The sequence below is a fragment of the Hyla sarda genome, chromosome 8 (genome assembly GCF_029499605.1).
Source record: "Hyla sarda isolate aHylSar1 chromosome 8, aHylSar1.hap1, whole genome shotgun sequence".
In the NCBI taxonomy this organism is placed as follows: Eukaryota; Metazoa; Chordata; class Amphibia; order Anura; family Hylidae; genus Hyla; species Hyla sarda.
Genome location: NC_079196.1, coordinates 57,192,578 through 57,257,257, shown reverse-complemented (window position 1 = coordinate 57,257,257; position 64,680 = coordinate 57,192,578). Strand labels below are relative to the sequence as shown.

Genomic DNA, 64,680 nt, shown 5'->3' with positions numbered 1-64,680 from the left:
AGTCCACAATCACAAGGACAGTCCCTTCCTAATGTATGTGCAGGGACAGACAGAGTCAAAATAATAAACTACAAAACAGTCGAAATCAGGGAACAGCTGGAGGCACACAAAACTAACAGAAATACACTAAGACACACATACACAGTCAAAGCGTAGTAGGACTAGCCAAAGGTCGGTACCAAGTAATAGTGGAGTACAATAACGCAGAGCAAGAGAAGGGTCAAGGGAATAGACAAAGCTCAATAACCTGAAGACAGAAAACACTATAAGATTGCTAGTTACTAGACAAAGTCTTTTACTGGCAAAGACTAAATGCACACTGTAGGTTTAATTAGCCAGCTACACAGGTGCAAGGTCAGCTGACCAGCCCAGATAGCTAGGCATAGCTGCAGCAGCCTAACTTAACAAAAGCTCAAGGAAGTTTAACCCTTCAGGTCAAACACGGAAATGTCATTACAGTATCCCCCCCCCCTTTTATGTGGGGCCACTGGACCCCTAACAACCTGAGAGAACAGAGGTACCGGCTTGGATACAGATGGACCCTCCATCTCCACATCTGTATCTACATGCTTAATGTCACACCACTCATTGGTGTCCTCACAATCCTCCTTACTTTTCACAGATTCAGATGTTACAATATCAACCTGGTTATTAGCAGCCCTAGATGGCAAATCAGAACTGACCGCGGATACATTAATGCCACCTAAAGGGATGCTGCCAGGCTTAGATGCCTGTGAGGCAGGACATACCTGTGCGCCCAATTGGCCTCCATGATTACCACTCGGAAGCTTTGCACAGGACCTGATGAAATGTGTGTCCTCTCCACAGTAAAAACACAGGCTGTAGAGTTGGCAAAATATCCTGTGTTCCTCCATGGTATGCATGGACCCTATCTGCATGGGTTCCTCCTCAAACACAGGTTGGTGATGAGAAACAGGAGAGGCAGGCAGAAATGGAGAGGCAGATAAAGAAGAACACTCCCGTCTACGTTCAAGCAGACATCTATCCAAACGCACAACTAAAGTCATAGCTTGGTCTAGGGTGTCAGGAGAGGGGTAAGTTACCAGCATGTAACTTACAGAAGGGGGCGTGACGGCCTCCACGCCCCCTCCCATAGACTTGCATTGAAGGGGCATGATGTCACGAGGGGGCAGAGCTGTGACATCACGATACTCTGTCCCCTGCATCGCCCATCAGCTCTGTGCAGCTGAGAAACGGGGGAGCTGCATGAGATATCGCGGGGGTCCCCAGCAGCGGGATCCCCGCGATCAGACATCTTATCTGCTATCCTTTGGATAGGGGATAAGATGTCTAGGGGTGGAGTACCCCTTTAAGGTGTCAGATAATCCCAGTCTGAACTGACAAATGAAAACTGGCGTTTTCCATTTAGAAGCCACACACAGGGCCAGCTTTCCATTGGCTAAGTAAGCAGCCGCCTAGAGCGCACCCTTGATGAGGGTACCGCCTGTGGCCTTAATTATAATACTGATGGCCCTGCGAGCGATCACATACAAAGTTATTACTGTGCTGTGCCCCGCGCCAGTCCCCACAGTATGCTCTAGCTGTGCACATTGAGAGAGTTCCTGCACTAGCAGGAACTGACAAGAGTGACCGTGAGTCTGTCAGCGTATGCCGGGACTTGAGCCGCTCCATACTCGCTCCATTCTGTACTGTCTCACAGTTACATCTGAACTGTGCTGCCCTGTGCTGTTTCCTTCTTCTTACTAAGTGTCACCTTCTCTGCAGGAAAATAGAAGGAGACATTAGGTAAGATGTCACCAGCCAGCACAGATAAGATGTAACTAAATATATGTCTGATCTCCTCATTGCTACAGCCCAACGCTGGAAGCGCTTCACAGGCACAAGACAGGGACCGCTGGGCAGTCAGCAGGCACACTGAGCCAATGAGGAGTAGGCTCATCACATGTCATGTGCCGGCTGACTTCAATTGACTCCTCCCAGCAGCCCCGCGCCTGCAGTTCCCCATGTCATGCTGGATCCTGGTGAGAACCTTCATAGCAGTGAAGAAAAGAATAGCTGCCCTGCACCCTCAGGGTCCTGAGCTGCCCTCCAGCTGAGACCTGAGCTGCCCTCCAGCTGAGACCTGAGCTACCCTCCAGCTGAGACCTGAGCTGCCCTCCAGCTGAGACCTGAGCTGCCCTCCAGCTGAGACCTGAGCTGCCCTCCAGCTGAGACCTGAGCTGCCCTTCAGCTGAGACCTGAGCTGCCCTCCAGCAGAGACCTGAGCTGCCCTCCAGCAGAGACCTGAGCTGCCCTCCAGCTGGGACCTGAGCTGCCCTTCAGCTGAGACCTGAGCTGCCCTCCAGCTGAGACCTGAGCTGCCCTCCAGCAGAGACCTGAGCTGCCCTCCAGCTGGGACCTAAGCTGCCCTCCAGCTGAGACCTGAGCTGATCTCCAGCAGAGACTGGGGCTGCCCTCCAGCTGAGACCTGAGCTGCCCTCCAGCTAAGACCTGAGCTGCCCTCCAGCAGAGACCTGAGCTGCCCTCCAGCTGAGACCTGAGCTGCCCTCCAGCTGAGACCTGAGCTGCCCTCCAGCTGAGACCTGAGCTGCCCTCCAGCTGAGACCTGAGCTGCCCTTCAGCTGAGACCTGAGCTGCCCTCCAGCTGGGACCTGAGCTGCCCTTCAGCTGAGACCTGAGCTGCCCTCCAGCTGAGACCTGAGCTGCCCTCCAGCAGAGACCTGAGCTGCCCTCCAGCTGGGACCTAAGCTGCCCTCCAGCTGAGACCTGAGCTGATCTCCAGCAGAGACTGGGGCTGCCCTCCAGCTGAGACCTGAGCTGCCCTCCAGCTAAGACCTGAGCTGCCCTCCAGCAGAGACCTGAGCTGCCCTCCAGCTGAGACCTGAGCTGCCCTCCAGCTGAGACCTGAGCTGCCCTCCAGCTGAGACCTGAGCTGCCCTCCAGCAGAGACCTGAGCTGCCCTTCAGCAGAGACCTGAGCTGCCCTCCAGCAGAGACCTGAGCTGACCTCCAGCTGAGACCTGTACAGCCCTCCCTGACCCTTCAGCACTGCAGTGAACCCTCCAGCAGAGACCTGTACAACACCTTACAGCCTCCTCTTAGTACACATCCCAGCTCTGTAGCCCCCAGCTCTGTACACCCTCCCCCCAGCTCTGTACTCTCTCCCCCCCAGCTCTATTCTCCCTCCCCCACCTCTGTACCCCCCAGCTCTGTATTCTCTCCCACCCAGCTCTGAACCCACCATCTTTGTACTCCCCCAGCTCTGTACCCCCAAACTCAGTACTCTCTCCCCCTCCCCCCTCCCAGCTCTGTACTCCCCCCAGCTCTGGACCCACTCCTGCAGCATCCAAACAACAAAAAAAAGTAAGTGAGGAATATGTCTATGTATGCGTCTATATATGTTTCGACTGTATATGTGTGTGTGTATGTCTGTGAGAGGCACAGAGCCAGGACTAATATTGTCATAGTGTCACCCACACTACAAGCCTGTACAACAGGTTAGTGCAGGTGACATTGATGACAGATTCCGATTTAGGGTACGTTCACAGGGGCGGATCCACAGCATATTGTACACTGAAGATCAGGGTGCCTTTAGATGTGCCTGCTCGGAGTGGCAATACGCCGCTATAAGCAGACACACTGCGATGTGCAAGTCGCCTCACGCAAGCACAGTATACTCGCACATCGCGACTGCTCTCAGCCTAGCTCAGGGAGAGCGGCCGCAATGTGTGCGAGTACACCGCATATGCGCTGCGACACACACATCGCAGTGTGTCTGCTTATAGCGGAGTATTGTCGCTCCAAGCAGGCACATCTAAAGGCACCCTGTAGCGGTCCTTCAGCAGCGGATCCGCAGTGTAAAATACGTTGTGGATCCGCCCGTGTGAACGCACCCTTAATATAGAATGTAGCTCAGGATCAGGAGTAATTTCTTGTATATTCCAGAGCTGCATTCGCCTTGTACTGATCCTGAGTTATATCCTGTATACACCTGTACTCACTATTCTACTGGTGGGATCACTGGGGGGAGTTTTATCAAAACCTGCGTAAAGGAAAAGTTGCTGAGTTGCCCATAGCAACCAATCAGATCACTTCTTTCATTTTTGAAAAGGCCTCTGAGAAATGAATGAAGCTGATTGGTTGCTGTGGGCAACTTGTCAACTTTTCTGCTTTGCAGGTTTTGATACATTACATTACTTATCCTATACTGTACCTGAGTTATATACTGCATTATACTCCAGAGCTGCACTCACTTTTCTGCTGGTGAGGTCACTGTGTACATACATTACATTATTTATCCTGTACTGATCCTGAGTTACCGTATTTGCCGGCGTATAAGACGACTGGGCGTATAAGACGACCCCCAACTTTTACAGTTAAAATATAGAGTTTGGTATATACTTGCCGTATAAGACTACCCCTCCTACCACGATGTACAGTACCTTGTAGTTCCCCCCATATTAAGTAGGCAGTATAGTTCCCCCACATTAGGTAGGCAGCATGTTCCCCCACAATAGTAGGCAGCTCTCCCACATTAGATCAGCAGCTCCCACACATTAGGTCAGCAGTTCCCCCACAATAGTAGACAGCTCCCCCACATTAGGTCGGCAGCTCCCCCCCACAATAGTCGGCAGCTCCCCCCCACAATAGTAGGCAGCTCCCCCCCACAATAGTCGGCAGCTCCCCCCCACAATAGTAGGCAGCTCCCCCCCACAATAGTAGGCAAGTCCCCCCCACAATAGTCGGCAGCTCCCCCCCCCCACAATAGTAGGCAGCTCCCCCCCACAATAGTAGGCAGCTCCCCCCATAATAGTAGGCAGCTCTCCCCCCACAATAGTAGGCAGCTCCCCCCCCCCACAATAGTCGGCAGCTCCCCCCCCCACAATAGTAGGCAGCTCCCCCCCCCCACAATAGTAGGCAGCTCCCCCCCCCCCCACAATAGTAGGCAGCTCCCCCCCAATAGTAGGCAGCTCCCCCCTCCCACACAATAGTCGGCAGCTCCCCCCTACAATAGTCGGCAGCTTCCCCCCCCCCCCAATAGTAGGCAGCTCCCCCCCCCACAATAGTAGGCAGCTCCCCCCCCACAATAGTAGGCAGCTCCCCCCACAGACATACAACTTCCAGCCATATAGAGTGTATGGCTGGAGGCTGTATGTCTGTGTACTGCCCCCCACAGTGTTCCGGTCACCGCTCCTCCGGCCCGGGGTCACAATCTACTGCTATGGCCTATGGACCATAGCAGCAGTCCGGAGTAGAGGAGCGGTCATCGGAACACTGTAGATGACGCGCCGCCGGTCACTCACCAGGCCCCCGGCCAGCGCTCGTCCTCCTGCGCCTCTATGGTTGTACGCACGGGACGTCACTGACGTCACGTGTGTACAATCATAGAGAGGTGGAGAAGCGCAGAAGGACCGGAGGAAGACCGCAGGAGGACCGGAGGAGGACACGTGGCGGTCGGGACGGGAATGGTTAGTGACCCGCGGACATCCTTATGTTCCGAAAAGATTTTTCGGGACACAGGGATGTCCGGCATAGGAATACTTATGATTATCTTCCCGACTCCTGTGTGCGGCTGCAGGTGGGGGCCGGCCAGAGCATGTAAAAACTTAATTCATGTATACTAAAAACCAGGGTGCCTCCAGCTGTTGTTAAACTACAACTACCAGCATCCCTGGACAGCCTTTGCCGGTCCTGGCATGCTGGGAGTTGTAGTTTCACAACAGCTGGAGGCACCCTGGTTTTTAAGTATAATGTACAGTTATTAGTTTGTACATGCTCTGGCCGGCCCCCGCCTGCAGCCTCACACAGGAGTCGGGAAGATAATCACAAGTATTCCTATGCTGGACCCCAATACCCGGCGTATAAGACGACCCCCGACTTTTCAGAAGAAAATTCGGGGTTAAAAAGTCGCCACTACTCTCTGGGCGTACTCCACCACTTTCTGGGCGACATCCGGCTCCGCCAGAGTCATCCCGACTCCCGCCAACAGCCCACAATCTACCCTCCGGACGAAGGGATCGATTGCGAACACGTATAACAGCGGGCTCAAAGGACAACCCTGACGGACTCTGGACCCCACCTCAAAAGAGCGGCCAGACCAACCGTTCACCAGCGGGAAACTCTCTGCCCTGCATATAAGGTGACAAGCCAATTCACAAAAGTACTCGGTAAGCCATATCTCAGGAGGACAGACCAGAGGTACTCGTGGTTCACCCGATAAAATGCTTTGGCCTGCTCCAAGGACAGCATGTACTCCTTCCAGAGACCCGCACTACTCCACTCCACTGCCTCCCTGACACTGAGGACAGCACTTAAGGTGCTTTGGCCTGGAGCAGAGCAGTTCTGGGCCCCCGAAAGGAGCCGGGGTGCAAACTTCACCAACCGATTAAACAGTATCTTAGCCAGAAGCTTCCTGTCCGTATTGAGAAGAGCTATGGGCCTCCAATTCTCAATCCGGCTAGGATCTTTACCCTTTGACAGAAGAATCAGGGCTGACCTCCTCATTGACTTTGGTAGAGTGCCCGAGGAGAGACACTCATTGAATACCTCAGTCAAGAGGGGAGCTAAATACTCCTTAAAGGTCCTGTACCACTCGGATGTTAAGCCATCCGGACCTGGTGACTTCTTTGGGGTAAGCCCTTCAATCGCCAGTCTCACTTCCACTTCCCTGATTTCTTCTGCCAAAACACCAAGAGAGGGGTCTACCCCTGGCTCAGGAATAGTTTCAGCCAGGAAAGCCGACATCCCGTCTCAATCTAGATCCTTCCTTCCTAAGAGGTGCGAGTAGAAGGATCTGACGGCCTCCAGGATCCCTGATCTGGAGCGATTCAGAGATCCCGTACTATCAATCAGTCCTGAGACCACTTTACTACTCACTGACATCTTACAGTTCTTGTAAGGGTCGGGCGAGCGGTACCTCCCGTAATCCCTCTCAAAAACCAAAGATGCGTGTCTATCGTACTGACACCTCATCAGCAAGGACTTCACTCTGGAAATATCCTCCCGGCTACCTCCAGTCGAGACAAGGAGCTCAAGATTCCTCCTCAGACCCTGATACAGGCGGTACCTATTCTGGGACCTGAGGCTCAAGAGCTGGCGGAAGAACCCCACAACTCTCTTCTTTAATATTTCCCACCACTCTGACTTACTACTACAAAGGTCCAGTAAAGGTACCTGACTCTGAAGAAAATCCTCAAAGGACTGTCTTATCTCTGCTTCCTCCAGGAGGGACGAATTCAGCTTCCAATAACCTTTACCCATCTGAAACATTCAAGGAAAACAAAATCATACAGTGATCGGAGAATTCCACCTCAACCACGGACACTGCGGAAGAGACGGCTTCCTCCTTTAAATAAAACCTGTCTATCCTAGACCTGCAGCTACTTCGATGATAGGTGAAACCCACGTGGCCTGAGGGGTTCCAGATGTGGGGTCCTCTAGGCGAGCTTCCCTAACTATATTATTGAGGGCTATGTTATCGTAAGCCAGCGGACCATTGGAACCTCTCCTATCTTGGGACCTCGTGACATTATTGAAGTCCCCTCCAAAAATCACTTGCCGGCTAGTAAAAAGGAAGGCTTAATCCTCATAAAGAGATCTTTGCGGCCCCACTTGGTTTGTGGGGCATAGATGTTAATGAGCCGGAGCTCTTGCCCCTTCATGAGGACATCTAAGATCAGGCACCTCCCCATTTCTAACTGAATAACCCTTCGGCATTCAACCGGAGCGGTAAAAAGGACCGCCACCCCACTATACGGCTCAGCCGCAAGAGACCAGTGGGAGGGCCCACGCCTCCACTCTCTTCTGGCTTTAACCAGAGAGGCTAGATCTGACAACCTGGTCTCCTTTAAAAAGAAAATGTCGGCTTCAACACGGCCCAGAAAATCAAAGGCTGCGAATCTAGCCGTATCCGACTTTATATTGGCACAGTTAATGGATGCCAGCGTCAATGGGGTGAGTGCCGCCATCATGGGTGATTGAGTTAGACGGCCACACCTTTATTTTTTCTTCCCCTTCTTCTTCGTCCCCTCATCCCCAGAAGAAAAAGAAAGGGCAGGACCGTTTTTGCATCTTTTGTTATCCTTTTCCTCAGTTCTGGCTTGCTCTTTCTGGATCCAGCGCTCACCAGACTCTAGGCCGCACGCAGATCCTCTCTGGCCATCCTCAGCTCCCCGCCGCACTGATCATACTCCGCAAACCCCCGTTAACTCCCTGCGGTCCCGCGTTAAGTTTAAAAAACGCAGGGACCGCCGGGTGATAGCGCACGCTGGAACGTCACTGACGTCCCGTGCATGTGCCCATAGCAATGGAGGTGCAGAAGACCGGAGCATCGAGGAGGAGGAAGACGTGCGCTGGCCAGATTGGTAAGTGACCAGCGGCACGTCATCTTCGGTGTTCCGACCACCGCTTCTCCGGTCTCGGAACTAATGCTATGGCCAGACAGGAGGAGCAGTGGTCGGAGCACTGAAGTGGGGCAGTACACAGGCCTCCAGCCTCCAGCCATACACTGTATATGGCTGGAGGCTGTATGTCTGTGGGGAACACTGCCAGCCTAATGTGGGGAACACCGCCTGCCTAATGTGGGGGAACACTGCCTTCCTAATGTGGGGGAACACTGCCTGCCTAATGTGGGGGAACACTGCCTGCCTAATGTGGGGGAACACTGCCAGCCTAATGTGGGGGGAACATTGCCAGCCTAATGTGGGGGAACACTGCCAGCCTAATGTGGGGGAACACTGCCAGCCTAATGTGGGGGAACACTGCCAGCCTAATGTGGGGGAACACTGGCTACCTAATGTGGGAGAACACTGCCAGCCTAATGTGGGGAGAACTCTGCAGCACCTAATGTGGGGGGAACACTGCCAGCCTAATGTGGGGGAACACTGCCTACCTAATGTGGAGGGGACCACTGCCAGCCTAATGTGGGGAGAACTCTGCTGCACCTAATGTGGGGGGAACACTGCCAGCCTAATGTGGGGGAACACTGCCTACCTAAAGTGGGGGGAACACTGCCAGCCTAATGTGGGGAGAACTATGCTGCACCCAATGTGGGAAGAACACTGCCAGCCTAATGTGGGGAGAACTATGCTGCACCTAATGTGGGGGGAACACTGCCTACCTAATGTGGGGGGAACATCTGGGGAGAACTATGCTGCACCTAATGTGGGGGGAACACTGCCAACCTAATGTGGGGAGAACTATGCTGCACCTAATGTGGGGGGAACACTGCCTACCTAATGTGGGGAGAACTATGCAGCATCTAATGTGGGGGGAACACTGCCTACCTAATGTGGGGGGAACTCTGCCGCACCTAACGTGGGGTGAACACTGCCAACCTAATGTGGGGAGAACTTTGCTGCACCTAATGTGGGGGAAACTCTGCTGCACCTAATGTGGGGGGAACTCTGCTGCACCTAATGTGGGGGGGAACTCTGCTGCACCTAATGTGGGGGGAACTCTGCTGGGGGGAGCTCTGCTGCACCTAATGTGGGGGGAACTCTGCTGCACCTAATGTGGGGGGTACTCTGCTGCACCTAATGTGGGGGCCTCGTATCGACATTTGCTCACGTCGCGCTCCCAAAATTCAAGGGCTGGCGTTACTACGTCCTGACGCCGGCCCTAGAGCGTGACATGTGTGAACATCAAGGAGGGGGGGGGGGCTCCACTTCCATTCTGCTTGGGGTCCCCAAATTCCTTCAAATGGCCCTGACTGTGTACATACATTTCATTACTTATCCTGTACTGATCCTGAGTTAGGGTGCATGCACATCATGGTTTCTGTATCTGGCAGCTGGATCCGGGGGAGAATTTAAAAACTGCCTGCTGCTATATCCCTTTTGGATCAGTGCCTTACCCTATTCATTTCAATGAGTCAAACAACTTTTGACCTTGACTGAAAACCGCAGTTGACCACATTTTTCAGTTCGGGTCAAAAGCTGGATATGGTCACTGCTGACTTTGTTCGGCTCATTGAAATGAATGGGATATGGCACGGATCTGTCAAGAATAGCAGCAGGCGGTTTGGAAAATCTTCATTTGGTTCCTGTTGTATGAATTGTAGTGTGCATGTATCTTTACATCCAGTATTATACTCTAATACATGAGGAAGGGGTTTGTTACAGTGTGTCACCCCAGTAGTAAGGTGGGGCGTGTCAAAGGGCGGAGCTAATAGTCGGAGCCAAGGGAGCGGCAAAATTAGCTTTTGCCTAGGGCGGCAAAAATCCTTGCACCAGCCCTTGCCACACACCACTTTCTAAAGTCTGCGCAATATTCCTTGACAGGTCTGCATCCCATTTTTAACATACGCAACTGAGACTCAGCATACGCAGCTGAGTCAGGTTCTGCATACAAATGTTTCAAACCAGCAAACAAAGAATCTACTGATGACAACTCAGGGGTGTCAGGATCAAGAGAAAATATCCACTCTTGGGGACCCCCTTGCAAATAAAACCTATTCTCTGTTCATCAGTACCAGAAGTGTAAGGTCTTAATTGAAAGTACAATTTACAACTCACACAAAAGGTTTTAAATGCTTTCCGGTTCCCCAAAAAACAAACAGGAAGATTAACCAGAGGTTCCAAAGGAGCTGAAAGAGGAGAAGTGGGAACAGTAGCGCGTGATCTCTGAATCACCTGCTCTTGATGTTCCAGCCTCTCAATCAAGCCCTGGTTTATACTAGACTGGGATTGAGACAACTCTTGCTGCTGTACCTTCTCAGCTAAATCCTGGACCAACTGAGTTAGGTTCTTCATCTGATCAACCAGAGCTGTCATGGGGTCCATGACTAATAACAAAACAGATGCAGTAATATTGTCAGTGAAAATGTCACATCGGGCAGGGATAGAGTGCAGCCCCAATCTTGCCGACACCCTCTGTCCCTGCCTACTTGGATACCCATCCTAAACAATGGGTCCACAACCACGAGGATTGCTGGTTACTAGACAAAGGGGGAGATTTATCAAAACCTGTCCAGAGGAAAAGTTGCTGAGTTGCCCATAGCAACCAATCAGATTGTTTCTTTCATTCTCCAGAGGCCTTTTCAAGGCAAGGACTAAAAGCACGCTGCAGGTTTAAATAGCCAGCTACACAGGTGAGATCCCAGCAAGGTCAGCTGACCAGCCCAGATAGCTAGGCATAGCCATAGCAACCAAACTAAACAAAAGCTCAAGGAAGTTTAACCCTTCGGGTCAAACACGGACGAGTCATTACACTTTCTTTGTCATAAAAATGTAAAGGATATTTTGTGGGATCCATTCACCCCATATGGAATTCTTTTGTTTTTCCTGAATCCATAAAATGCAGCCTTATGGGTCTTGTCAGTGCCTGTATTTACAAGATTCAAATACTAAGGGCCCTAATACATCACCTGAACAGGCTCATAAAGCCCTATGTAATAGGGCTGGCAATCTGATGATGAATGAACAGAGCTTGTTTTAACTTGTCAAAAAATTATTGGCTGTCAGCCATACATCTTCTTGTGAAACAGGGGATGTGTGGTCAACAACTGATGATAACAAAAGGTGTGTAGGTCTGCACAGACAATTGCTGGATGTGCTGCCCTCCCCTCCCAACAGGGCCGGACTGGGGATAAAAAACAGCCCTGGAAAAAACTCCTTACAAGTCCCACAGGTCAAAGGGCGCAGCTGTAACACACATGACAGTAGCCAGGTAAATCAAATACCAGGCTTTCACTACACCGGTTCTAAGCACTGCAGCCTGTGAGGGAAGCCTGGCATTTCATTTGTCAGGCTTCCATTTCGTCATGTTGCCGACTTGATGCTGTGCCCTGCCTGCCAACCAGCCCTTTACAGTCTTGTGGCAAGGGGTGTAATTAATATTGCATGTGCCCCAGGGAAAATGTTCCAACTTCAACTCCCCTCTATACAATCTCCCAATCTATTGTCCTCCAAATTGTAACAACGCTAACGTAATGTAGGTTGGTAGTCAGGTATGTAGGTAGATAGCTAGGTAGTTATATAGGTACTGTAGATAGGTTGTTACACAGCCAGGTCAGTGTTTACACTGCTAGGTCAGTTAGGTAGCCAGATATGTAGGTAGCCAGGTAAATAGGTAGGCAGCCAGTGAGTTAGGTAGCCACGTAGATAGTTACACAACCACAAGAAGGGTCCAGCAGCACACTAAAATGCAAGCAAACAGTGCTTTTATTAGCCCATGTGCAAGTGGATGCGACGTTTTGATAGCATCACGCCATCTTTCTCAAGCATGTTCAAGTGATCACTACTCATACATTAAATAAGGTGAACAATCAAGTATCAAATAAACACTCATTATACAAAATAGTGGTATTATACAAATATACATCAATCATAAATATGTAAAAACACTGCATATGAAATAAAAAACTAGTGCCAATCATATAAAACATAATAAACAATCCGTGTCAGCATGATACTTGAGATACAATGACATTTATCACCAATAAAATGCAGCTGTGTACATTTAAAAGCAGAATCAAAAACAATGGTGTGGGGGTTGGATATCTTACCATGCTAGCGTTCTCATGCAGTCACCGGCACCATCCCTAGCTGTACGTCACATGATCCCTGTATCACGTGATCCGTACATCAGCGCCGGGTTTTGGTCATGTGACCTATACCTCCCGCTACAGTTCTCGCGCAAATATGTGTGCGCGATCGCTGTAGAAGAGTATAAATTATTATTAAGAAATACATAGTAATCAGATATAGCGAATAGACAGAGAATGACATGAATAAGTGTGTGTGCAAGTTAAAGCACAACTGTCATGGATATTGTACCCCCCAGACTGATACCATGATAGTATAGATGATGATACGTGTAATGCAGCTGTACCTTTGGTTGCTCTTTATCACACTTTATCAGCAGGAACATAGTTTTATCGTGCGGTCAGCAACTGTCAGATAGGCGTGGCTGGGGATTGTAATGCCCTGTAAGTGAGTGCTGGGTCCACTGTGTGATTGACACACAGGTCCCCACCCCCGATGTCCATGATGTGCGGGCCGGCTTGACTCCACTGAGCCTTTACATATTATGTGCACCTTTATGATATACAGTGCCCGCACTCCTCCTCTTCTTCTCCTGGTGCCGTAGACGTGCTGCTTCTGCTTTCACTAAAGGCAGAGAGAAAGTGCTCACTCCCGTTGTCTGCCACCAGCTCAGTGTGCCTGTGCAGTGCTAGAGGCAGGGAGCGAGCTCTCTGCCTCTAGTGAAAGCAGAAGCAGCGCATCTACGGCACCAGGAGAAGAAAGGAGTACGTGCACTGTATATCATAAAGGTGCACATAATATGTAAAGGCTCAGTGGAGTCACGCCGGCCCGCACATCATGGACATCGGGGGTGGGGACCTGTGTGTCAATCACACAGTGGACCCAGCACTTACTTAAAAGGAGCCTTTCTTGTTGACCATCAGGTATCATGATCTACCTCCTATGATTGTAGACACATCTGTTTTTACTAGCTTGTCTCGTAAACAGTGGATAACAGAATTCAGGAATTTCTGGAAAACAATGTCTTGAGATCGGCCAATGTTTGCGAACAGCTCTAGCTATCGCGTCGGCCGTCTCATTATATGTCGATATAAAAGCAATGCGTGGTGGTTTATCTTTTCTGCCTGTGTGATGGATCGCGATATATCGCGATCCATGTCCAAAAGCTTGTCTTTGCTTTGTTTTAGTAGGCTCAAAGGATAACCTCTACGTGCAAAATGACGTGACATGTTTTCTAAAGCTGGTTGGACTCTCCCTTCCAGTCCGACGATGCAGCATGCCCGCATTATCTGACTGGTCAGTTGAGATCTCACCATAGGCCGTGGATGAAGAGAGTGAAAGAGATATGATAATTCATGTTGTTCAAAAATACCAGAAAATCAAATAGTTGGGTCTGGGTACCTGTCCAAATGAGGAAGACGTCATCTATATAGCGCCACCACCCCAGCACATGCCTGAAGTGGTGGCACGGATAGATGAACGTTTCCTCCAGGGCCGCCATGGATACATTGACATAGGTGGGCCCATGGCGGTTCCCGATAATTGTAAATAAAATTTGTTGTTAAATGAGAAATAATTGTTTTTCAATACGATTTCCAACAGAGACATGATAAATGAGCATTTTTCTGGTGTATGATCAAGTATTATGGCCTGTCGTACAGCCTCCATCCCCGCCTTATGTGGGATGGAGGTGTACAATGAGGTCACATCCAAAGAAGCTAAGATGGGATTAGAGGGAACATTAATTGATTCGATTGTGTTAAAAAAATCAGCTGTATCTCTAATAAATTATCTAGATCTGGAAGCGTATATTCAAAACTTGATCCCAAAAAATTGAGATGCGACTCGTTATTGATTCCCTCTCGGAGACAATTGGTCTACCGGGAGAGTCAACCATTGATTTATGGATCTTTGGCAAAATGGAAAGAAAAGGAGTAGTTGGATATGTTACTGTCAAAAAATCAAACAAAGCTTTGTCAATAATCCCATCTCTCAAGGCAGACCCCAGACACACACTAATTTCTATTGCAATGTTATTTTTCGGATCTGAGTTCAGCTCCAAATAGGTGGCATTGTCACCCAACTGGCGGTTAACCAGCTAGATATTTTGAGCGGTCCATGATCACAACTGCCCCGGCTTTGTCGGCGGGCTTGATAATTAAGTCGTGATCATGGACCAGCTCATTCATCGCCAGATATTGTGCTTTTGGCAAGTTAAAGTGATGTGAGGTCACACCAGCAGTGTGTTTGGAACCCCAGTTCTCCAGTACAGGGGCGTGTCACGACCCCTGCCCCAATCGGAGGCCGTCACACTCCCTCCATATAGCTCTATGGGAGAGCTATTCGGCAATCTTCGGCTCTCCCATAGAGCTTTATGGAGAAGATGTGGCGGCCTCCGCTTCAGGCAGGGGTCATGATGTGCCCCTGTGCTGGAGAACCTGTGCGCCAAACAGGAGATCATGGGGGACCCATCGCTCTGATTCTCTATGATCTAAAACTTCCTTCCTTTGGATAGGGGATACATTTTTCTTCATGATACTTATCCTTTAAGTAGGCAGGTAGTCCCCTCAGATTAGCCCCCCCCCCCAAGTAGGCAGGTCCCACATTGACCCCCCAAATAGGCAGATTGTACCCTTAGATTAGACCCCCCCCAGTAGTCAGGTAGTCCCTCAGATTTTTATATTAGACCCCCCCCCATAGACAGTCCCCTCCCCTTACCATGTGGCTGCAGCCAGCAGTGCACCATACTTCATGGAGGATGATGCTGCTGCTGTAGGAGCCGGAAGCAAAAGCTAAAGTTGTACCGCCTCCGGCTTTCATTCATTGCACTGACTCGGCAGGCCCTGGTCCGTTCGCATTGGAGCCGAGATACCTTTCGCAGCCGTGCAGAAGCTCTTCCCCAGATGACGAGCGGTGAGCATCCGTAGAACGTAGTGACGCACCGGCCCTGTGATTTTGGGAACGTCACTATGTGGCCACCGTATCGGTACGGCCACGCACCGCTCGTAAGCTAGGGGAGAAACCTCTGCATGGCAGTGAAAGGTATTTCATGCTCTGATGCAAATGGACTGGGGACACCAGGTCGGCGCAATGAATGAGAGACAGTGGCGGAGCAACTTTAGCTTTTGCCTCCGGCTCCAACATGGGCTAAGGTACTGTCGTGCCAGCCAACCCACAGGGTGATCTACGAGATCCGCGCTCATTCACTCTGCAGTTTGGGACATGTAATAGGGCCCTTAGGCAATTTAATATCATTATATGCATCAAATTCTGTTTTCTGTTTACCAAAAAATATCCCATACAAGAATAGCTTTGTGTTTAGGTTCCAGCCAAAATCTCTGAAACTTGATTTTTAATAGAAATTGGTCCACGCCACAAAAAGCCCTTGTACTGTTACTTTAATTTAAAATAACTTTTGACATGTTGCCTGGAGACATGCTGTGTTCAGAATTTATAGGTCGGGAAAGTTTGTGTCTGGTCAGCAGATCTGACCTTTTCTCTGCCTAGATTAAGCAGAGAAAAGTTTGGATTTGACTGTCCACCAGAATGTGAAGTGTGCTACCGCAAACTTCTCTGGCTTATAACTCCTGATTTCAGCGCATTTCAGGACTGAGATCTGGTGCGATCTCAATTTTTGTCTGGGCAGCATGTCAAAATTTTTCTAAATTACTGTATCGTTTTAAATTACATTTCAGAAACGGGGGGGGGGGGGGGGGTTGATGTCTATAAAGATTATTCAACATGGGAGACAGCAGGTGATAGTTGTTCTGCTCTATGTTAGTAGTCCCAGAGTTAAAAGGGTTAACCAGAGTTAAAAAACATAGCTGCTCTCTTAAAAAACAGCACCACATCTGTACTCAGGTTGTGTGTGGTCCTACAACTTTCTCCATTAATTTCAATGGAATTGGGCTGCAAAACCACATGTAAACTAGTGACAAGTTTCTCTAATCCTAGAGAAAAGCAGCTATGTGTCTGCTCATAGGAGAATACTCAGTGTACTTCCCACTGCCAGGCAGATTTCCTGCAACATGAAATATGCAGCATAAACGATATGTGTGACCCTACCATTAAAGGAAAACTGACATTAGCCTAACCTGCACTAACCTGGTGATACAGTCTTATAGTGCGGGTGACGCTGATCACACTTGTCTTTATCACTGAACATGTGCTTCTTCTAGGTTACACCCAAAAGACATGAGTGGAGCTTAACAATGGCAGAAAACACTGCAGGCTCGCGAGATCTCCCAGCATATATGTTCTATGTGCTGAGGCAGGAAAGTGAATATTTATGCAGTGGGTGGTTTGTATGTGCAAGCTGGCTGACCATTCTTCTGGACATTAGGGCTAGGGAACGCCCCCAGTGCACCAAACCACTTCATTTACATTTTTAGATTTGATTCTGCGTTGTAATCAGCTTCCCCCTGTTCCGTCTTTTGCTGAATATTTGCTGCTGCGTATTTTCCTAACCATTGAAATCAATGGGAAGCAAAATATGCAGCTGATTTAGTTACCATTGACTTCAATGGGTAGGGAAATACGAAGCAGCAAAATACGGCATGTGTGATCCTATCCTTAAGTTGATCAGACATGGGGAGAGATTTATCAAAACCTGTGTAGAGGAAGATCAGTGGAGTTGCCCATAGCAACCAATCAATTTGCTTCTTTCATGTTTAAGAGGATTTATTAACCTGTTAAGGACCAAGGACGTACCAGGTTTCCTCTCCGGACACAGGACCCTGGGTGAGCTCGCTCCTTGTCTGTACTGTCTCTGGTTGTCTGACTTAGTAGTGCTTTCCTAATGTCCGACCCCAGTCCCGACCCCCTCCCCCCTTCTCGGCATGGTACTTCTGCGCTGGTCACTTACTATGCCTGCTCTGGCTGCAAGGCCAAATTGCCAGGCGGTTCCACAGAACCCACCTGTATGCTCTGCGCCTCCTTGCACCCCAGTACTGTCCTGCCCACTGCCCAGGGTGGCCCTCCAGACGGCGGTCGGTCTGATCCCGCTCCGGAATGGGTCTCCTCTCTCTCCCAGTCCATCTCTGATTTGGCCAGGGTTTCCCAGGAGGTTGGTTTGTCCGCGTTGGGGCGGTCCTCCTCGTGCTCTTCCGTTAGGGAGCCGGCGGGGAGTCCCTCATCCCGCCCTCCCCTTCGGCCCTCTCGCGGCTGCTCGGGGCGCTCTTCCTCGGTTTCCTCTCCTGAGTCGGACCATCTGGGGCCTTCCCACCGGAGTTCACACTCTCATTCTACCTCCTCCAGGCGTCAGCGCCGACGGTCGCCCGCGGTCTGCCCCTGTCTACCCGCTCCAGGTCCATCCCTCCCCGCTCCAGAACTCCTCTGGAGCGCTCCCAGTCCCCTGGTGAGCGGGCAGACTCGGTTTTGGATCCTCCCTCTGACTCGGAAGGGACTTCCCGCATGTCAGACATGGTGGAGAGTCTGGTGTCGGCTGTTAGGGACACCTTCCACTTGCAGGACCCGGGAACTTCTGGGCCCACCCCAGAAGTCTCCTTCCGCCACGCTCGGCGGACTTCCCGAATATTCAGCCCCCACACTGAATTTGATGACCTGTTGGAAGCGGCCTGGAAGCATCCGGACAAGCGCTTCCATGGGATCAAGAAGCTCCGGATTCTCTTTCCCTTCCCGCAGGAGCTAGTTACCAAGTGGTCCTCTCCTCCTACGGTGGACCCTCCTGTGTCTCAACTATCCAAGTCGACTACCCTGCCGCTGGCTGACGCGGCTTCCGTCAAGGACCCGTCAGACAAATGCATCGAGAATCTGGTGAAATTCGCCTTTGAGGCGGCTGGCTCGGCCTTGTCCCCAGCTTTTGCCTCCACCTGGGTGTCCAAAGCCCTGTCTATCTGGGCCGATCAGCTGCGCCAAGGGATCTTGGCAGGCGCCTCCTCCAGTGATCTGGTGGCACTGGAGCAACAAATCGCCCATGCAGGTAACTACCTCTGCTGGTCTTCCTTGTAGTCGGCTCGCTGTGCGGCCTTCGCCTCGGGCAACTTGGTGGCTTAAGGCTTGGAATGCCGATGCAGCCTCTAAGCGCTCCCTCACTGAACTTCCGTTTCAGGAATCTCGGTTGTTTGGCAAGCGCCTTGACGAGATCATTTCGGAGGCTACGAGGGGCAAGAGTTCTCTCTTACCTCAAAATCGGCTGCGCCATTCAGATCCGCGGCAGAGGATTTCTTCCTTTCGCCCCTTCCATTTCTCGGGCCGCACGGATCGTCCCCAGGCCCCTCAGTTGAAGAGGGCTCCGTCCTTCAAGGCTCGCCCCTCCTGGAAGTCGGGCCCTCGTTCCAACCTCCCCTCTGCAAGTAGGGGACCTGCAAGCCCCCCACGGCATGAGGGTGCGCCCCCATCCGAGCCTTCCCCTCGGGTGGGGGGGGTCGTCTATCCCTCTTTTTGGACGTTTGGCTGGCGCATGTCCACAATGCTTGGGTTCGGGAGGTAGTTTCTCAGGTTTATCGCATAGAGTTCGCTTCTATGCCCCGGGATCGGGGTATCAGTGTTTTTCCGGTCCCGTCCTCCTCGGTCCCCAGCTTTGGCTGCGGCCTTCCAGGTGGCCCTCCGCACTCTCCTTTCCCAGGTACCGGTTCCTTCTCAGGACCGCTTCTCAGGGTTCTACTCGCCAAGAAGGACGGCTCGGTTCGCCCGATCCTCGACCTAAAGCTCCTTAACCGACACGTGCATCTCCGGCACTTTCGGATGGAGTCTCTGAGGTCTGTTGTCACCTCCATGGATCAGGGGGAGTTCCTCCCCCTCCATGGACATCCGGGATGCTTACTTACACATCCCTATATTTTCGGCCCACTAGCGCTTCCTCAGGTTCGCTGTTCCCGAGGGTCATTTCCAATTTGTCGCCCTGCCTTTCGGACGGGCGACTGCACCCGAGGTCTGTACCAAAACGTTGGCGGCGGTGGTGGCTCTTCTCCACTCTCGGAGCATCTCAGTTCTTCCATACTTGGACGACCTGCTCATCAAGGCGCCCTCTCTGGAGCAGAATCGGGCCAGCCTCAGCATCACCCTCCAGACTCTCACCAGTTTCGGTTGGATCATCAACCACATAAAGTCCAACCTGTCCCTGTCCCAGTCCCTGGTTTTTCTGGGGCTTTGCTTCGACACGGTGGCTGCTCGTGTCTCCCTGCTGGAGGACAAACTCCAGGAGCTCCTGTCGGGGGTCCGCTCCCTTCGGGCACCGGGCCCATTTCCCATCCGCACCTGCATGTCTGTTTTGGGAAAGATGGTGGCTGCCATGGAGGCGGTTCCCTTCACCTAGTTCCGCTTCTGTTTGCTCCAATGGGCCATCATGTCCCAGTGGGACAAGTCTCCCTTGTCTCTCCACCGCAGAATCCGGCTCTCTCCCCTGGTGTGTCTCTACATCCTTTGGTGGTTCCGGTCCCCCCTTCCCCATGGGGGGTCATTCCTTCCTGCCCCTCCGTTGGCATGTTCTGACCACGGATGCAAGCTTCCTCGGCTGGGGAGGGGTCTTCCGGGACCGGACGGCCCAGGGTCATTGGACTGCATCGGAGTCCAGGCTCTTCATCAATGTTCTGGAGCTTCGGGCGATCCTCCTGTGCCTTCGGCACTGGAGCCGCCTTCTCTGGGGCCTCCCAGTCCGGGTGCAGACAGACAACGCCACGGCCATGGCGTACATCAATTGCCAGGGGGGAACCTTATCTTTTATCCTTAACCTTATCTTTTACGTATGTACTCTTCCATTCCAACCTCATCGGTCAGACTGTTTTCTAGGCTGGGACATATATCTAGGACCGCGAACTGGGCCCCCGCCATGGGGTTGACATGTGTGTTCCATAAAACATGGGACAAACGGGATTCAGTGATGGTCGGACTCACAGTGACCACTACTTGTACAGCTGTAGCTTGCGCCACTGGTGGAATGACAGTTGGTGCCTGTTGGGCCAGCCAAACCTTCTGAACAGCTGGAGTAGGTCAAGGCAGTTTTGTCAGGCCAAATCTCTGGGGCAACCAGAGAAGGCCTGGACACTTCCGTTGGTGCCCGATGGTCAGGCCAAACCTCCTCAACAGCAGGAGTAGGCCTGGGCACATCTATAGACGCCTGCGGACCTGGCCAAACCTCTGTGGCAGCAACAGTGGGCCGGCTAATTTTTTCGGACAAATTTAATTTAGAATTTTTCAGCATCTTGGCTTTTCGGACATAGACATCATGAAGAGGATAGATAGAGTAGCAGGCCTTTTCAATGTCTTGGCCTATGCTGTCTGGGATCAGTTTGTTAACAACTTCCTTCCAATAATTTTTTTTCACCTTTTGGGTCACGATTTCCATCATCTTGGTGCGCATCTGACAGACTTGTTGATGCTGGGAAAAGGATGCCTTTCTGATCTGAAAGAGACGGAGAAGGTAGCCATCTGCAGTCTTCCCATCCACCTGCGCTTTAATTTGGGTCCTTTGTTTTTTTACAACTGGGCCCCCCTGCAACCTGGGGAGTACTGGCCCTTTAAGATGCTTGGGGAGGTGCTGCAGCAGCTTAGTCTGACCTGACTGACATAACCCGGGTGGTGATTCCCCACATAATGGCAAGTACCCGGGAACACTACGGGGCACTAAACGGTTAATGTGACTCACCACTGGTACCGGAGACTTACTTGCGGTTGTTGGAGTCTGCGCTGCAGCAGTCTCTTGGACAGAATTCGCGGACCCGGATGTAGCCACCGGGATTCGCAGTACGGCTTCGTCCTTGGAACTTCCTGTTTTCGTCCCCAACGGGCTCCAGTAAAATGGCCACCGGCCGGAACTGTATCATCAGCGGAGCCTGGGACCGGAGGTGACTCAGCGGCGCATCCTCTTCTTCCCCCCTGGCAATAAGGGGCGGACCTTTCAAGTTCCACTTAGAACTAGGAACTGCGACTTGACTTCCACGCCCAAAGGCAGGACATTGACCAGTGCGGGAAATTTTCACGCACTTCTCGGGCTCCTCCTTAACCCTTTCAGGTGCTGATTTAGCAGAATGATGCAGCATGGCCTCAGTCCTGATTTTACACATTATCGCTGAAACTTTATCAGACTTTTCAACAATGGACAGCACAGTTTTGTTCACCTACCTGTCACGTATGGGCAGGGAAGGAGTGCTCGCTAAGCTCACCCGCGCCCCTGTCCCTGCCTACTTGTCCGTCTAGCCTAAATGATAGGCCGGCAACTGGTCGGCAATCCCTTCCTAAATAAGTGAGAGGAGTCAAATGTCAACACAATAAAATACAATCCTGTCAGTTGTCAGGAGCAACAGGGAAACAAGCAACTAACAAAGACAAACTAAACATACACACAAAGTCAATGTCAGTCAAACCGAGTCTAGCCAGGAGTGGGAAGAGGTGCCGAATCACTATAACAAAAGAGAAGTCAGATAGGAAGCTCAAGTCAAGTTGCCGGGTATACAAGGGAATAAGGAAATGCTAGCCACTCAGGTAATGACCAGTTTCACAGGCATCTTCCCAGTGTCTGATGCCTGGTAATATAGGGAGATGCACATGTGGTCAATCAGTAGCTAGCCACTCAGACAGCAGGGCGAAACCTCCCCCTCTACTTTATCAGTGCCACGGTAGAAACACATTACAATGACAAAGTCCTGTACAGTTTTCTGGCATCGGCATGCGATTCTTCTCGGACACAGTTCAGACTTGCGTGGGGGGGAGAGACTTGTGGAATATGGCATCCTAAAAATTGTGGTGAGCCATGGGGTGTGATGTGAGGTGTAGGGGCAGATCGTGTTGCCCAGGGGTAGATGGTGTTAACACCTTATTGTTCGTGATGCCAGGGCGTGGTTGCTACCTGAAGGTAGCACCGCTAGTCTTAGGTTAGGCAGGGCAAATAATAGTCCAAGACCAGGTTAAGGGTAGCTTTTACTGAGGTAGACAGATGGTACAGTCTTTACAGCTCAGCCAGGATCCCAGATAGGGGACCAATAACACAGGGGACCCCACAGCTTGCTGGGACTTGCAGTGACTTGACAGACTTTAGCGCAGCCACACTGACTATAACTGACTTGACTGAAGATAGTGACAGCAGACAAAGATGACTTGACGTACTGACTTGTGGCTGCAATTTAGGCTTGAGGCCTCCAGATGTGATGAACACTAGCTCTGAGACGTCTGGACTTGACCTCAGGATCTAAGAGAGGTGAAAGAGAGGGATTGTAGTACCTACCCCTCTTATAAAGGGGGGCTGAGCAAGGAGCCCATAGGCTAGCTGCGGATCATCAGGTCACCTGGTGCTCTCTGGGTAACAAAACATATGACTTAAACATGTGACAACCATTATCAGGTGACTAACAATCATGTAACCATATATAGTTACATAGTTACATAGTTAGTACGGTCTAAAAAAGACTTATGTCCATCAAGTTCAACCAGGGAATTAAGGGGTAGGGGTGTGGCGTGATATTGGGAAGGGATGAGATTTTATATTTCTTCATAAGCATTAATGTTATTTTGTTCCAGGAATGTATCTAATCCTGTTTTAAAGTTGTAAATTGTTCCAGCTGTGACCAGTTCCTGAGGTAGACCGTTCCATAAATTCACAGTCCTCACGGTAAAGAAGGCGTGTCGCCCCTTGAGACTAAACTTTTTCTTCTCCAGACGGAGGGAGTGCCCCCTCGTCCTTTGGGGGGGTTTAACCTGGAACAGTTTTTCTCCATATTTTTTGTGTGGGCCATTAATATACTTATATACATTTATCATATCCCCCCTTAAACGTCTCTTCTCAAGACTAAACAATTGTAACTCCTTTAATCGCTCCTCATAGCTAAGATGTTCCATGCCCCATATTAGTTTAGTCGCGCGTCTCTGTACCCTTTCCAACTCCGCAGTGTCCCTTTTATGGACAGGTGCCCAAAACTGAACAGCATATTCCAGGTGAGGCCGTACCAATGATTTATAAAGGGGGAGTATTATGTCCCTGTCCCTTGAGTCCATGCCTCTTTTGATACATGACAATATCCTGCCGGCTTTGGAAGCAGCAGCCTGACATTGCATGCTATTCTGTAGTCTGTGATCTACAAGTACACCCAGATCCTTCTCTACCAGTGACTCTGCCAGTTTAATCCCCCCTAAGACATACGATGCATGCAGGTTATTAGTACCCAGATGCATAACTTTACATTCATCCACACTCATTTGCCAAGTGGATGCCCAGACACTTAGTCTATCCAAGTCATCTTGTAACTTATGCACATCCTCTATAGACTGTACTGTGCTACAAAGCTTGGTGTCATCTGCAAAGATAGAAACAGAGCTGTTAATACCATCCTCTATATCATTGATAAATAAATTAAACAACAGCGGTCCCAGTACTGAACCTTGGGGTACACCACTAATAACCGGGGACCAATCAGAGTACGAATCATTGACCACCACTCTCTGGGTACGATCCATGAGCCAGTGTTCAATCCAGTTACAAACTAAAATTTCCAAACCCAAAGACCTTAACTTACCTGTCAGACGTCTATGAGGGACAGTATCAAACGCTTTAGCAAAATCCAGAAACACTATATCCACAGCCATTCCTCTGTCAAGGCTTCTACTCACCTCTTCATAAAAGCAAATTAGATTGGTTTGACAACTTCTATCCTTAGTAAACCCATGCTGGCTATCACTTATAATACAATTATCCCCTATGTATTCCTGTATGTAATCCCTTATAAGTCCTTCAAACAATTTACCCACAATGCACGTTAAACTTACAGGTCTATAGTTTCCTGGGGAAGACCTAGAGCCCTTTTTGAAGATTGGCATCACATTCGCCTTGCGCCAGTCCCTTGGCACAATACCAGACACCAGAGAATCTCTAAATATCATGAACAGGGGTACAGATATTACTGAACTTACCTCTCTAAGAACTCTTGGGTGTAGTCCATCCGGTCCTGGGGATTTGCTTACATTTATATCACTTAACTTACCTTGTACCATCTCTACATTAAGCCAGTTCAGTACATTACATGATGTGTTACCAGCACTGACCTGGCCAATGTCAGCTCCTTCTTCCATAGTGTATACAGAACTAAAGAACCCATTCAGTAGCTCCGCCTTCTCTTGATCGCCTGTGACAACCTCCCCATTATCATTATTAAGGGGTCCTACATGCTCTGTCCTAGGTTTTTTTGCATTTATATATCTAAAAAAATATTTAGGATTAGTTTTGCTTTCTTTGGCCACCTGTCTCTCATTTTGAATTTTTGCTGTTTTTATTACATTTTTACAGATTTTATTAAGCTCCTTGTACTGTTTAAATGTTATAGCTGACCCATCAGATTTGTATTTTTGAAGGCAATTTTTTTGTTGTTTATTGCTCTTTTAACCTCATTTGTCAGCCATGTAGGATTTAGTTTTAATCGTTTATATTTGTTCCCCTTTGGTATATATTTAGCTGTATAGTTATTTAGAGTTGATTTAAAGATGTCCCATTTACCTTCTGTATCAGTATTTGAGAACACCTCCCCCCAGTCTATGTCCTGTAGTGCAGCCCTCAGCCCAGGGAAATTTGCCTTTTTAAAGTTATATGTTTTTGCCTTCCCCGTCTGTCTTTGTTTTCTACATTTTAAGTTAAAAGTAACTATATTGTGGTCGCTATTACCAAGGTTTTCCCGCACAGTTACATTACCAACCAGCTCTGCGTTGTTGGAAATGATCAGATCCAACAAGGCATCACTTCTTGTTGGGTCCTCCACAAACTGGCCCATAAAATTATCCTGCAATAAATTTAGGAATTGTCGCCCCTTTGTAGTTTTAGCCAACCCCGGACCCCAATCTATATCTGGATAGTTAAAATCTCCCATTATTACCACTGTACCTGCCCGGGCGGCCCTCTCTATTTGTTTATGAAGCCGAACTTCTATCTCTTCAGTGATATTAGGGGGTCTGTAGATTACACCAAATACTATTTTTTCAGTATCTCCTTTTGTAATTTTACCCACAATGATTCCACATCCTCAGAATCATCACACACTATGGCATCGTTCACACTGACTTTCATACCACTTCTTACATACAGACAGACTCCACCACCTTTTCTGTTCATTCTATCCTTGCGAAACAATGTAAACCCCTGCAGATTAACAGCCCAGTCATGCGAGGAGTCCAGCCATGTCTCAGTGACCCCAACTATATCAATATGTTCCTCCAGTATCAAGGCCTCAAGCTCCCCCATTTTGTTTGCTAGGCTTCTGGCATTTGTGAACATACACTTTACATTTCCATCCTTTATGTTATTGGGGTTAATGGGATTCAAGGGTGTAAGTTTTATTTTCCTATGAAGCTTATTCCTATTAACTATTCTAACCCCTCCCTCCGCTCCACCCCCAGGTACATTTATAATTCCCACCTCTCTATCTACACTATCTTCCCCCTCTTTGCTGTAGGTTCCCTCCCCCCAAGTCCCTAGTTTAAACACTCCTCCACCCTTTTAGCCATCTTCTCCCCAAGCAAAGCTGCACCCTCCCCATTGAGGTGCAGCCCGTCCCTACGGTAGAGCCGGTAACCGACAGCGAAGTCAGCCCAGTTCTCCATGAACCCAAACCCTTCCTTCCTACACCAGCTTCTGAGCCACTTGTTTACCTCCCTGATCTCCCGCTGCCTCTCTGGTGCGGCTCGTGGTACTGGTAGTATTTCAGAAAAGACTACCTTGGAGGTCCTTGCCTTAAGCTTGCGGCCTAAGTCCCTGAAATCATTTTTAAGGACACTCCACCTACCTCTTACTTTGTCATTGGTGCCAATATGTACCATGACTGCTGGGTCCTCTCCAGCCCCGCCCAACAACCTGTCAACCCGATCCGCGATGTGCCGAACTCGTGCGCCAGGCAGACAACACACTGTTCGGCAATCCCGGTCTTTGTGACAGATTGCCCTGTCTGTCCCCCTAATAATTGAGTCCCCCATATCAAAGGTCCTTTATACTAAATATACAACCAATATGGGGGAACAATGCAGGAGAGCCCTGAGGACGTACAGGGACTCAACCTCACAGGACTGTAGGAGCATATCCCGTACTGGGACATCACAACAATATTTAACCGACTGTGGCAGGTCAAGGCAATATAATAAGGCTCCAAATCCACAGTAAAGAGAGTGCCTTAAGATTAGTAATCCTACTGAGTTAGCAAATACTTAAGTGCCTAAGGGCTTGAATTCCAGCCACTTTGACCATGCTCGGGAGAAGCAGGGAAGGCTATGGAGCGTTCCATGAGACAAATATCATGCATGGAATTAGTTAGGTGGTTAAGGTCAAGGAGCACAGAACCCTTCCATTTGGCAACTTTATTAGTCTTAGTCACCGTCAAAAAGTGGACTATTGCAATCACGTCAAGTAAGGGTATGTCGTCAAGATGGAGATGCAAGAGCGCCACTTCCGGACCCCAAGATATTGTATAGGCTATAATGGCACATAATTTATGATAGACCTGTTTCCACAGGTCGCGGATATGACCACAGTCCGGCCACACATGTAGCAGCGTGCCAACATGGAAATTACATAGCCAACAACTGTCTGAGCCACCTAGATATAGCTTCAACAACCTATAGGGGGTGAGATACCACCTATACAATCATTTTCTTGCTGCCTCCAGCCCAAGTCAGACTCCCACCTAGTGCTGAAAGAAAGAGGCTTGGTATTGGGCAGTAATGACTGGCAGATTCTAGAATCTAGATATTCCCTTGGTAAGGGCTTTAGTGCCAAAGAATAATTGTCTGAATAAAGAAACTGGTATCTCATTCGAAAGGTTAAAAGGGGAGATAAATAGCTGCAATTGCAATAGTTTAGATAAATCTGCAGAGGGAAGGTCATACCTCTGCCTAAATTGTTCAAAAGTCATAAGCCTGGAGGACAATATGGAGGCCCACAACGCCTCCCTAAAGGAACCCTCAGGAACCAGATTAGAATAAATTTCCACCCATTTTTTGGGGGGAGTGTTAATAAGCCACCAAGATTGAGTTTGATCCAGGTCCATACGCCGTTTATAGAAATGGTGTCATTTTATGTGGCAGAAGAGCCTTTGGGCCCCTCAGGCATTAGGGCCCTGGTGCAACTGCTACCATCCTCTGCACCCCCAAGTGTTTACGCCCCTGGTAAAAGTGTTACCCAAAGGAGCATTAACATTTCACCAGGCCATATTTACATCCTAAATCATGTGTGGATCCCGTGTCACATACTATGGAGTCATTCGGAAATCTTCAGCTGTCTCTCTGAACAGGTGCGAAGTAACAATAGTCCCAGTAACATCATTCCTGATAGTTGGACGGGAAGGCAGAGCGTCCGCCTCTCCAAGGAAGACTTACAGACATGTAACCAGAGAGGAATAAAGCCGACAGAAGTGGAAGGAAATGGATTTCACACTCATACATTTTATTCTCCTCTTAACAGGTACAGTAACCCCTAAAAATCTCCACATTTTATGCCATTTAATTATCATAAAACAATATTATTTACTGTATTTTCTATACAATTAAAGTGATCCCTCGTAGGCATGTCTTCTTGTATCTGTCGTATGTTACTCTTGTTTTCTGTTATTTCTATACTGACACATAGGCTTCCATTTCTATTTTATTTTATTCGCAATTCCTATTTTCAATGTTTTTTGCTACTACATTTTCTGCACTGTTTATTACAGCAATCTGCAGTCGGTTTCCTATTCTCTATTTATTCTTAATAATATTTAGCCCATAGTTTTACAGGACCTTTGTGTCAGTTGTTAATTCTGGCTCAAATGTGTTCCCTTAGGGCATTAATGCAATATGATTCATTTTTGTCTTGGTCAATTGTTAGATGAAGGTTTATATGTTGGGTTCATGCACAAAAACGATTTGAGCAGGAACCGAATGTCGTTTTTTTTTTTTTTTTTTTGTAGTCATCGAACCATCTATGGTTCCAACTAAGTAAAATCCAACATACTTAATCCTTGTTTTAAATCAGACTTCTCTATACACGTTAGATTGTTAATGGATTCTACTAAAATCAGTGGATCCCAATAAAATTTCCTTTCTTTGGTATGGCAGCTTTAGACTTTTAGTCCATGTCCACACGGCGGAATTTCCACACGGAATTCCGACGAAGTATTCTGTACGTTAGGGGAGATTTATCAAAACATGTGCAGAGGTAGAGTGGTGCAGTTGCCCATAGCAACCAATCAGAACGCTTCTTTCATTATTAAAGAGGCCTGTGCAAAATGAAAGCAGTGATTTTATTGGTTGCTATTGGCCACTGCACCACACTTCCTCTGCGCAGGTTTTGATTAATCACACCAATTTTGTTCAACGGGATTCCGCTGTCCCGTTCACACAGTGAAATTTCCGCAGTGGAAATACCGCGTTCCGATAGGAAAGAAGACCTGTTTTTTATTTTTGCCGAATTCCGTGGCAGAATCCCATTGAAGTCAATAGGGCTTAAAATTTCGTCAGAATTTTGTGTTTTGATTGCATCCAAATTCTGCTCACAATCTGCAAAACTGCGGGGGAAAAAACTGCAGTCTGCTTTTTTGTGCGCAATTTGAGCGGAATAGCAGAATTTCCGCAGTGTGAACATAGCCTTCTAGGGGCTAAATATTTTACAATAAGTCACAGAACCCTTTCCATGTGTATGCTTCCCTTTTCAGTATCAACTCACCGCTCCATACTGTGTATACATTAGCCCCCTGTTTCCCGACCAGGGTGCCTCCAGCTGTTGCAAAGCTACAACTCCCAGCATGCCCGGACAGCCTTTGGCTGTCCGGGCATGCTAAGAGTTGTAGTTTTGCAACAGCTGCAAGCACCTTTGTTGGGAAACACTGTTATAGACCATAACAATCTGCTGGCCCATGGACCTCAAGCTAAACCTAGGTCATACAACTGACATGCAATGACTTCTCTGTATATGTAATATTCAACAAACTGTATAGAATCTATACGTCCTGAAAAAAAGTATATGGCAATGAGGACTCCATTGAGTAAACTTTTATCCTCGTGCATGTAGAATGATATGATATCAAATTTCTAGTTGCCTTACTTATAATTCCACTTATGTTATGTACATGGGTGGGCATTGCGCCCTAAGGGTCTTATTGTGCTTTGTCTATCTACAAGATTCTACACTTTTCTCCAAGTGCTGTTATGTGTCCATTGACTAAGCCCCAGCAGTTCCCTGGTACCCAGTGGGCATTAAGGCACTACAAGGCCTTAGGAATAAAAGTACTTTAAATCAGCCATCCAGACCGAGAATAAAAATGATAATTTTATATTTTGCCCATTTTTTTATGCAGTATGTACATTTATAACTACATGTCAGCAACATGTTTATGTTGAGAAGAATGTACAAGTAATATGCTTGACTGGCAGCTGCAGGTGAATACTTGGGCTATTTTTACCGAACTCCACTTTGAAACGCGAGTAGTGTCCCCTTATACTATATGGAGGGGGATTGGTAAAGGTCCAATAGAGGTAGCTGCAAAAAGTTACACGACAGTCGCAGTGTTTCACTTACGCTTGATCTGCAATGTATACAGCCTTCGAAATTCAGTAACACTGAGGATAATCTGTTCTCTCCCTTATGGAATAAAAATGTGAAAAAATCATTTTTTCTAAAAAAAAAACTAAAAAAAACAACATAACAGTTGCTGTTTGTAATGACAATCTCTGATGAACACAGTGGACCAGATTTACTATTGCAAAGGGGGCAGAACTTTGATGCAATTTACACCAAAAAAAACTGGCACATGTGACTTTGCACCACATTTATGATGAGCTTTACATATATTTTGACACTTTTCCTATGGATCTGCCAAAGGGGCTGTGCCACAGCAAAGGGTGTGTGACCTCAGAGGGTGGGGGTGGAAGGGCATGGCCTGTGTGCACCAAATAATAAACTTAAACCAGTCTACAGATTTAGCATTTAGCCTAAGACAGGTTGATAAATCTGGCACAATTAGGGCGAGGTCACAGTTTGTAATTTCCGACTGGACCAACTTTGGCCAGAGATTCAGAGTGCGGCCAGCACCGACTGAATCTGTCGGCTCTAGGACGGCGCGGACATTACCATCCCCATAGACGGCAAAGTCTGCAGAGCAGATTCTGCCCGAAGAATGAACAAGTTCATTCTTTAGGAGGCAGAACTTCAGCAGTGTGTTGTATGCAGCTGAAATTCCGTAGTGTGCACTGTGCAATGGAATCTTATTGCCAGTAATGGGATTCGGATGCATCGGAATTTCCAACCAAAATTCAGAAGTGAAATTCCGGCTGGAAAGTCTGTAGTGTGAACCCAACCTTAAAGTCTGTCTGTCCAAGTCTGCACAGTAAAAAGAATGAGACAGTTTTAGCAAATCTGGGCCAGTGTTCTCTCTATAGCACCCTTGTGAAAATGAAATATTGGAGTTACCTGTAGTCACACCTGAATTTGCAGATTTATTTATTCTTACTTATAATTTACAACCTGTATTCTAATCTAAAACTGCTATCAACAGCTGACAAATCAATGACCGACATCAGCCTAAAATATAATGCTAAGATATACTCTGCTTCTATACCTTCAGATTTTATTTGGAGGAATTTCTAAACTGATTTTTATTGTTTTCTGCTTCTGGTCTGATCCACCTTATATTGCAGTTTTGTTCTGGAATGTTCCAATCAATTTAAAGGGGTACTCCGGTGCTTACACGCCCCCTCCCGTAGGCTTGCATTGAGGGGCGGAGCGTGACATCACACGGGGGCGGGGGCGTGACGTCCCACACCGCCGAACCTGCGGTCGACCGTAATCAGACCCGGAGTGAACACGCCCGGGGAATGATTACAATCGGGGTGCCGCGTGCATGATCACGGGCATCCCCAGCTGCGGGACTCCCGCAATCAGGCATCTTATCCCCTATCCTTTGGATAGGGGATAAGATGTGTAAGCACCGGAGTACCTCTTTAAAATGTGAACAGCCCCCAAAAAATGGCCATAAGCTTGTAATTGTGTTGCCCCAAAAGGATTTAAAATATGTAAAAACAATAATATTATAATAATAATAATAACAATAAATTCAAATAATAAAAATTACAACAATTTAATGAAACTTTTCTTCCCTTATAGCTGGATCCGTTCTCTCCTCTGAAGATGAATCCCGCTTGATTACGGATTTGTTTAAAAACTACAACAAAGTTGTTCGCCCTGTCCATAAGTTTAAGGACGCAGTCGTGGTGACAGTCGGTCTCCAGCTGATTCAGCTGATTGATGTGGTAGGAATATTTATAAAGGGCTGTACAGCGAATGACAACATATCCCCTATCCACAGCATAGGGAAGGGGGAGATTTATCAATACCCGTTGCTGAGTTGCTCATAGCAACCAATCAGGTTGCTTCTTTCATTTTTGAAAAGACCTCTGAAAAATGAAAGAAGAGATCTGATTGGTTGTTATGGGCAACTCAGCAACTTTTCCTCTGAACAGGTTTTGATAAATCTCCCCCTTATAAGTGTCTGATCATGGAGGGTCCAACCCTTTGGAGCCCCCTTTATCTCCAGAACGGGGCACCAGCTCTTGGAGAGAGCGTTTGCTAGAGACAGCAAGTGCTCTCTTCATTTCTATGAGAGTACAGCACTCCGGCAGCTTCGACACTCCCATAGAAATAAATGCTAGAGACAGCACACGCTTTCTCTGAGAGAGCTGGGGCCCAATTCTGAAGACTGCGGGGGTCCCAGCTGTCAGACACCTGTAGATAGGGGATAAGTTAATACAATATAATCTGCTGTATAATATATTCTAAATGTTCAACATAGAAGTATATAAGAGATCCAGTGGTCTTTATTTATGTTCTTTGTTTCATTTCTTGTCTTCTTATTTCAAGGATGAAGTCAACCAAATCGTGACAACAAATGTTCGTCTCAAACAGGTTTGTTATTAAATATTTGAAACATTTGTAAATTCCCTGTAACGTCTTTGCACATTTTTTGCAGAAAACAATGTGAAGCGTAAGTGCACAAATTCTTACATTGCTAGTACTTATCTAGCCTTTACACAAATATCATTGACATAAAATAATTACAGACCTTTTTTTCATCAACACCCAAAACAAAACATATTGCCCATCCATTTTAGTGAAGAGGAACAGTTCATATCCACCTTCTTTTTGGGATATAGGGGGGGAATTTATCAAAGCCTTTGTAGAAGAAAAGTGGTGCAGTTGCTTATAGCAACCAGATTGCTTCTCATATTTTTTAGAGGCCTTATAAAAAAAAAATATGTGAAAAAAAATTTAAAATGAAGGAAGCGAGCTGATTGGTTGGTATGGGCTGCTGGTCAAATTTTCCTCTGCACAAGTTTTGATAAATTTCCTCCATAGTTGTTGTCTGAGATTACATAAACAGAACCCACGCACTCTTGTCCATTGGAAGGGTCTGATAATTGCAACTCATTCCTATGTAACTGAATGAGGCTGAGCTGCAATGTCAGACACAGAATATGCACACAAGTCAAGCTGCTTTCAGAAGAAGGCATTTTGTAGTTTTTCAATTCAATTTAATCAGACGGGCTCTCCAATGGCGTGTGCTGTAGCCCCTCCTGCCTTCTCCTGAGTGTTCACCTATGCTAAATTCTCCAATTCTTCTGATCATTGATATTTGTTTGTATGTCCTAGAAGAGAATATTTTAAAAGTATGTTAAAAAAAATTCAAAAAAATGTTATGTTTTAGCTTGTCTCAGTATAATCTGCCAGATTATACTGAATTCTAATCAAATCATAGTTGATTAACCAGCATTTTAACTTGATTTCTTGCACAAACAACCCCCCCCCCCCCCAACCCCCAGAGAGGTCTTATGTTTAGGATGTCAGACATATCAAAGAAGCAAATTATTTTGTATCTGTAGCCCATCTCATGACAAAAAAGTGAGAATATTGGTAAGAAATATTGGTAAGAAAAAGTGCCCACCTCCTTAAGATGGAATACCCTACTCTACAACAGTGCAAGGCATAGTAAAGTCCAATACAATTAAATAAACACTGTACAGAAGTCAGGGAAGCAGAACAAGACACAAAGGGTTAACATGTAAGGAACTAGATACAAAACACAGGAATGAACAGACAAACAGTAAAAAGTAATTAGACTGGCCAAATTCAAACCTAGAAAGCTTGAAGTACAAATACGGAAAACATAAGAATAGGTAGGTCACATGATCACAGGATCAAGCAAGTTGCAATTCAGGAGCTTGTGCAGAAAGAACTCAAACACAGACAAGGAGTAACAGATTGGCTGAGTATATATATATATATATATATATATATATATATATATATATCCCTCCTGGTGTGGACACTGAGGTCAGATGTGATTGTCCCAGATGTTGTCACAGCAATGCAGAATGCATTAGCCAAACTCAGGAGAGAAAAAAGTGCTAGTAAATGGGTTTTTATGCTTTTACATTTTTAATGGTCTATATAATTGTGTTTTTTTTTCTTTCTAGCAATGGGTGGATGTTAATTTAAAATGGGACCCATCACAATATGGAGGAATAGAAAAGATCCGTATTCTTTCTGGTGACATTTGGCGTGCTGATTTAGTCCTATACAACAAGTAAGACTTTATTTTATAGGGCAGATTTACTAAAGACTTTGTCATTTTACACACTAATCCTAGCTAACCTGTACTGAGTAGCTACAAGTGTAATAAAAGGCCCACACCTCTGTGCCACAGAATGCATTCTACACTAGCTATGAGCTGAAGTCGTTTTCGGCTACAATTTACATCAGTTTGCTTGCATGGAGTATAGTAAATATAACAGGCTACTCCCCCATCATTCTAAGCAGGGAGTAAAATAGTAAATAGTCAGTATATATCAATAGAACATTAAAGGGGTACTCCGTCCTTAGACATCTTATCCCCTATCCAAAGGATGGGGGATAAGATGTCTGATGGTAGGGGTCCCACCGCTGGGGACCCCCACGATCTTCCTGCTGCACCCGGCGTTTGTTTAGAGTGCCAGGGGCAGCGCCGGAGGCTCGTGATGTCATGGTCACGCCTGCTCGTGATGTCACAGCCACGCCCCCTCAATGCAAGTCTATGGGAGGGGGCGTGACGTCCGTCACACCCCCTCCCATAGACTTGCATTGAGGGGGCGTGGTCATGATGTCTCGAGCGGGCCAAAACCATGACGTCACGAGCCTCCGGCCCCGCATCGCCAGTCAGCCAACGAATGTCTGGGGTGCTGCAGCCGAGATCGCGGAGGTCCCCAGCGGCAGGACCCCCACGATCAGACATCTTATCCTCTGTCATTTGGATAGGGGATAAGATGTCTAGGGGCGGAGTACCCCTTTAAGCCTTAGCATGACACCATCAGTTGAAAGATACTTAATGTGGACTAAATGACATCAAATTTTTTTTTTCTTACAGTTTTGAGGTGTTACAATGTTTATTATGCACATTTTCTCTTTTTTAGTGCAGACGGTGACTTTGCAATTGTTCAGGAAACTAAGGCTCTTGTGGACTATACAGGAAAAATTGTATGGAATCCCCCGGCCATCTTCAAGAGTTACTGTGAAATGATGGTCACACATTTTCCATTTGACCTGCAGAACTGCAGCATGAAACTGGGGACATGGACTTACGATGGGTCTAAGGTTATTATAAATCCGGTAAGAAATAAAGGTAAAAAGAAGTTTGTAGTTATTGAGCAGAGAACAACTGGAGGTCCATGTGTTAGATTCTCTGTATATTCTTGATATATAAAAACTTACTGGCCACTTTATTAAATACACCTTGCTAGTACCGGGTTGGGCCCTTTTTTCCTTCATTTTTCATGGCATACTTTCTAAAAGGTGCTGGATACATTCCTCAGAGATTTTGGTCCATATGGACATGATGACATCACACACAGTTCCTCCATATGGACATGATGACATCACACAAAGTTCCTCCATATGCACATGATGACATCACACAGTTCCTCCATATGGACATGATGACATCACACAGTTCCTCCATATGGACATGATGACATCACACACAGTTCCTCCATATGGACATGATGACATCACACAGTTCCTCCATATGGACATGATGATATCACACAGTTCCTCCATATGGACATGATGAAATCACACAGTTCCTCCATATGGACATGATGACATCACACAGTTCCTCCATATGCACATGATGACATCACACAGTTCCTCCATATGGACATGATGATATCACACAGTTCCTCCATATAGACATGATGACATCCCACAGTTCCTCCATATGGACATGATGACATCAGACAGGTACTGCAGATTTGCCGGCTGCACATCCATGATGAGAATCTCCCGTTCCACCACATCCTAAAGGAGATCTATTGGATTAGGATCTGGTGACTGTGGTGGTCACTGGAGTAGAGGGAACTCATTGTCATGTATGTGACCTGCTGGAAGTAGCCATCAGAAAATGGAATCAAGACTTATCAGACCAGGCAGCGTTCTTTCAGTCATTCATTGTTCAATTTTTGTGAGCCTGTGTGCATTGTAGTCTCAGTTTCCTGTTATCTGAAAGAACATTTACGCTGCTTTGGAGGTGGTTGCAACTTTTTGTGCGACTTTCGCACTTGATAAATCCCTGACCACTGCAAAGTGAAAACAGAAATTTGCTTTGGTAAGCTCTTTTTTTGCTTACAGCCAAAAGTCGCATAAAAATTTGCTTAGGCGCACGTGCAACTTTTTGTGCGACTTTTGTAAGCAAAAAACAGCTCTAAATCCCTTGATAAATCTCCCCCATACTGTATTAGACTGATGCATATGATTATTAGTGTATTTTTTTTATCAGTTTGATAATATTAGATAACATTTTTCCTATTTACCTAATGTATGTACAATAACCCCTTTTAGGAGAGTGACCGTCCTGATATGAACAGCTTCATGGAGAGCGGAGAATGGTTCATGAAGGATTACCAATGCTGGAAGCACTATGTGCTCTACGACTGTTGCCCCGATAAACCATATCTGGATATCACCTATCATTTCCTTCTGCAGCGCCTTCCACTTTACTTCGTCGTCAACGTCATCATTCCCTGCCTGCTCTTCTCCTTTTTGACCGGTTTGGTGTTCTATTTGCCCACAGGTTCAGGTATGTTTTGTATGACTTGTGAGCTGGATGAAGCTCTTCATGGGGTTCTTTTATTCCTGATAGGTGTGGGCCACTATGCATCCTATCAGACATTTATGGCATATACTTTAAATATCTTCTGTGAGAAAGATGTTTTCCATCAGGTTTCAGTTACACGTTGAAAGAATACATCAGAATACCTTCCAAAAGGTGTTCTGATTAATACCATGGCATATTCACTATGGGTCCACTGAGTTCAATTGAAGGAACATAGTCTACTAATAACTATGTTTGGTCCATTCCCGAGTTATATCTTATTCCTGTGTGGGGCACAAGAGCAAAGCAGACCACACTTTTGAGTCTTCCAGCAATACGTTTGGGAAACGGACCAAATGTAGTCTATAGTAGTAGACTATGCTCAGTCAATTAATCTCAATAGACCTGTCCTGAGTATGGCACAAAATACCTTTGAATACCTTTACTCAGTACTGTATCTATTTTCTATCAGTAATTTTTAAAATATTTTCTTCATGGACAGGTGAGAAGATAACACTGAGTGTTTCTGTTCTGCTGTCCCTGACTGTGTTTCTTCTGGTTATTGTGGAGCTGATCCCATCAACATCTAGCGCGGTGCCGCTGATTGGAAAATACATGTTATTTACTATGATGTTTGTCATAGCTTCCATTGTCATCACAGTTATTGTGATCAATGCTCATTTCCGTACTCCAAGTACTCACATCATGCCTCAGTGGATGAGGAAGGTGAGCTGAAATGTTTAATGATAATTCCTAGAATATTGCAAACTCTTATGCTCAGGTCATTGCTCTTCTAGCTGGACAAGCACTCACATAAGATACAATATAATATTGCTCATGTATAAATGGAACTGTGGTGACACAGGGTGGTGTTGGTGGAAATACCTGATCACTTTGTGACGCCAGGGCACCATTATCCTGTACATGGTCCTAGGTTTGGGGACAGCTTCTTCTGGGCCAGACATGGGGAGTAAATGAACACACCAATGCCATGTTACGTATAACTGTCTTTACTCAGCTGGTGCAGATCGTAATACACAAACAGCTGGCTTTAGGTGAGAGAGTACAGTGTAACCCCTTGGGAGCCCTGTTGCCTTGCTGAGACTTGTGGTGCTTACACCAAACAGATTAATGAGACGGAAGATTGAATCCTGGCAGCTAGGGTCCTGTCAAGGTACTGAAGCGGCATGAATTTCCTCCTTGAGAGTAATCCTTGCAGGATGACCAGTTGAGAGATTAGATTTGAGGTAGGCCTATCCTCAGAGCACACGACACACAGCACACCTGAGCTAAGCTGTTGCTAGGGTGAACTAGCACTGGACTGGGAAACTCCTCCCCCCCCCCACTACTCTATATAGGGGAGACTTTATGGGTACCCATTGGCAGGCAGGGTCACATGGGATTCACTGCTCTCAATTGAAGGTACAAGCTTATATTAAACATATATACACATAACAGAATTATTTGAAGAAAATATATTCTCTGACATTATAATACACATAATAAATTTAACCATAGAACTCTGGTGGGCCCAACACCTTGTGCTGCCAAGCCGCCCGAGACAGTCCAAAGCCAGAGGACAGCTATTGGTGCTGGGACACCAAAGAACTATATGATCGGACAGATCTTCTGAGCACGTGTGACCAGCAGTTTTAAAACATGGGATGGGAGTGAACAGCAGGGGGCATCATAACACAGGAGCATTTGTTCAATGATTTAAAGGAGAAGACATTCTTAAATTACTGAAAAACGTATCCCCTATCCTCAAGATTGGGGCTAAGTTTTTGATCGCGGGGGGTCCAACCGCTATGACCCCCCCCCCCCCCAATCTCCTGTACGGGGCCTTGACTTTCCCCTGGAGCAGTGCATCATGCCCCATCTATATATCTTTATGGGAGAGCCGTTTGGCTATATTTTTCAGTAATTTTTAGGATGAGATATCTCCTTTGATGATTCCACTTGGAAAAATTGTTTTCATTTTATGGAAAACTGCAAAATGTAGTATGTATTCAAAGGAGCAGCTGCTTTAATAAGTCGTCTATCGTTAGTCTCAATCACTGATGGACAAGAATCTCCTTTAAAAGGGTACTCCGGTGGAAAACCTTTTTTTTTTTTTTCAAATCAACTGGTGCCAGAAAGTTAAACAGATTTGTAAATTACTTCTATTAAAACATCTTAATCCTTCTAGTACTTATCAGCTACTGAATATTACAGAGGAAATTCTTTTCTTTTTGGAACACAGAGCTCTCTGCTGACATCATGACCATAGTGCTCTCTACTGACATCACTGTCCATTTTAGGAACTGTCCAGAGTAGAAGAAAATCCCCATAGCAAACATATGCTGCTCTGGACAGTTCCTAAAATGGACAGAGATGTCAGCAGAGAGCACTGTGGTCATGAATATCAGCAGAGAGCTTTGTGTTCAAAAAAGAAAATAATTTCCTCTGTCGTATTCAGCAGCTAATAAGTACTAGAAGGATTAAGATTTTTTAATAGAAGTCATTTACAAATCTGTTTAACTTTCTGGCACCAGTTGATGTAAAAAAAAAAAAAGTTTTCCACCGGAGTACCCCTTTAAGGGCATGTTCACATGGCTTATAACTGCATGGTTTTTTGATGCCAAAACCATGGAAATTTTCAAATCAACAACCATAAACCTCGCTGTCAAAAACCTGCTTCCATTGGCTTCAATGGAACAGAACAGCGTGTAAAAGAAGTGACATATCCCTTCCTTATTTGCGGTTATACCCCGAAGCTGCTGTTGAAGTCAATGGGAGCCTTAGGGGCCCCCCCCCCTTTTCTGCACTGCATGTGGCCCAGAGAGATCCATGATGCAGCGCTGCACACGGGCGGGGATTATGGTGGTGGATGTATGCTCTAGCTCTTTAGGACATTCTGCAGAATTGCATAGTGTAAGGCATAACACATCATTTGTCTAGAAATCACCTCAGTGTTTACGGACCTGTAATAATAGTAATAAAAGATGATAATACTGTAATAAAACTAGCCATCAAGATTTTATTGGAATGTTTAAAAAATAATAATAATAATAGTGATAATAAAATAGTTGTATCAGCATTTGTCAACGACATCATCTTGTCATATCATCCTCTCTATAGCCTTGAATGTACACTCCGCTAAATGACACCCACACGTGCAGCAGTCATTAAACGCCATCATATGTTCTTTTCATCAGGTTTTCATGGAAACTATTCCAAACATGATGTTCTTTTCCACAATGAAACGGCCTTCACAAGAAAAAAAAGGCAAGAAGATATTCACTGAAGACATTGACATTTCAGATATCTCAGGAAAACTGGGTCCTGCCACTGATACCTACCAGTCCCCAATCTTAAAGAACCCGGATGTAAAGAGCGCCATAGATGGAGTTAAATATATTGCAGAGTCCATGAATTCAGATCAAGAATCCAATAAGGTATGTGCCCAAATCCATGATATCTTCATTTACCATATGATTGCTGACAACCCTTATAAAGAAGTTGAAGAGGGTAGTGGAGTCATCCTTTAGGTCTTGCAGCTTACGTTACTAAGATAAACACTGTTTTATATCCCAGCCACCTCTGCAAGTGTCAAATGGGCGGACTCTTCCGTCAGCTCATGCTTCTTCTGTGCTTTCCTGGCCCTGCCACTCATGAAGGATTGACACTGATTGACACAGCACCCATTTTTACAGGCGAAAACATTTGACTCCTTTTTTTAGTTTTTTTCGCATTTGCAATAGTATTTTCTGGACTTTTTTTAAAAATATTTTTTCAACATTTTATGACTTTATGGGGCTACAGCAAAAAAAAAAAAAAAAAAAACAGCTGTTTTCAGATGAGATTTTTTTTTGTGCCAAATAAGGGCATCAAGGGCATGTATGCCTGAAACGCATTGGTATTACCATGTCTTGTTCCAGTGTTTTTATGGAAGATGTAAGTCCTACAGTAAAGTCTTGAAGTTGTTCACACAGATGTCTGGATGCTGGACCTCTCTGCCTGCGGCATTCGATGTTGACTGACATCCATTGGGTGATAACTGTGCTTTGAGCCAGAGCAGATGCATTTAGACTACATGAGAACAATTTCTATTTTCCCTTTGGATTTAATAGAATCCAATGTGAATAATACAGCTGTTTTTGGCAATTTTTTTCAGTTTTTTGGCCCATTGTTGGACTGTTTTACAGATCAAAAAAGGCTTAAAGGTGTACTCCGCTGCCCCAGCATTCGGAGCATTTTGTTCCGAATGCTTGGAGTGGCCGTCGGGGGTTGTGACAGCCACGGCCCCTCGTGATGTCATACCACACACCCTCAATTCAAGTCTATGGGAGGGGGCGTGGCACAAGGGGCGTGGCCGTGACTTCAGGAACCCCCCCAAGCCAGCACCCAGGGTTCTAAAACAAATGCTGGGTGCTGCACAGAGATCGTACGGCTCCCAGTTGCGGAACCCCCCGCGATCAGACATCTTATCTCCTATACTTTGGATGGAGGATAAGATGTCTGGGGGCAAAGTACCCCTTTAAAGTGCTGTTTGGAAACACAGTCTATGTCTACCTGCCACTACTACTTCAGAGCACAGTTATCTACTCTCTCCAGGGCCCATATATATATGCCTAGATTTCCTGCAGGTAGGCTTGCCTTCCAAAGATCTTGGTTGGTAGAATAATACATGACACCTATGAATAATATTTATAAGAATAATACTCTTACTTCTGTAGGTTTTGACTTTCTTCCTCATGTATAGTAATGCATTGCTGTATTTACAGGCTTCAGAAGAATGGATATTCTCTGCTATGGTGATTGACCACGTCCTCCTGGCAGTCTTCATGCTAGTCTGTATTATCGGCACAGCTGCTGTGTTTGCCGGACGGCTCATTGAGCTACATATGCAGGGTTGAGGTGCCCCGAGCTGATCTCCTTTGAAGTTCTGTACCTGTCATCATCAAGTGATTTACTGTTGTCAAAGTTAAAACAATTACAAGGAAATTCTGTGTAAATAAGTCAAAGCTCGAACAGATCATTTGAGATTCACTAAATATTTTCTACAAAAAATAAATAAATGAAATTCTGATTTTAATATTTATTAATGTGTAAGGCTATGTTCACACAGGCGAAAAATGTCTCATGTACCGCAGTGCATTTCCTTGCTGACTATTCTTTCTACGGACGCCAGAATCTGATTTTGCGTTCCAGATGTATTTGTTGGAAATTCTGCCATGTGAACAGGGGAGCAGAATCTCATTAAAATCAAAGGGACATTGCTGCTGCAGAATGTCTGTGCGCAATATTCATGCAGAATTCCGTGCAGACATACATAATAATTTATAATCATATTTTTGTAACAGCACTAATAATAGCACTAAGCTAATAAAATAAATTACAAAAACACTTAACGTTGCATAAAGTTTCAAATAAAAAATGTAAATGACAAAGTTTCTGTTCATTGTTTATCGGCATAATTTATACATATATATATATATATATTTCTAGGTAGGATGACCTATAAAGTACCGGAAAACTGACCCTAACATTAAACGGGAACCAATCAACATATTTTAGCATAAATAATGCTCGACAATGCATTTTATATACTAAAATCATTATCCTCACCATCCCTGGGGGACGTTTGTGCCCTTTAACAGTGGTTCCCTTTAACAGTAAGCAGCACAATAAACAGACAATTAACATAAGTGCAAAAAAAAATTTACGAAACAAGTGAGTGACCCGTAGAGGAAGAGTAACCGGCAGTAAGGGAAGATTAGGCTAGAGAAGGGACTGTTATATTCATAAACATACTGTGGGAGATATGAAAAATCTTCATGATGGGTAGAATCAGACAATAGGATCAACACAGGAATAAAACCATTGCTGAAAACAAGTCCTACAGCTACATTAAAGGGGTAGTCCAGTGGTGAAAAACGTATCCCCTATCCTAAGGATAGGGGATAAGTTTGAGATCGTGGGGGGTCCGACCACTGGGGCCTCCCGTGATCTCTCTGTACGGGGCCCCGGCTCTCTGGCCAGATAGCGGATGTCGACCACTGCACGAAGCGGCGGCAGACACGCCCCCTCAATACATCGCTATGGCAGATCCGGAGATTGCCAAAGGCAGCGCTCCGGCTCTGCCATAGAGTTGTATTGAGGGGGCGTGTCGGCCGCCGCTTTGTGTGGTGGTCGACACGCCCCCTTCGCGCTGGCTGTCGGGGCCCCGTACAGGGGATCGCGGGGGCCCCAGCGGTCGGACACCCAGCGATCTGCAACTTATCCCCTATCCTTAGTATAGGGGATAAGTTGCTCACCACTGGATATCTCCTTTAAGTGGAAGGGCAGTAAATTCGCTATGAACCAACAGTTGAGCTTAGTGATTGTGGGATATTAAGCTAGGTTCATATTGCCATTTGCATCTGACCAGGGGTCCGATCGGGTCTTTTAAAAAAAAATTTTTATTTTTTGAGCCGATCGGCCCGATCACTTGCATAGGGCCTGACGTTCATCCGGAAGTTTACAGGAATTAAACGGAGAAAAAAAGTGCTTGTACTGGTGGCTGAGCTCTAAATATCCTTTGGAGATTTATTTAACTTGCGCAGGGATAGTGGTGCAGTTGCCCATAGCAACCAATCAGATTGATTCTTTTATTTTTCACAGAACAGTTTAATTATGAAAGAAGCAATCTGATATGGGCAACGGCACTTCTCTTCCTCTACACTGGCTTTGATAACATCCCCCCCACCCTCTTTCCCCAGTGTCCAGTTAAGAAAAACTTCTAGATCAACCATTACTGCAGCACTCCACTATCTGGGCTTTATGGCAGAGTAGGCAGAAAGAAGCCTCTCCTCGGTAAAAGATATATGAAAGCCACCTAGAGTTTGAAATAAGGTTATAAGTTCTCACAATCAACATTGCATCAGATTAAAAACAACCTATAAGGGGTAGAGTACTGCCAGTAGAGACAGGATCTGAGGAGGTACGGATCTGGAAAAGTCTCTCAGACGGGATTCCCAGACTGTGAGCAATAAGATTCACTGGTCTGATGAAACCAAAATTGAACTGTCACGATGCCGGCTGGCAGGTAGTGGATCCTCTGTGCCAGAGAGGGATTGGCGTGGACCGTGCTAGAGGATCGGTTCTAAGTCACTACTGGTTTTCACCAGAGCCCGCCGCAAAGCGGGATGGTCTTGCTGCGGCGGTAGTGACCAGGTCGTATCCCCTAGCAACGGCTCAACCTCTCTGGCTGCTGAAGATAGGCGCGGTACAAGGGAGTAGACAGAAGCAAGGTCGGACGTAGCAGAAGGTCGGGGCAGGCAGCAAGGATCGTAGTCAGGGGCAACGGCAGAAGGTCTGGAATCACAGGCAAGGAACACACAAGGAACGCTTTCACTGGCACTAGGGCAACAAGATCCGGCGAGGGAGTGAAGGGGAAGTGAGGTGATATAGGGAAGTGCACAGGTGTAAACACTAATTGGAACCACTGCACCAATCAGCGGTGCAGTGGCCCTTTAAATCGCAAAGACCCGGCGCGCGCGCGCCCTAGGGAGCGGGGCCGCGCGCGCCGGGACAGAACTGACGGGGAGCGAGTAAGGTACGGGAGCCGGGGTGCGCATCGCGAGCGGGCGCTACCCGCATCGCGAATCGCATCCCGGCCGGAGGTAGTAACGCAGCGCCCCGGGTCCGTGGAACCGACCGGGGCGCTGCAGTGAGGGAAGTGTAGCGAGCGCTCCGGGGAGGAGCGGGGACCCGGAGCGCTCGGCGTAACAGTACCCCCCCCCTTGGGTCTCCCCCTCTTCTTGGGGCCTGAGAACCTGAGGATCAGACTTTTGTCCAGGATATTGTCCTCAGGTTCCCAGGACCTCTCTTCTGGACCACAACCCTCCCAATCCACTAAAAAAAAAGTTCTTCCCCTGACCTTTTTAGAGGCCAAAATCTCTTTGACAGAGAAGATGTCCGAGGAGCCGGAAACAGGAGTGGGAGGAACAGATTTAGGAGAAAAACGGTTGAGGATGAGAGGTTTAAGAAGAGAGACGTGAAAGGCATTAGGGATACGAAGAGAAGGAGGAAGAAGAAGTTTGTAAGAGACAGGATTAATTTGACACAAAACTTTAAAAGGACCAAGATAGCGTGGTCCCAACTTATAGCTCGGGACACGGAAACGGACATATTTAGCGGAGAGCCATACCTTGTCTCCAGGGGAAAAAATGGGAGGAGCTCTTCTTTTCTTATCTGCGAATCTCTTCATGCGAGAAGAAGCCTGTAAGAGAGAATTTTGGGTCTCTTTCCATATGGTGGAAAGATCACGAGAAATTTCATCCACAGCGGGCAGACCAGAGGGCAAGGGGGTAGGGAGGGGGGGAAGAGGGTGACGGCCGTACACCACGAAAAACGGAGATTTGGAGGAAGATTCAGAGATTCTGAAATTATACGAGAATTCGGCCCAAGGTAGAAGATCTGCCCAGTCATCCTGGCGGGAGGAAACAAAATGTCGTAAATAGTCACCCAAGATCTGGTTAATTCTCTCTACTTGTCCATTGGATTGAGGATGGTATGCAGAAGAAAAATTTAATTTAATCTTGAGTTGTTTACAGAGAGCCCTCCAGAATTTAGACACAAATTGGACGCCTCTATCCGAGACGATCTGTGTAGGCAACCCGTGAAGACGAAAAATGTGTACAAAAAATTGTTTAGCCAACTGAGGCGCTGAAGGAAGACCAGGAAGAGGGATGAAATGTGCCATTTTGGAGAATCGATCAACGACCACCCAAATAACAGTGTTGCCATGGGATGGGGGTAAGTCAGTAATAAAATCCATACCAATCAGAGACCAAGGTTGTTCGGGGACAGGTAGAGGATGAAGAAAACCAGCGGGCTTCTGGCGAGGAGTCTTATCCCGGGCACAGATAGTGCAGGCTCGCACAAAGTCCACCACATCAGTCTCTAGAGTCGGCCACCAATAGAAGCGAGAGATGAGTTGCACAGATTTCTTGATGCCCGCATGACCTGCGAGATGGGAGGAGTGACCCCATTTGAGGATCCCAAGGCGTTGGCGTGGAGAAACAAAGGTCTTTCCTGGAGGAGTTTGCCTGATGGAGGCTGGAGAAGTGGAAATCAGGCAGTCAGGAGGAATGATGTGTTGAGGAGAGAGTTCAATTTCAGAGGCATCTGAGGAACGAGAGAGAGCATCGGCCCTAATGTTTTTATCAGCAGGCCGAAAGTGAATTTCAAAATTAAATCGGGCAAAGAACAGAGACCACCTGGCCTGACGAGGATTCAGCCGTTGGGCAGACTGGAGGTAGGAGAGGTTCTTGTGATCGGTGTAAATAATAACTGGAAATCTTGATCCCTCCAGCAGATGCCTCCATTCCTCAAGTGCTAATTTAATGGCTAGAAGCTCTCGATCCCCGATGGAGTAGTTCCTCTCCGCCGGAGAGAAGGTCCTGGAAAAAAAACCACAAGTGACAGCATGCCCGGAAGAGTTTTTTTGTAGAAGGATAGCTCCAGCTCCCACTGAGGAGGCATCAACCTCCAATAGGAAGGGTTTAGATGGGTCAGGTCTGGAGAGCACGGGAGCCGAAGAAAAGGCAGACTTGAGTCGTTTAAAGGCGTCTTCCGCTTGAGGAGGCCAAGACTTGGGATCGGCATTTTTTTTTGTTAAAGCCACAATAGGAGCCACAATGGTAGAAAAATGTGGAATAAATTGCCTGTAATAATTGGCGAACCCCAAAAAACGTTGGATGGCACGGAGTCCGGAGGGGCGTGGCCAATCTAAGACGGCAGAGAGTTTATCTGGGTCCATTTGTAGTCCCTGGCCAGAGACCAAGTATCCTAGAAAAGGAAGAGATTGGCATTCAAACAGACATTTCTCTATTTTGGCATAGAGTTGATTATCACGAAGTCTCTGAAGAACCATACGGACATGCTGGCGGTGTTCTTCAAGATTGGCAGAAAAAATCAGGATATCGTCCAGATATACAACAACACAGGAGTATAGTAGATCACGAAAAATTTCATTAACAAAGTCTTGGAAGACGGCAGGGGCGTTGCATAGACCAAAGGGCATGACCAGATACTCAAAGTGTCCATCTCTGGTGTTAAATGCCGTTTTCCATTCATCCCCCTCTCTGATGCGGATGAGATTATAAGCACCTCTTAAGTCCAGTTTGGTAAAAATATGGGCACCTTGGAGACGATCAAAGAGTTCAGAGATGAGGGGTAGGGGGTAGCGGTTCTTAACCGTGATTTTATTAAGACCGCGGTAGTCAATGCAAGGACGTAGAGAGCCATCTTTTTTGGACACAAAGAAAAATCCGGCTCCGGCAGGAGAGGAGGATTTACGGATAAAGCCCTTTTTTAAATTTTCTTGGACGTATTCAGACATGGCAAGAGTCTCTGGGACGGACAGAGGATAGATTCTGCCCCGGGGTGGAGTAGTGCCCGGGAGGAGGTCAATGGGACAATCATAAGGCCTGTGAGGAGGTAGAGTCTCAGCTTGTTTTTTGCAAAAAACGTCCGCAAAGTCCATATAGGCCTTAGGGAGACCGGTTACATGAGGAAGCACAGGGACACGGCAAGGTTTACTGGGAACCGGTTTTAAGCAGTCCTTGGAACAAGAGGGCCCCCAACTCTTGATCTCCCCAGTGGACCAATCCAGGATTGGGGAATGGAGTTGAAGCCAGGGAAGTCCAAGAAGGATTTCAGAAGTGCAATTGGGGAGGACCAACAGTTCAATCCTCTCGTGATGAGATCCGATGCACATTAGAAGGGGCTCCGTGCGGAAACGTATAGTACAGTCCAATCTTTCATTGTTTACACAATTGATGTAGAGGGGTCTGGCGAGACTGGTCACCGGGATGTTGAACCTGTTGACTAGAGAGGCTAAGATGAAATTTCCTGCAGATCCAGAGTCCAGGAAGGCCACAGCAGAGAAGGAGAAGGCAGAGGCAGACATCCGCACAGGCACAGTAAGACGTGGAGAAGCAGAGTAGACATCAAGGACTGTCTCACCTTTGTGCGGAGTCAGCGGACGTCTTTCCAGGCGGGGAGGACGGATAGGACAATCCTTCAGGAAGTGTTCGGTACTAGCACAGTACAGGCAGAGATTCTCCATGCGGCGTCGTGTCCTCTCTTGGGGTGTCAGGCGAGACCGGTCGACCTGCATAGCCTCCACGGCGGGAGGCACAGGAACAGATTGCAGGGGACCAGAGGAGAGAGGAGCCGGGGAGAAGAAACGCCTCGTGCGAACAGAGTCCATATCCTGGCGGAGCTCCTGACGCCGTTCGGAAAAACGCATGTCAATGCGAGTGGCAAGATGGATGAGTTCATGTAGGTTAGCAGGGATTTCTCGTGCGGCCAGAACATCTTTAATGTTGCTGGATAGGCCTTTTTTAAAGGTCGCGCAGAGTGCCTCATTATTCCAGGATAATTCTGAAGCAAGGGTACGGAACTGTACGGCATACTCGCCAACGGAAGAATTACCCTGGACCAGGTTCAACAGGGCAGTCTCAGCAGAAGAGGCTCGGGCAGGTTCCTCAAAGACACTTCGAATTTCCGAGAAGAAGGAGTGTACAGAGGCAGTGACGGGGTCATTGCGGTCCCAGAGCGGTGTGGCCCAAGCCAGGGCTTTTCCAGACAGCAGGCTGACTACGAAAGCCACCTTAGACCTTTCAGTGGGGAACTGGTCCGACATCATCTCCAAGTGTAATGAACATTGGGAAAGAAAGCCACGGCAAAACTTAGAGTCCCCATCAAATTTATCCGGCAAGGATAGTCGTATTCCAGAAGCGGCCACTCGCTGCGGAGGAGGTACAGGAGCTGGCGGAGGAGATGATTGCTGGAGCGGTGGTAGTAACTGTTGTAGCATAACAGTCAGTTGAGCCAGCTGTTGGCCTTGTTGCGCAATCTGTTGTGACTGCTGGGCGACCACCGTGGTGAGGTCAGCGACAACTGGCAGAGGAACTTCAGCGGGATCCATGGCCGGATCTACTGTCACGATGCCGGCTGGCAGGTAGTGGATCCTCTGTGCCAGAGAGGGATTGGCGTGGACCGTGCTAGAGGATCGGTTCTAAGTCACTACTGGTTTTCACCAGAGCCCGCCGCAAAGCGGGATGGTCTTGCTGCGGCGGTAGTGACCAGGTCGTATCCCCTAGCAACGGCTCAACCTCTCTGGCTGCTGAAGATAGGCGCGGTACAAGGGAGTAGACAGAAGCAAGGTCGGACGTAGCAGAAGGTCGGGGCAGGCAGCAAGGATCGTAGTCAGGGGCAACGGCAGAAGGTCTGGAATCACAGGCAAGGAACACACAAGGAACGCTTTCACTGGCACTAGGGCAACAAGATCCGGCGAGGGAGTGAAGGGGAAGTGAGGTGATATAGGGAAGTGCACAGGTGTAAACACTAATTGGAACCACTGCACCAATCAGCGGTGCAGTGGCCCTTTAAATCGCAAAGACCCGGCGCGCGCGCGCCCTAGGGAGCGGGGCCGCGCGCGCCGGGACAGAACTGACGGGGAGCGAGTAAGGTACGGGAGCCGGGGTGCGCATCGCGAGCGGGCGCTACCCGCATCGCGAATCGCATCCCGGCCGGAGGTAGTAACGCAGCGCCCCGGGTCCGTGGAACCGACCGGGGCGCTGCAGTGAGGGAAGTGTAGCGAGCGCTCCGGGGAGGAGCGGGGACCCGGAGCGCTCGGCGTAACATGAACTTTGTAGCCTCAGATCTGAGCATCATGTCTGAAGGCACTGCTCATCACATGTCCCATACCATCCCTACAGTGTAGCATGACGGCGGCAGCATCATGTCTGTGGGGGTGTTTTTCAGTGTCTGGGACAGGAAGACAGGTTAGAGTTGAGGGAAAGCTGAATAGAGCAAAGTACAGAGATATTCTTCATGAAAACCTGATTCAGAGTGCTCTGAACCTCAGACTGGGCCAAAGGTTCACCTTTCAACAAACAAAGACCCAAGGCAAACAGCCAAGACAACACAGGGTTAGGGACAACCCTGTGAATGTCCTTGAGTGGCCCAGCCAGAGCCCTGATATGAACCCAATGCAACATATCTGGAGAGACCCGAAAATGGTTTCCACCGATGGTCTCCATCCAACCTGACAGAGCTTGAGATGATCTGTGGAGAAGAATGGCAGAAAACCCCCAAATTCAGGTGTGCAAATCCTTGTAGCCTCATCCCTAAGATGACTGAAGGCTGTAAATGCTGTCAAAGGGGCTTCAGCTAAGTACTGAGTAAAGGGTCTGAATTCTGTTATGAAATAGAAGTCACTATACACAGACCAATTTTTTTTATTTATTTTTTTTTATTTTTATTTCCATATTTGTTTTAATACAGATTAACAAAACCAAAATGTATTCTCCCACCTATGGAAATGGGGGAGTACAGGAAAAACCCAGGGGTGGATTGTTTGATCAAGACCTGGGCAAGACTTAAAAAGATCGAGGGAGTCCAACATAGTTTGGAAATCTACGATATGGCATAATAAAAAGATAGAGGAATTCTATAAATTAGGATCATTAAAAAATATAGAAGAGAAGGGAATTAGGAACATTTCTGACTTGATAAAAGAGGGGAAGCTTATTAGATGGGAGGACCTAAAAGAAAAGTTCGATTTGGAAGAAAAAGCATGGTTCGAATATGCTAAAATTAGATATGCATTCTTGGCCACCAGAGAGAAAGAGATCTTCAGTGTAGAGACTCTTAGAGGTCTCCTGGAAAAAAATTGTTAATAACAAAATAGGAAAGAAAAAAATAGTAGCAAATTTATATAAACAACTGGTAGTAAAACAACAGAAAACACTAAATTTAAAAGTAAGGAAAAGTGGAACAGAGACTTAGGGAAAATCGGAGAAGAGGAATGGGGGAGGATATACAGGAATGTAAATAGGTGCTCATTTAATAGTAATCACAGGTTAATGCAAATATGGAATCTATTATTGCCCTAAGATATTACACAAAATGGGGAAACAACTGGACTCCAGTTGTCCAAGGTGTGGGGAGCAGGATGCCAATTTATACCATATGTGGTGGGGGTGCACTGAAATTAGAAAATATTGGAATGATGTATATATTGAAATTGGTAGGAAGGTGGGAGGGGAGATTAAAATATGCCCCAAGATGGCCATCCTTGGTGGAGAAGGGGAAGATCAGGATCAAAGAAAAGAAAGTAGACATAGGGTAACCAGATATCTCTTTTCTGCTAGATTGTTGATAGCAAGAAGGTGGATATCCCCATGGGCCCCGGATGTTAAAGCTTAGTCAGAAATATCCACATATTTTGAAAAATATGCAAATGAAAGGACTGGAAGGGGAAAATAGGAGAGGTTTAGCATTTTAAATTTTATACACAAACCAATTTCCCCAATAATAACATCATTATACAAGGACCAATATCAACAATAACACTACTCTACAAGGAACAAATAGGTGTACCACACTATGACCACTACCACTACCACCACATAGTGACTGGATAATATCACCATACTGATACTAAATAAAAACCACTGTACACAGATCCCCCATACAGTGCCCATATAGTGATGACCCCAGTTCTACACAGGCACTGAAGTCTGTGTAAGAGATTACAGTGCAGTTACATCTAGTGGCTCACAGTGGGCTTCTTCTTGGTCTCTTTCATTTTCTTCTCTATCTGGCTCAGACCACAATAAAGACTTTTTCCATCCATGAATTGACTCCACAGAATCTGCCAGACTAAAGCTCTGCATTCTGTACTTTTCCAACACATTCCTCAACTTTTCCCTACCTATGGTGGCCAAATTGATGCCTCCTTGGTGCCCTGTATAGTATGAGTGAGTAAATATGTTGGGGAGAAGGGTATGGGGATTTGGTGGTTGTGACTAGGTATTTTCCCTATTAGATAAAAGCCCCAAGTAGGTAGGGAATTGCCCTATTATGTAGAAGCCTCCAATTACTAGTTAGGTAGCGTAGGTTGTCCCAGAAGGTAGGTGGGTAGGGAACCCCCCCATTAGGTAGATACCCTAAGTAGGTAAGTAGGGAATCAAATAGGGGCTATTTGGTAAAAGTCCCCAGCAGGTAGTTATGGAATCCTCACTATTAGGCACATGCCCCCCAGTTGGTAGGTAGTGTAAGCAGCCCCCAGCAGGTATGTAGGTAGGATACGTAGAAACTCCCAATAGATAGGTAGGTAGGAAAATGTCCTATTATGTAGGAGCCCCCAGCAGGTATGTAGGTAGGAAACCCCCTCTATTAGTTAGAAGGTCCTAGTTGGTAGGTAGATAGTGTAGGTAGCCCCCCAGCAGATAGGTAGGTAGGTAGAAATCCCTAACAGATAGGTAGAAAACACCTATTAGGTAGATGTCCCCAGTTGGTAAGTAGGTAGCCCCTAATAGGTAGGTAGAAAATCTCCCTTATTAGGTAAAAGCGCACAGCAGGTGGATAGGTAAGGAATCCCCCTATTAGCTACAAGCCCCTACCTGTTGGTAGGTAGAGTTGGTAGCCCTCAGCAGGTAGGTAAGTAAGGAATCCCTCTATTAGGTAGAAACCCCCAGCAGGTATGTAGAGAATCCCCCTATTAGATGGAAGCCCCATGTTGGTTGGTAGGAAGTCAGCCCTCAGCGGGTGGGTAGGTAGGTATCACCCAATAGATATGTAAGGAATTTCACCTATTAGGTAGAACAGTGGTCGAGAGTTGTAGTTTAGCACCATCTGGAGGGCCACAGTTTGGAGACCACTGAGGTAGAAGCCCCTAATGGTAGGTAGGTATGTAAGGAATCCCCTGGAATAAGGGGTGCCCTTTTATAGGGTGTCAACTCTGCTATTAGGTAGGGGTTGAATGCTGAGACAGTTTTGCAGGGTCAGAGAATTTGGCAATGTCTCCGCCACCTCAGCAAACTTCTTTATATCCTTTTGGATTACCAGGCTCCTAAGAGGTCCCTATTAGCCCCAATCTGGATCTACTGACATGTGAGTTGATTATTTCTTTAGTGATCCCTAATGCCATATTGAACTTATGTATTTGACATGTGATGGAACATACGTGTTCATGTGAATAGTCTGAAAACTACACTATCGAATTTGATGGAACAATTTCGGGCTACTAACTACATTGTATAGGAACTATGTTTTTTTTCTCAAAGTACCAGTATGTCAAATAAAAGTAGTTCTTTTAGTATTGGGTATGTAAAATCTGTAACAGGGCACATACCTACCATACGTCATTTATTATGTGGCAGAAGGATATTTGGACTAGGTACAGCTACTACTTCTGCATCACCTATAGCTGTTCCCTAAAAGAAGGAGGTTCCAAACTGGGCACTTTACATTGTCTTATAAAGTATATGAAAAGATACTAAAGGAGGCATTAAAAAAGGCTGGTGGTCACAGGGCAGAGACATGCAAATACAGTAAAGTTTTTTGTATGTTTTATTAAGGTGGAATGTAATTGTAAAGGGTTAAAACTTTCGTAACATTGCTTGAAGCAGTAAGTTGTATGAGACATGTCTGCTCGATCATGTCTCATAGCTCCCAGAGGCTCAGCTGTCCCTGAGAACAGGTGGAGAGCAATAATAGCCCAGTAGTTTCATTCCAATCAATGGCACCGGAAGCTGCAATGTCCTACACACCAGACGGGTTTCAACAGTCTAAAATTTCATCATTCCCGACATGCATCAAGCCAAAGTGTAAGAGAGCTGGAAGAAAAGGAAGGAAATGGATTTTACCACTGCACGCCTTATTTTCTTCATATTATCAGGTATGTTCACAATCTATTATTTTATGTGTAATTACTTATTATATTGTACAATACACAGGGTTTGGTGGAGCATTGTCCTAACAGATAATAGTAATGTAAAATCTGTCATTAATGCCTGTTCATTAGTCCATTATATATTCTAAGAAAGTTATTATTTCCTATTAGAAGTCTAGAAAACTCTTTAGGCTGGGTTCACACTTGCTTAACACGGATGTATTATGGTTATAGGTCCCATTATGAGTTTAATGACTAGAACTGACAGCTGTCAGTTCAGGCCATCGGAAACCGTGGTCGGGTCGGGACTTGAGGATTTAATATGAATACACAAATTGAGTCCGTATTTTTGCTTGTGTGAACTCAGCCCTAGGCTTTTTTTTTTTCTTTCAATTTATAATGTGTGAATAGACATATTTGGAGGATTTTATTTTTTCCGACACATCTGGTTGTCAGGAGGGTCTTAAATCTGTTTTTTAGACAAAATTTAGAGCAGCGGGCACATTTTCTTAGATATGTCATATAGGGCTTGGAAACTGTTGCATGAGGGTGCCGAAATGCAGCAAATGGCTACTACATATAATACTGTAAAAATATTTAGGCTGATGGCTATAATATTAAGAATTACTACAATCATACTAATATTACAAGTATTTACAATTTCACAGTAATAATTATTCTTCTTTATTATTACTACTACTACTAGAGATGAGCGAATTTACAGTAAATTCGATTCGTCACAAACTTCTCGGCTCGGCAGTTGATGACTTATCCTGCATAAATTAGTTCAGCTTTCAGGTGGTCCGGTGGGCTGGAAAAGGTGGATACAGTCCTAGGAAAGAGTCTCCTAGGACTGTATCCACCTTTTCCAGCCCACGGGAGCACCTGAAAGCTGAACTAATTTATGCAGGAAAAGTCATCAACTGCCGAGCCGAGAAGTTCGTGACGAATCAAATTTACTGTAAATTCGCTCATCTCTAACTACTACCATATCAAGGTCTAACCTCTAAATGCAATAGGCATTAGAATATTCTTTACTGCATGTGCCACATTTATACAGTCTCCTCAATATTTACATAAATATATAAATTTCTATTTTTTTGAAAAAAAATGGTCCAAATGTTGTTGTTGTTTTTTTTAAAATATTTGTAAACAACACCATACTCCTCATATATTAAATAACATTTCATGATATTCTGTGACTTTTACGTATTATATGTAATTGTAATGCTTGACGTTAATAGGACAATTTACCAATATATCTTTTTTTTTGCAAATAATGCCTATACCTCCCTTGTGTCCTTCGCTGAAATCCTTTAGTTGTATGTACACAAAGGAAGCCGCTGGTGATGCATTGCCTATACTGTTTACGTAACCACTTAGTCCAAAGCAGTGTTTCCCAACCAGTGTGCCTCCAGATGTTGCAAAACTACGACTCCCAGCATGCCTTTGGCTGTCCGGGCATGCTGGGAGTTGTAGTTTTGCAACAGTGCGAGGCACACTGGTTGGGAAACACTGGCCCAAAGTACCGTACGTAGATCTATTAATCATTGTGGTCCAATGACTAGGATGCTGGGCATAAGTTTGGTTTGAACGACATGTCAATCATCGACAGATTATATAAATAAATTCCAGTAAGATTATTATGATTATTTAAATACAGATTAATCTATATGTAAAAAGCAAAAATTTCCATGTATATTTAAAAGGAACCTAGAAAATTTACAAAGATATTCCAATTCCGCCTCTCATCTCCTCCTCCTATTTTGTATTGCAAGTATAATAAATAAATAAATAAACATATAAAGAATTCTTCCTAAAATGTCCTAGGAATTAGCCATGTCCCCATCTTCCCCTGTGTGCTTTAGGACACAAATATTGTGACTTTGTTAAACCTAAACTATCCTAAATCGGTCAATAGATAGAAAATAGAATACATTAGTAGGAAAATAGCCCATGTGGTCTCTGCAAGGTTTCAACCACCTTATTTGCTTCAGGAACAGGCCAAAAAAAAAAGGTATAGTCCAATCTCAAACATTTATGGCATATGAAGAGGATATGCTACGAATGTAAAATACTAGTTTCGAAAGTAAGTATTTTTTTTTATTTATATGGCACCATCATATTTTGCAGTGCTTTTACATCACAAACTCTCCCCTTTAGGGCTCACAATCTAAGTTAACCTATCAGTATGTTTGGGAAGAAAATACAAACTCTGCAGTTATTGTCCTAGGTTATATTTGAACCTAGGACCCCAGCAGTGAAGGAAAACAGTTCTAACCAATGAAGCACCATGCTGCTTTACTGCACCACCATGCTGCCCTACTGAGCCATCATGCTGCCCTATGGAGCCACCATGCTGCCCTACAGAGCCACCGTGCTTCCCTACTGAACCACCATGCTTCCCTACTGAGCCACCATGTTGCCCTTCTGAGCCATCATGCTGCCCTACTGAACCATCATGCTGCCCTACTGAGCCACCATGTTGCCCTACTGAGCCACCATGTTGCTCTACTGAGCCATCATGCGGTCCTACTGAACCACCATTTTGCCCTACTGAGCCACCATACTGCCCTACTGAGCCACCATACTGCCCTACTCAGCCACCATGCTACCCTATTGAGCCACCATACTGCCCTACTGAGCCATCATGCTGCCCTAATGAGCCACCATACTGCCCTACTGAGCCACCATGCTACCCTACTGAGCCACCATGTTGCCTTACTGAGCCATCATGCTGCCCTACTGAGCCACCATACTGCCCTACTGAACCACCATTCTGCCCTACTGAGCCACCACACTGCCCTACTGAGCCACCACCATACTGCCCTACTGAGCCACCATACCTCCCTACTGGGCCACCATGCTGCCTAACTGAGCCATCATGCTGCCCAACTGAGCCACCATGCTGTCCTACTGGGCCATCATACTGCCCTACTGAACCACCATGCTGCCCTACTGAGCCACCATACTACCCTACTGAGCCACCATGCTGCCTTGCTGAGCCATCATGCTGCCCTACTGAGCCACCATACTGCCCTAGTGAGAAACCATTCTGCCTCACTGAGCCATCATGCTGCCCTACTGAGCCAACATGCTGCCCTACTGAGCCACCATACTGCCCTACTGAACCACCATGCTGCCCTATTGAGCCACCATACTGTCCTACTAAGCCACCATGCTTTCCTACTGAGCCACCATGCTGCCTTACTGAGCCATCATGCTGCCCTACTGAGCACCATGCTGCCCTACTAAGCCACCATACTGCCCTACTGAACCACCATGCTGCCCTAGTGAGCCACCATACTGCCCTACTGAGCCACCATACTGCCCTACTCAGCCACCATGCTACCCTACTGAGCCACCATACTGCCCTACTGAGCCACCATACTGCCCTAATGAGGCACCATACTGCCCTACTGAGCTACCATACTGCCCTACTGAGCAACCATGCTGCCCTACTGAGCTTCCATACTGCCTTACTGAGCCATCATGCTGCCCAACTGAGCCACCATACTGCCCTACCGAACCACCATGCTGTCCTACTGAGCCACCATACTGCCCTACTGAGCCACCATACTGCCCTCCTGAGCCACCATGCTGCCCTACTGAACCACCATGCTGCCCTACTGAGCCACCATACTGCCCTACCGAACCACCATGCTACCATACTGCCCTACTGAGCAACCATACCGCCCCACTGAGCCACCATGCTGCCTTACTGAGCCAACATGCTGTCCTACTGAGCCACCATACTACCCTACTGAACCACCATGCTGCCTTACTGAGACACCATACTGCCCTACTGAACCACCATGATGCCCTACTGGGCCACCATACTGGCCTACTGAGACACCATGCTGCCTTACTGAGCCACCATGCTGCCCTACTGAGACACCATACTGTCCTACTAAGCCACCATGCTGCCCTACTGAGCCACCATGCTGCCTTACTGAGCCATCATGCTGCCCTACTGAGCCACCATGCTGCCCTACTAAGCCACAATACTGCCCAACTGAACCACCATGCTGCCCTACTGAACCACCATACTGCCCAACTGAGCCACCATACTGCCCTACTGAGCCACCATGTTGCCTTAATGAGCCATCATGCTGCCCTACTGAGCCACCATACGGCCCTACTGAGCCACCATGCTGCCTTACTGAGCCATCATGCTGCCCTACTGAGCCACCATACTGCCCTACTGAGCCACCATGCTGCCCAACTCAGCCACAATACTGCCCTACTGAACCACCATGCCGCCCTACTCAGCCACTATTCTGCCTTACTGAGCCACCATGTTGCCCTACTGAGCCACCATGCTGCCCTACTGAGCCACCATGCTGTCGTCCTACTGAGCCACCATGCTGCCCTACTGAGCCACCATACTGCCCTACCGAACCACCATGCTGCCTACTGAGCCACCATACTGCCCTACTGAGCCACCATGCTGCCTTACAGAGCCATCATGCTGCCATACTGAGCCACCATGCTGTCCTACTGAGCCACCATACTACCCCGCTGAACCACCATGCTGCCTTACTGAGCCAACATACTGTCCTACTGAGCCACCAGGCTGCCTTACTGAGCCATCATGCTGCCCTACTGAGACACCATACTGCCCTACTGAACCACCATGATGCCCTACTGGGCCACCATACTGCCCTACTGAGACACCATGCTGCCTTACTGAGCCATCATGCTGCCCTACTGAGCCACCATGCTGCCTTACTGAGCCACCATACTGCCCTACTGAACCACCATGCTGCCCTACTGAGACACCATACTGTCCTACTAAGCCACCATGCTGCCCTACTGAGCCACCATGCTGCCTTACTGAGCCATCATGCTGCCCTACTGAGCCACCATACTGCCCTACTGAACCACCATGCTGCCCTACTGAACCACCATACTGCCTTACTGAGCCACCATACTGCCCTACTGAGCCACCATGTTGCCTTACTGACCCACCATGCTGCCCTACTGAGCCACCATGCTGTCCTACTGAACCACCATACTGCCCTACTGAACCACCATGCTGCCCTACTGAGCCACCATACGGCCCTTCTGAGCCACCATGCGGCCTTACTGAGCCATCATGCTGCCCTACTGAACCACCATACTGCCCTACTGAACCACCATGCTGCCCAACTCAGCCACAATACTGCCCTACTGAACCACCATGCCGCCCTACTCAGCCACTATTCTGCCTTACTGAGCCACCATGCTGCCCTACTGAGCCACCATGCTGCCCTACTGAGCCACCATGCTGTCGTCCTACTGAGCCACCATGCTGCCCTACTGAGCCACCATACTGCCCTACCGAACCACCATGCTGCCTACTGAGCAACCATACTGCCCTACTGAGCCACCATACTGCCCTACTGAGCCACCATTCTGCCCTACTGAGCAACCATGCTGTCTTACTGAGCCATCATGCTGCCCTACTGAGCCACCATGCTGTCCTACTGAGCCACCATACAACCCTACTGAACCACCATGCTGCCTTACTGAGCCAACATACTGTCCTACTGAGCCACCATGCTGCCTTACTGAGCCATCATGCTGCCCTACTGAGACACCATACTGCCCTACTGAACCGCCATGATGCCCTACTGGGCCACCATACAGCCCTACTGAGACAGCATGCTGCCCTACTGAGCCATCAAGCTGCCCTACTGAGCAACCATACTGCCCTACTGAACCACCATGCTGCCCTACTGAGACACCATACTGTCCTACTAAGCCACCATGCTGCCCTACTGAGCCACCATGCTGCCTTACTGAGCCATCATGCTGCCCTACTGAGCCACCATGCTGCCCTACTAAGCCATCATACTGCCCTACTGAACCACCATACTGCCCTACTGAGCCACCATACCGCCCTACTGAGCCACCATGTTGCCTTACTGAGCCCCCATGCTGTCCTACTGAGCCACCATACTGCCCTACTGAACCACCATGCTGTCCTACTGAGCCGCCATATGGGCCTACTGAGCCACCATGCTGCCTTACTGAGCCATCATGCTGCCCTACTGAGCCACCATGCTGCCCAACTCAGCCATGATACTGCCTACTGAACCACCATGCTGCCCTACTCAGCCACTATTCTGCCTTACTGAGCCACCATGCTGCCCTACTGAGCCACCATGCTGCCCTACTGAGCCACCATGCTGTTGTCCTACTGAGCCACCATGCTGCCCTACTGAGCCACCATACTGCTCTACTGAGCCACCATACCGCCCTAGTGAGCCACCATACTGCCCTACTGAGCCACCATACCACCCTACTGAACCACCATGCTGTCCTACTGAGCCACCATACCGCCCTACTGAGCCACCATGCTGTCCTACTGAGCCACCATACTGCTCTACTGAGCCACCATACCCCCCTACTGAGCCACCATGCTGTCCTACTGAGCCACCATGCTGTCCTACTGAGCCCCCATGCTGCTTTAAAGGGGTATTCCAGGATTTTTTATTATTTGACTATGCTACAGGGGCTGTAAAGTTAGTGTAGTTCATAATATAGTGTATGTACCTGTGTGTGCAGCCTTAGCCAATCATATCATAGCTCATTTTGCACATTGAACTGCTCTTGGCTGTGTGTAACAGAGTGAGGAGGGAAGTTCTCCCCTGTATGTCTTCAGATGATGTCACACCTGTGGGGTAACGCCCGTTTCTAGACTGTGAATCTGACTGAGACTTAGCAGAAAATACAGAGCAATATCGCGGAGGGGATTACCATGATGGGGGCAGTGAACTGGGAGGATTATAAAATTTAACAAGATCATGATTGATAGGTACTCACACACACACACATTTTATATATATATATATATATATATATATATATATATATATATATATATATACTAGCTGAGTACCCGGCGTTGCCCAGTTTTTCCTTCCTCATCCTTGTTGGGGAGGAAAATCAACAAAGGAGGAAGCTTTTGACTTCATATCCCATCCCCATATAATGTTGTCATATCCCAACCCCATATCCCGTCCTCATATCCCGTCCTCATACCCCGACCTCCTATCCCATCATCATATCTCGACCTCATATCACGTCCCCCTATCCCGTCCTCCTATCTCGACCTCCTATCTCGACCTCCTATCCCGTCCTCCTATCTCGACCTCCTATTCCATCCTCCTATCTCGATCTCCTATCCCGTCCTCATATCTCGACCTCCTATTCCTTCCTCCAATCTCAACCCCCTATCCCATCCTCCTATCTCCACCTCCTATGCCGACCTCCTATCCCGACCTCCCATCTCGACCTCCTATCCCGACCTCCTATCTCCACCTCCTATTCCGTCCTCATATCCCGTCCTCATATCCCGACCTCCTATCCCGACCATCCTGTCCTCCTATCTTGACCTCCTATCTCGACCTCCTATCCCGTCCTCCTATCTCGACCTCCTATCCCGTCCTTCTATCCCGTCCTCCTTTCTCGACCTCCTATCCCGTCCTCCTATCCTGTCCTCCTATCTCAACCTCCTATCCTGTCCTCCTCTCTCAGCCCCCTATCCCATCCTCCTCTCTCAGCCCCCTATCCCATCCTCCTATCTCCACCTCCTATCTCCACCTCCTATCCTGTCCTCCTATCTCGACCTCCTATCCCGACCTCCTATCCCGTCCTCCTATCTCGACCTCCTATCCCATCCTTCTATTCCGTCCTCCTATCTCAACCTCCTATCCCGTCCTCCTATCTTGACCTCCTATCCCGTCCTCCTATCTCCACCTCCTATGCCGATCTCCTATCCCGACCTCCTATCTCAATCCCCTATCCCGTCCTCCTATCTCCACCTCCTATGCCGACCTCCTATCCCGACCTCCTATCTCAACCTCCTATCCCGTCCTGCTATCTCAACCTCCTATCCCGACCTCCTATCTCCACCTCCTATCTCCACCTCCTATCCCGTCCTCTTATCCCGTCCTCATATCCCATCCTCATATCCCGTCCTCCTATCCCGACCATCCCGTCCTCCTATCTTGACCTCCTATCTCAACCTCCCATTCAGACCTCCTATCCCGTCCTCCTATCCCAATCTCCTATCCCGACCTCCTATCCCTGTCCTCCTATTCCGGTCTTCCTATCCCGTCCTCCTATCCCTGTCCCCCGTAATATGTGTACCAGTTATTGAAATATCTCCAGCCGTACGGAGGTTATGTAGGAACATACATTTCCCATTGATTTGCATGGGACTTTAAAGAAAAACCCTGACCCTCACAAATGTGGGTAGTTAAGGGTTAAATTAACTATCCTATATTTTAAGTGGACATATAAGTAACATGTGACCAAGTATTATCGAAATATCTCCAGCTGTTTGGAAGTTATGCTGGAACATATATTTTCCATAGACTTGTATGGGACTTTAAACATAAACCCCATCCCTGGCAAATGGGGGTGAGTAAGGGTTAAATCACGTATCCTATGTTTGTTGCTGACATATAAGTAAGGGTGGGTTCACACTACGTTTTCTCCCATACAGGAGCGCATACGGCAGGGGGGAGCTAAAATCTCGCGCTCCCGTATGTCACCGTATGCGCTCCCGTATGTCATTCATTTCAATGAGCCGGCCGGAGTGAAATGTTCGGTCCGGTCGGCTCATTTTTGCGCCGTATGCGCTTTTACAACCGGACCTAAAACTGTGGTCAACCACGGTTTTAGGTCCGGTTGTAAAAGCGCATACGGCGCAAAAATGAGCCGACCGGACCGAACGTTTCACTCTGGCCGGCTCATTGAAATGAATGACATACGGGAGCGCATACGGTGACATACGGGAGCGCGAGATTTTAGCTCCCCCCTGCCGTATGCGCTCCCGTATGGGACAAAACGTAGTGTGGACCCAGCCTAACATGTGTGCCAAGTTTCATTTTAATATCTTTAGCCGTTTGGAAGTTTTTGTGGAACATACACACATACATACACACACACACACGATACACACATACATACACACACACACACACACACGATACACACATACATATATACATACACACACACATACACACATACATACATATTTACATACACACAAACACACACGTTGAGTTTTATATATATATATATAGATGTGTATATTAGTGTTGAGCGGCATAGGCCATATTCGAATTTGCGATATTTCGCGAATATGAGGACGAATATTCGTCCCATATTCGTGAAATTCGAATATTCGTGAGGTTTTTTTTCCATTGCAAAATTTCGCCATTGCGAAATTTTGTTATTGCGAAATTTCGCTATTGCGAAATTTCTCTCGTCTTCACATGCGCGCTATGACATCATGCGAGAACGGAGATCATTTCCTGGATCTTTGCCAGTTGCTTTTCGCATCGCGATTTTCTGCTGCCCTGCGAAGCGAAGATGGTGGGGAGAAACTTTTCACCAAGTGAGGAAAAACTGATGATTTGTGTAGGTAATGTCACCACTGTTATTTCATTATATTTAACTGCATTTTAGACTAGTTTAAAAGTTATGATATAAGATCAGATAGCAGTGTTTCCCAAACAGTGTGCCTCCAGCTGTTGCAAAACTACAACTCCCAGCATGCACTGACAGACTATGTCTGCTGGGAGTTGTAGTTTTGCAACAGCTGGAGGCACCCTGGTTGTGAAACACTCAGTGTTTTGCAACCAGTGTGCCTCCATTGTGCCTCCAGCTGTTGCTAAACTACAACTCCCTGCATGCAACTCGCTGCATGTACAGGGTAAACTCACATGGGCAGGGGCTTACAGTGTGTTTGTAGCTGAAGCAAATTTTGCGCTGCAGCTCAAACTTTCAGAGGGGAAACTACTGTGAACCCCCGCCCGTGTGACTGTACCCTAAAAACACTACACTACACTACACTAACACAAAATAAAAAGTAAAAAACACCACATATCAGGGGTGTGGAAATTTTGTAAAAAAACTACTTGTCCACGGGACTAAAATGGAGCAAAATCTACTTGTCGCTCATGACGATCCACTTGTCCGGGCCAATTTTTGCTTTTACGCTCTAATTTTATCCTCCTCGCCCTATAATAGCCATAACTACCTACTATAATGACACCTTTTTATTTTTGAATAACATATTCTCCGAACCAAAAATATATATATATATATATTAAGGGAAGTGCAATTGAAATAGTAAAAGATAATTTAGCAGATTTGGTGGTTTTTCTTTTCTGCGCCATTTACCTTGTGGTCAGATAACATGTTAGTTTTATACTTTAGGCGCCTGATTACAGTGATACCAGATTTGTATCGTTTACGTCATGTTTTACTAATTCTGAACTTTTTCTATTTTTTTTAATTGCCATTTTTTAACCCCTGTAGCTTTATTTTTTTTCCCGCATACCAGGCTGTATGAGGGCTCATTTTTAGCGCCATAATCAGTTTTTTGGATCGGTACCATTTTGGTATTGATCTGACTTTTTTATCGCTTTTTAACTTTTTTTTCTGGGATATTATAAAAATTGCAAATCTGTGGTTTGGTATTTTTTTTTTTACATTTACCGTACGGGATACATCATTTTATATTTTAATAGGTTGTACAATTACGCACGTAGCGATACCAAATATGCTTATTTTTATTATTTTTACATGTTTTTATATAGGAAAAGGGGGTGATTTGAACTTTTAACAAGGAAGGGGTTAACAGTTAATGTGTGTCTTTCAAACTTTTATTAAAACTTTTTTTTGTATTTTTTGTTTACACTTTATTAGACTTATGAGGAATCATTAGATTCCTCAAACAGATGAATAGATTCTATTGAACTCTATTAATCTTTGTGCTCTGTGATCCATTGATAGAGTCTGGTCCAGCGAGGATCTATCAATGACAGAGCCGGGAGAACAGGGAACTGAGGTAAGCCCTCCGGCTACCTCCATAGTGGATCGCCCCCCTGCGATCGCGCTTCCGGGAGGGGGGGGGGGCGATACACCCCACTAGTCTACCAGAGAACATTCACATGTCCCTTTAGACGCCGCTGTCAGCTTTGACAGCGGCGATCTAAAGAGTTAATAGCCAGCCACATGCTGGCTATTAGCGGCGGCCCCCGGTTACTGAGAACAGCCGGGGGCTGCAGAGTATGGAGCGGCAGGAATCCCGAGCCCGCTCCATACTCCCCTGTAAGCGCCGCATGCAGTCTCCCCGTGCAAACGTGCGTCCGCTCCTCCCCCCAGCTCTCCGAAGCTACAGCTGGGGGGAGTGAAGGCAGAGGACACAAGTCTGCACGGGGAACAAGAAGCCACGTCCCCTCATCTCCCCCCACAGATCTGCAGAGAAGACAAATACACAGCTTCTCGTCTCCCCTGCTCTGCTCCGGAGGACACAGTTTTTTACAGCCGGGTGCTGTAGAGTATGGAGCTGGCAGGAGTCGGGTGCCCGCTCCATACAGACTGCAGATCGCCGCCACACTTGTCAGGTCCGGCCC

At 47.0% G+C, this 64,680-nt stretch overlaps 2 protein-coding genes across 4 annotated transcripts in view; both read left to right on the top strand.

Annotated features, from left to right (window-relative positions):
* Positions 1–4,219: 4,219 nt before the first annotated feature.
* LOC130283913 (acetylcholine receptor subunit alpha-1-A-like) lies at positions 4,220–41,959 on the top strand. 3 transcript variants are annotated; one of them, XM_056533648.1, is made up of 10 exons: positions 4,220–4,244; positions 27,682–27,851; positions 31,527–31,672; positions 32,280–32,324; positions 33,893–34,002; positions 34,865–35,060; positions 36,288–36,525; positions 37,043–37,266; positions 39,738–39,977; positions 41,307–41,959. In XM_056533648.1, the coding sequence occupies exons 2-10, from the start codon at positions 27,812–27,814 to the stop codon at positions 41,436–41,438; spliced, it is 1,371 nt and encodes a 456-aa protein (XP_056389623.1). In that variant the 5' UTR covers positions 4,220–4,244; positions 27,682–27,811; the 3' UTR covers positions 41,439–41,959. The 3 variants fall into 3 exon arrangements, with proteins under 3 accessions (XP_056389623.1, XP_056389624.1, XP_056389622.1); XM_056533649.1 differs by lacking the exon at positions 4,220–4,244 and adding an exon at positions 15,215–15,508 and having other exon boundaries at positions 27,699–27,851; XM_056533647.1 differs by lacking the exon at positions 4,220–4,244 and adding an exon at positions 15,215–15,508.
* Positions 41,960–53,212: 11,253 nt separating this feature from the next.
* LOC130283912 (acetylcholine receptor subunit alpha-1-B) overlaps positions 53,213–64,680 on the top strand; it is a 53,256-nt gene continuing 41,788 nt past the window's right edge. Inside the window, exon 1 of the mRNA XM_056533646.1 lies at positions 53,213–53,263. Within this exon, the coding sequence (XP_056389621.1) occupies positions 53,221–53,263 (43 nt within the window). The 5' untranslated portion in view covers positions 53,213–53,220. The remainder of the gene's footprint in view (positions 53,264–64,680) is intronic.

Coding starts and splice junctions, on each gene's coding strand:
- LOC130283913 (XM_056533648.1), top strand. CDS start 27,812: ATGGATTTCACACTCATACATTTTATTCTCCTCTTAACAG. Junction 27,852..31,526: donor TTTTATTCTCCTCTTAACAG/GTACAGTAACCC, acceptor CTTCCCTTATAG/CTGGATCCGTTCTCTCCTCT. Junction 37,267..39,737: donor TGCCTCAGTGGATGAGGAAG/GTGAGCTGAAAT, acceptor TCTTTTCATCAG/GTTTTCATGGAAACTATTCC.